Source organism: Magnolia sinica, chromosome 12, assembly GCF_029962835.1.
Source record: "Magnolia sinica isolate HGM2019 chromosome 12, MsV1, whole genome shotgun sequence".
NCBI lineage: Eukaryota > Viridiplantae > Streptophyta > Magnoliopsida > Magnoliales > Magnoliaceae > Magnolia > Magnolia sinica.
The window spans coordinates 84,376,700-84,448,788 of NC_080584.1; the positions used below are offsets into that span (position 1 = coordinate 84,376,700).

The window sequence follows — 72,089 nt, forward strand, 5'->3', positions numbered from 1 at the left end:
AAATGGATGGACAACAACCATGTAAAGAACATACGCCATAAGAGGGCTCACAGTCAGATACCCACAGCCCGTGGGGATCAACCCATGCCAATGCATCCCAACATATTATAATGTACTGCTTTGGGGATTTATATATCCTTTGAATTCTTATCACCTTTCAAATGATTTAAACCCTTTATTACAATGAATCTGAACTTGTTTGGTGATACACAACAAATAAATTATTTAAAATTGAATCATTTTAACCATTGGAAATTTGGTTCTTTTTTACTTTGAAAATGAAAATAAATCCACTTCCAATCAATAGAAGCCCGATGTATCACACGCTAGGTAGGGTCTATTATTCCAGAAAGCATCATCATCAATTTGGGTCGTGCTTCAATGACGACCTCTTGCTATAAAGAATGGATTTCAGGCCTCTTGCTATGGAGGGTGGATTACGTGCCAGGGATCCATATATGGTGTACACGTGTTAGAGACTTGGCCACTCATGAGACACTTAGCACTGTACGCACTAGCTGTATGATTAAAAAGGTAAGGATGTACACTCATCAAGTGAACCACACGTGTACATTGATTTTATTATTTCCATGGTTGTTCTTTTTGTTTTTTTTCTAAAGGCCCATGTTTTTTGCGTCCGGTCATGCTAAAGATATGAGCTAAGGAGAGAATCGTGATTCTTCTGCTTGTCCCCAACAGAATTTCTGTTTGTTGCAAATTGATTGGGCTACATCATCACGCAGTATTTTATGAAGTAATAGCAACGTCAATATGACCTAAACCAATGTAGGAAAATAAGAATTTTCTGTTTGTGACAAGTAGAGGATCTCAATTGGAAGAAGACGGGCTTGGATCTCCAACACATGCTATACTAGTGGGCAAGAGGGAGGGGTGTGATTCAGTGGATCCTTGACTATGTGTCTGGCTTTGATGTGTGTGCCTTACATCCCTCTCATCCATCCATTTTGAAAGCTGATTTTAGGGAACAATAACAAAAAATGAACCAGGTTAATTCATATCTCAGGTAGACTAGACCATAGGAAAATGTGATGATTAAATACACACCATTAAAAACTTCTTATGAGCCACTGGAATGTTTATTCTTCATATAACCTATTGATAAAGTCACAAGGACTTTGGATGAAGGGACCTCACAAATATCTAACTTGATCCAAAATAAATATCAGCCTGATCCAAAACTTTTGCAGTGCACAAGACGTATTTAATAGTCAATCACCATTGTTTCCTATGGTGTAGTCTATATGAGATTTAGATCTACTTCTTTCTTATATCATGCCCAAAAATAAGCCGTCAAAATGGATGAATGGCCACACATCACGGTGGGCTCCACAGGGATATCTACCCACAGAGGTTTATATTTGTGGTTTTCTAGTCGTCCTCGTGGGAATTACCTTACAAAATGCAGTGTGATGATTGGTAGATTTCTCACAAACATTACAATGCACACGCCCCCCTCACACACACACTTTTGCCATATCTGTTAGAGATCTAGAGATTTAGCCCGTCCGGTGATAAGACCTTTGTGCTGGAAAAGCTGTGGCCCCACAATGATGTATGTGTTTTATCCATGACATCCATCTATTTTTCTACTTTAGGGCATGGATAAAAAATTAGGCAGATCCAAAGATTAGGTGGAGCACACTAATAGAAAATAGTGGTGATTAAACGCGCACCATTTAAAAAAATAAAATAAAATAAAACCCTAAGGCTCATTCCCTTGCTTATTTGCCATTTAAAACTTGTTGATTGGGTCACACAAATCTAAATATTCAAGGAAAACCACATGTATCAATTTGATCCAAAACTTGTGGCTGCAAGAAGATTTTAACGGTAGGCTTCAATCACCAGCGGTTCCTGAGATTTGGGTCTACCTAATTTTAATGACCTGGCAAAACAGATGGTATGGGGACCTAAATTTTACTACTCTGCCGTGATATGTCCACATGCATTAAAAAGTTGTACACGTGGCTTTCTTGGAACTAATTAATACTAAACTGACCTAATTTCTGTCCCCAATTTATATAACCTTCAAACAAATATTACGTTGAACTAAATTTCATAAGGGATGATTGATGGACCATTTAAATGAAAAAAAAAAAACATTCAATGGCCTTAATTCAACAAACAGACGTCCCAATCACCGGTTAGGTCGTTCGGTCAATCTAATTTTTGGCTTACTGCACATGTGCAGTAGGTCCATGGTTTTATTTACATGCATGCCACGTGTACAATGAGCTAGTGCATGCCTATTAACTATCAGCTTCTGCTAGAGTATCAATTGATTCTTCTTGCATATATAGAAAAAGCTTGCCATAAAAAACACACATGCAACAATGGATCACCAAGAGGGTTATAAGGTATCAGTACTTGTCGTACCGTACCATCTTTTCCATTAACTTGATGGTTTTTTATTTTTATTTTTATTTTTATTTTTATCTGCTTCATTTTTTAGCTCATGTCCAAACATGAGCTGGAAAAAAGGATGGACATGGTAGATTTCTCACAAACATTGGTGCTGGAAAAGCCGTGGCCCCACAATGATGTATGTGTTTTATCCATGACGTCCATCTATTTTTCTACTTTAGGGCATGGCAAAAAAATTAGGCCAATCCAAAGATTAGGTGGAGCACACTAATAGAAAATAGTGGTGATTAAACGCCCACTGTTTTATAAAAGAATAAAATAAAAAATAAAAAAATAATAATAATAAAAAAATCCTAAGGCTCACTCCATTGCTTATTTGCCATTTAAAACTTGTTGATTGGGTCACACAGATCTAAATATTCAAGGAAAACCACATATATCAATTTGATCCTAAACTTGTGGCTGCAAGAAGATTTTAACGGCAAGCTTCAATCACCAACGGTTCCTGAGATGTGGTCCACCTGAGATTTGGGTCTACCTAATTTTAATGAGCTGGCAAAACAAATGGTATGGGGACCTAAATTTTACTACTCTGTCGTGATATGTACACATGCATTAAAAAGTTGTACACGTGGCTTTCATGGAACTAATTAATACTAAACTGACCTAATTTCTATCCCCAATTTATATAACCTTTAAACAAATATTACGTTGAACTAAATTCCATAAGGGATGATTGACGGACCATTTAAATGAAAAAAACATTCAATGGCCTTAATTCAACAAACAGATGTCCCAATCACTGGCTAGGTTGTTCGGTTAATTTAATATTTGGTTTACTGCAGATGTGCAGTAGGTCCATGGTTTTATTTATATGTAAGAATACAACGAGATTGGCCTTTACCGGCAATCAAAACCGCTGGCAAATGTCCAAAACTGCCGGTAAAGATTTTATCTGACAGCCGGCAAAGACTCGATCGTTAAAGGTTTTAGCGGCGGTTTTTGGAGCCGCCACTAAAAGAAAAGGCTACGGATAAAATCCGTAGCAATAGATAGGCCTTTTGGATTTGATCTGTAGCCATAGAGCATAAATAATAGTGAATATTATAGGAAATCTGCTATCCAAACTATTGAACCTCTTTTCATTCTACTTCCTGTTGCATTTATAAATGGTTTGTTTGTTTGTTTGTTTTTTTTTCATGTTGCTAGTGATTTTTCAAGTGTACAAAGGTGCCCATTAATGTGAGAAAGAAGTGCAATAATAATATTTGGAAGCATTCGAAAGCTAAAGGCCACCAAATTCACCAGCCAATCCTCTTCCATCGTCCCAACATGGTATGCACAAGCGTGAGATCCAGACCGTCCTTAGATTCCTCAGCTCTTTTCCAAGCAGCCTGAGAAGAAAAAAGGAACAAAAAAAAATCAACAAAGGAAAAACAGAATTAGAAAAAGAAGAAGAAGCTGATTAAGAAAAATGTGAAACAAGAAACAATCTGGAGGGGGATGCAATGGTATAGATCAGATCTACATATGTCAATGCGTGCAAACAAAGATCTAAAAGAAAAAGTAAAAAAAAAAAAAAAAGAACGAAAAAAGAATCTGAATCTGTCTACGAAAACTGCAGTTAATGGGCTAGCTTTACATAGATTAAATCCATAGCTATATAGCTCATAGCTACCAAAAATCTGTAGCCATAGAGAAAATCTTTCTCATAAAAAATAAAAAACGTTTTTTTTTTTTTTTACTACACCAGTCTATGCAGCCAACGTACCTTGGTTAATGTCAATGATCTCCATGTTGCCAATGATTGCCATTGTTAGGGACTGGTTTCTTTTGTCAATCTTTGGTGAGCTGTGTAGCAGTAGAAGGCATCAGGACCAGTATTTCGGAGTCCCTTGATGCAGCGGATAATCTTATCTTCTGGGCTGGAGTGGTCAGATTAAAAAAATCCCAGGATTTCCCGCCGAGGCTTGTCTGTGGTCATGTTCTGCAGGAGTAATGGTGTGCGGGTAGGTATCTATGGTGCTGGCTCAGCGCTTTTGGAATTCAAGCTGCAGGGGGATCTTTTCTTTTAATTTGGACTGCATCCAAGTCATTGCCTGCTGGGAGCTGCTTGTGTTGCTTTTCTGTTTAATGCAGGCTTGGTGGCAACTATTGTTCATAGATTTTCCAAAAGCATAATTCTTCAGAATAAAACAACATAAAGGATTAGAGGGTGGCAACTATTGCTCATGTTTAAAAGAACCTAAATGTGCCTAAAGATACAAACATGTGCATGTCCACCAGAAGTGATAGGACTCAGGATTGCAGAAATCAATATGTTGAATGGCTGCATACCTTTGAGGTAACACTTAAAAAATCCCACGCTTCATGTTGTTCTGCAACCTTGGCTATTGACAAAAGATCCTGAAAGAAAGAACATATCAGAAAGCAGCCTGACAGAACCGATACACAATCGAAGGAATGCAAAGCAGGGCAACTATATCATACTTGCAAATATTGTCAAGCAGAATACACCGCTGGTGAACAAAAGAATCCTCGATACTTGATGAAAGAAACCTCTTTGGAGGCAAATGTAATGTATAATTTGGTATATCTTTAAGATGCCGATGGAGTCACTCAAAGTTTCTGTATCTGCAGACAATAAGTCATAAAATATCAGTCGAAATTCCCAAATGTAGAACTCTCCATTCTGATGCAGAAAGACACTTTAGGAAAGTCTTAGACTCTTAGTCCCAAGGATTTTAAAAAATATTTGACTACCAACAGGATTTTAGAAAAGAACTGTGGTCAGAAGCTATGTTAGAGGACAAAAAATTTGCTTAACCTAAGATATACATAGCTAAGATAAAAGTATTTCAAAAGATAAGTACCTTCTTTTCACAAACCAGGTCAAAAGTATTTCAAAAGAGAAGTATCTTCTTTTCACAAAACAGGTCTTATTCCCTGCATCTCTCACAGCAATTGAATAAACTGCAAAAGATTTTGACCCAATCTTCTCGAAATATGCTCCCACAACCTATAGAAAAATTGTAAGCACTATGATATGAAGCAAAGATACAATGTAAAGATAAATTAAAAGGTTCGTATAAGATAGAAATATGAAAGTAAAGATGTTAATCAAGCTACCATGACCTTAACCATTTTCATGTTTCTCAAGATACAACTACAGAGCATCAACAAGTCAGACTGGATCCAGTTCTTGGGGTCCGATTAATAATCAGATTGGATCTGAGTCAAACCTGACCGACCATGCTTTACTTGTTTGCACTTTGGGGTGTGTATGTAATAGTTGGCAGGGGTCGAACACTGGGTGGAACCTTACTGACATGTGAGTGGTGTCAATGTGAGCCTCTACCATGGTGAGTTCCAATAGCCCATGTAAAAGAGAAAGATGACAACAAAGATGATCTGGGTCAACCCTATGACCCAAATATTGTAACATATTATCTGCCAAGAAAACCTTGAGACAAAAAAGATGAACAAACCCATTACTATCACCTGCTTTGCGTCTATAAGCTTCACATGAAATTCATTGCTATCTCCCTCTTGCAAGGTCCTCAAACAACTAATATTAAAAAAGAAAAAAATAAATAATGTGGGGTGGCAGTACAAAACCAAAACAAATTTCATGCAACTATTATAAAACAATTCACCTTGTGTGATTGGATGATCCCATATATGTTGTCAGGTTCATTGATTTGTGTGACCGCTGCAACTAGTAATTCAATGTGGGGTGGCAGCTGGAAAAATTGAATGTAAGTTGGTAAGTCAGATCATGTACTTGAAAAAATCGATCAATACAATTTAACATTGTAAGTCATGAAAAATTTCCCCCGTACTACAATCAGTCAAAAATTTGATCCCTATAATTTCCCTCACGCATAAAGCATATAAAAGGTCAAGACCTGAAGTAATGTGGAAAAAGGGAAAAGCATAGCAGTTATTTCAATACTAACAGTTTCAATATGCGGAAAATCAGGGTCTCCCAATGTCAGGCTGTTAAAATGATCTTCACACCAATGCTCCAATACATAACAGAGGTGAAGTATGAGCCACAATGCTGCCAAGTAAATGTAGCCATCAGGAGGAGATTACAATACAGGGGCATGTCAAAAAAGAAGAAAAAGAAGAAGAAAATCAATATACACATGCACATAAACCTTCTTTCTTTAACTATTGCACGCAGGAATATGCAAATAAACATAGATAAAAGGAATGTTGATAAAATATAAAATAAAAAATAAAAAAAATACCATTGATCTAATGCCTGCCAACAAGATCCTAACTACCAAATCTTTTTCTCCATTGAATGTAGACTGTTAGTGCATTTCATCAAATTCATCATCTGCAAGATCTCTTTTAAATGCCAGATCCCAGCCCACCTGACTACCAATGATATTAGGTAGACAGATGCCAATTGAAAACAAGATAAATTGAATTTATTGGGGAAACATACTAGACTATTTCATCCCATAACATCAGAAACAAAGGAAAACATCGCATTTTCATATTAACAAGAGTTAAGGAAGCATTTCCATTCTTTATAGACAGTTGGAAACACAATAGCAAATACATACCGGTGCAGAAGGGGCTGCTGTGCAAATGCCAAAAGTCTTTCCACCATGCTTGCCACAAACTAGTGTCCCATGGGCCTGAAGAAAATCCAGGTAAATGCCAGTGCATCAAATCAATCACTATTTTGTATGGCACAATCATGCAACTCTAATTGGAATTGGAAGCCACGCTTACATCATTAATGACCAATAAAAATCCATGCTTCTTCCGAAGTATTACATAATGTAGTGCAAACATAATTTGAGGATGAATGATTGAACATGGCTGCTGTTCTCTGGAATATTGGATCTAGGAAATATTGAACATGTAGCCATTCGGATCTCTAGCCCTTTTCCATTAAATCTGAACCATTTATGGTATTCTCAGGACATAATCCAGTGGTTAGGATCGCCTTTACCCACCAAGTCTATCCAAAAAAAAAAAAAAAACTATCAAAAGTTTAGGAAACTGCCCATTGAAGAAGACCATAAATGGACAACCGGAAACCAGCAGCAATCAAGATCCCCATCAAATAAATGTAAGAGATCTAACCATCAAAGAAAAAAAAAAAAGAGAGCCATCAGACACCAGTGTTTATCCCCATAGAGCAAACATAGCTGCTGTACAGTCCGCATCATGGTTAGACATTTTCAACAAAAACAGCTACATCATTTGGCAATCTTTTATTTCATAAAATGAAAAGAGAAAGGACACAAATAACAACCAAAAAAGTCCTAAAAAATTACACAACCAAAACATAAAGGGAATTAGAAATCCAAAAACCAACCTATATAAAAAGCAAGGGATGTAAACATACTCATGGATCCCAAAAATGAATCATATATAAATCTAAGGTATACAACAAAACAAGAAAATAATTAAATATCCACAAAATAAGATACAAATTGCTAATCCACAACTGTTGTCATGAATATACTCTTCTGAGCCAATAATATGAGGGAGCGGACCACATGCTGACCCAATCTTTGGACATGAATACATAAAAGAAATAGGTCAATTTCATTTCCAAGAGTTCTATTTTACAAAGCTTCCAACAGAAACAAATTGACAGTTGCAGCAAAAGATTGCATTTGAAAACATTCAGAAAAAAGACTGCTAAGAAAAAAAATACTGAGTTCAAGCATGATTAATGACATAAATTTCAAGGGGGCAAAAGTTAAATTTGGACGTTCTCAAAGCTATTGAAGAAATCTTTACAATACTGTCTAAATAACTACAAGGTGGAACTCACAATTTTCATACGATAATTTTTAAAAAGTCATGGAAAAAGATTCAACTATCAGCGTTTTCACTTAAAAATTCCATTTCCTACAATAAGAGTCATCATCATCATCATCTAAGCCTCACCCCAAGTAATTGGGATAGGCATTTCCTGTAATGAGAGTACTGAACATGCATTATACTTTTACTGATCAAAAAAGCATAAATTATAATTTGAACCTCCTAGATTTTTGGGTGGTTAAATTTCCAGTACAACATGCTACGAGGACAGTCATAACTATTGGTCAAACTCTTCAAGAACAGTTGGTAATTAACTACTTCGAGTCTTTGATCCCAAGGGTAATTTGATTGGCTTATGATTGCAGCCCTTTTTAAATTTCTATAGAAATACATTTACTTCTAAAAATGACTTCTGGTCTCCTCCACCACATATGAACATAGAAATCCCCACGTGCTTTCGCAGAAAGTAAATGTGAATGGGCGTCAAGCTACATGTGCAACTTTCAGTGGATTCAGGACTTACCATCAGTTCATCTGATGTATGCAGATTTGATTCCTTCCTCCCGGTTAAGGTCAAAAGTATCAACCATTTGTTTCGGCTTGCAAGAATTTGAAAGTATATATGGTCTGATTTCAAACATAATGACCAGAGCTTTGATGGGACAGCATATGTAGCGATCTGCAATCTGGTTACATCAATTGTTCCTGCCATTGCTGGCATCCTGCCTATTCCATGTTTAGAAAGCTAAGCTTTCTTCTCTGTTTTGCTGGCCAAGAAATCCAAGTATGAAATTAAAAGTATGGTTGGTTGGATATTTTCATGGGTAACTGAGACATTCCAATTTCTTGCAATTTATCCATGCAATAATTGGATTATGTACCCCCATAAACTCACCATCGAATGGTCCCAGTGTGCAGAAATATATTGTGTGAAGATAATCCTTATTTCAGTCTGTAATCTGGGGAAAGGAAGAAAGAGGGGAAATGGGGAGAACGTGTGGAATTTTAATAATCAAGGTCGTTACAATGATAAGCAAAAAATAAATCCAAAAGAGACAAAAAGTATAGGGTATTTTGAAGTACCATAGAGCAATGTATGCTAGAATATGCTGGTATGGAGCTCCGCACATATAAGAAAGCACCATGTACTCTAACAGTCCCTCTCAAGCTGATGCATGGATATCATATATGCCAGGCTTATAATGTGCTTGAAGTGGTGAGATGATGATGCCTTGGTGAAAATGTCCACATACTGATCTTTGCAACGAACAAATGAAGTATGTAGAATTTTAGCTGTCAGCTTCTCTCAAACAAAGTGACAATGAAGTTCTATATGTTTGGTTCATTCATGGAAAATGAGAATAGAGGCAATATATAGGGCTGCTTAATTTTCATAGTGAAGCTGAATTTATCTTTGTTGAAAAGCGAAAAAGGACATTATCTTCATCAAATGGAGAAGTTGGCAGTGAAGAGCAATTAAAGTCACCAAGGTTTGGCTTTGTACATATGGCATTGTTATTGATTAATATCACAGATTGCAGAAAAAGCTAACTCATGTCTCTTTGGACAGTCAACACTTTAAAAATAGTAATAATCAGCTTTAGATCTAAAAACCAAGCATATAAAAAGACATTACAAACAGAGAAGCATACTTCAAAAACAGAACTTGTTGATGTAGTTATCTTTGTTTTCTGCAAGTGATGCATGTACGAACTCAGGCCCAGGGATAAAGCTTCTTTATATCTTGGCAACACGTCAACTTCATAATTCTGAGCAGGAATGCCTGCATGAACTGAATTTTTTTATGTCATCCTTCATACCGTCGGTTGTCTTTTCTTCGGATATTTTCTGCATCCAAGGGAGATGGTGCTTCTCAAACAAGAGAATATCAAAGCAGATAACAAAGTACATGAAGTGCAATAAATGCAAATGTCAGCTGATATTGGCAGTATAACTAATAAAACCACCAGAGCACATGGAAAAAAGGATCAGGCATCCAGCCAAGACATGGCCTGGTTGTCACGACTCAGCCAAGTTGACTAAGTGTCAAAGGTCACCAATATGAATCGCCTATGTAACCAGCAACTTGTATATAAGATGGCTGAGATTATGTGATGGGTGAGAAGTTTGCCAATCCCAATCCCAAATGAAAATCCCCAATTCCAATCCCAATCCCAAAAGAAATATCCTAATTCCAATCCAAATCCCAATCACAAACAAAAAACCAAATTCCAATCCCAAAAGGAAAAACACTAATTCCAATCCCAAATTGAAAACACTAATTCCAATCTCCACTACAAGCATATAAACAAGATGAAGAAAAAAAAAAAAAAATTACCTTCCAGGGTAGAAACCCTATTCATTAGATGTGGAGGTTTGGTCGGATCGCCGTCATGATGCGGCTGATGCGCCTCTGGGTTGCTGTAGAACGTCGCTGGCCGATGTAAGAGGGAGAGAGATCAATCAGAGAGATAAGGGGAGAGTCGATCAAGAGAGAGAGGGTTTGGGGGGTTTTCGAAGGGTCGAAGTACAAACGCTGGCTAACTCTGGTGGAAAAGGGGCGTTCGGACGCGAGAGGCAGAGCGAGCGGATAGGGAGAGGGAGAGGTAGAGAGAGAGAGAGGGAGAGCGAGCGGACAGGGAGAGGGAGAGGCAGAGAGAGAGAGAGAGAGAGCTTGAGGGTGAGCTTTGCAAATGAAGTATTAGGGTGTCCCATGTTTTCAATTTATAAGCCCCTTTACTGGCGGCTGGTAAAACTGGCCGCCGGCAAAGGGTAACCCCAACTGTCGGCTAAGCCTATATTTGTTGTAGTGGCGCCACATGTATAATAAGCTAGTGCATGCCTATTAACTATCAACTTCTGCCAGAGTATCAATTGGCTCTTCTTGCACATAAAAAGCTAGCCATAAAAAAACACACGTGCAACAATGGATCACCAAGTACTGCCAGAGTATCAGTACTTGTACCATACCATCTTTTCCATTAACTTGCTTACTAGTGCAAGAAATCAGTACCATGAGAACGGTAGGCCCTACCATGAAGATCTCCTGTCCAAAAAAATCGTACTCATATCCGGTCATCAAATAGTCCCAATGTTTGAAATAATGGACAACCTAGGGTTTAACTCTATTATCTGGTATGGCCCACCTATTGAGTAGGTCAGCCTGATTTATGAGAAGGCTGAAAATGGAGGGTGATCCTTGCCATCATTTCACTGTAGTTTTGTTGACTGAGTGTTTGCTAATCATTTATGTTATCTACAGTTGGTTTGAAAGCCGATAAAAGGATGGCCAGGATGGTCCAATCAGGGTCATTTTCAAACCACACCCAGCATGTGTTAGAATTGAAAGAATCTCAACACACAAGGTGAACCAGGCCCATAGGTAAACCCTTCAAGTTATGGTTTTGATAGGATTAGGGCCTACTACATCACAACTACCATTTGGGGGTGGGTTTTCACCCCCAAATTGCATCTTATATGAAGATTGAATCTTTCATGTTTGGGAGCTCAACTAACAAAAATGGGGTTTATCTGAAAACTGAGATGCCACAGGAAGTTAGGGCTGTTTCATGCTGGATCTTATGGGTCTTTGAGCAATTCATCTTGACTGAGGTTCGGGAATTAAGGAATGCGGTTGGGTGCTACTCCTCTCATCTTCCAGAGTAGGTACTTGGTTGTGGTGGAGGATGAGCTGAAGTTTTCAGGGCAGATACATATAAGTTATTAGAGCAGTTTGGATTCAGGCAGCCCTGCTTCCAGAGTTTTGGAATTGTCGGGTTTGTGTCCGTCTGCCACGGAAGGTGGCTGCATCTAGTCGGTTGGCTGTCTTTTTTGTTCTGTTATTTTGTTGACGTCGTTTCCTGATTATAAGATAGACGTGTTCCAATAATTTTATGAGGCCTACCAAATGAATATGTATGTACAATATTTTAATTGTCATATAAGAAGTTACCGGTGATGTGCTCCTACCTATGTATATTAAAAATAAAATTTAAAAAAAAAAAAAAAAAAAAAAGTTCCTTCATCTTTGAATTCTTTACAAGAGGGGCAATTTTAGGACAAATTTTCTGAAATGGATGACAGTGCATGAATATAATTTAGATGATTAAAAAATAAATTTGTAGCAGCTCGTGTTCAAATGCAAGAGTCTAACTATCAGGACTATTCATGAAGCATGGTTATAAGGTCGTTGGACAAAATTTGGCATCTTCGATTGATCGACGATATACATATAATTCCAAAAATTTAAAAATTTTCTTTAATTAAGGGTATAGGGTCCATTTAACCATAATGGACAATCTACTCTTTTTATTGAATCCCTTTGGTTAATAATAAGAGAAGGCTTATAGATTGTTAATATGAAGCATTCAAATACTTACTTACATCAAGATTCCTAAAATTGAATGATAAATAATTGATTAGCTTAGTATGGTCCATCAATTTTGATTACTTAACATAGATAATTAGAGATTTTGATATAGTTTGATTCCAATGATTGTTTGAATCAATTTGACTCAATCAATTTCACAAATTCAAGAATATCAACATGATTCAAGATTAGTATTAGATCTATTATGTTATTATGATCGAGGAGACCAATCGGATAATTAGATTATTCAGATTCTTAAAGTTTTGATATATTTTATTTCTACAAATGAATGTTGTGGATCTAACTACACATATACTGATTGCCTACCTCAACCTTTTACACCAAGTGATACCAATACTTATGTAGTAATTTAAGTTTTTTTATAATATCCTCCTAATCTAACAACACAATAACTGTATAGCCGATCCAGCCCCATACATTATGTTGTTCAAATAGATTTTACCTTAATTATCAAGTTTCATAAAAACTTAATATACCTTAAAACCATAAATTGAATCATTCATTATTGTATAAAGAAGAAATTTTTTTTACATATGGTTAAATTGTACAGAAAATAGATAGTTCATATCCACGCATGTACAATGGGCATAAGGATAATCCAAATCATCCATTGCACTGCTTTAATTACTAACATAAAAGAAAACATGATGGGATCAGGGTACTAACCTCAACAAGCTATCCCATATCCTTCTCTCTCTCTCTCTCTCTCTCTCTCTCTCTCTCTCTCTCTCTCTCTCTCTATGTAGGGTGTTATCAGTTTCAATTGTAGTGGGATTAGAAACACTTCCTGCCAATTTTTTCTCCTTAAAAGGAAGACTCCGTTAAGAAGTTGAGAGATATGGGGAGGGTGTTAGAGAGAGGGGAGAGAAGATAGCGATAAAGAAAGGGAATGAGAAAAAATAATTTTCCCTAACTCAAATTCAAATCAAATTCACAACAAAATTATTATTATTTTTTTCCAAAAATTTGCATTCATTACATCCACCATAAAAGGAGTTGAAACTCTTGTATTCATAGACCTTTTGCCACTTGATTCTTTGTGGCTTTATAGAGATTAGAAGCAATTTGGGCAAAGACTTCTAACTCTGCAAATTGAGTTAATTCTAATTTTGATTTGTCAGCTACTCATTTCATGGCTTTAATTTGAGTTATAGATCCTACTCTCAAGTAAGACCAATTCTAACATTGAATAGATCAACAGATAAAAATGTTTGTTTGTATATAATAAAAATCACATTAATAGGAATATAAGTTGAAAGGTCTCCAAGTTGAGTCGCAACTATTGGTAAAGCAGTCATACTTTCTGCACCTAAATGAGAACTTGATTTAGCAGCTCTTTTCAAAAGGTGTGAATACAAATAAAAAACTTCTTGTCGATGAGCTTCATAATCAAGTAGTCTTCTTAATAGAAGAGACATATGGCAATAAACTTGTATTTATTTGGAGGGATTATTATAAATTATTGAAATATGTCGTTCAAAATTGGTGGGATGCAATGGAACAATGGACCCGGTTACTGAAACATGGCCCAATTGCCTAATTGGTTTTTTTTTTTTTTTTTTTTTTTTTTAAAGAAAAAAAAAAACAGTACACTATGGAGAAGAAATTATCCATCTGTTGTATTCTACACTCAAGGACTTAATATCAGGATTGTTAAAGGGCCAGGCCAGACTGTCATGCTCTTGGGCCAGGCTAGTCTATCTTGCTACCGGCCAAGCCCACCACAGGCCATGCATGGGCCTCAGTTTAAACATATACTTCAACAGGATGAGCTCTGTTTTTCCATGGGCCGGGCAGGCAGCAGGTGGGTTGCAGCAGGGCCTCAATTATAATCCCAAACTAAAACTGGGACGTGTTCCTACTGGCCTTTTATAAGGACATTTTTCTGGTCCACACCCAGAAATTGCAATTCTGTTGGGGCTTTTGCCATACCAAATAACCTCATGGGACCCACTGAAATAAGATAAAGTGGACTTTTTATCTTTTAATTTGGACAATTGGCTATTCTTCATGTTAACTGTTTTATATTTCAAAAAATAGGCTGGTTATGACACCACTTTATAATTAGTTTATGATCTATCTAAAGTGGACCCCACAGTTTAGAAGTTTCGATTTGAGTTTCACCCTCTGATGGCTAACTCCCAACCACCTCTTTTGTCTCTATGCCGCATTCTCTAATGAGGGGGAAATGCTTTAACGTTCATGGAATCAGCCCCGTCCTTCAGGTACACCACCTTTTGTTTGGCCTTGATTTTAAAATTCATGTGGTGCGGCCCACTTAGAGTCGCTAATTATTTCATCCTGAAGAGACATATCAGATAAATGGATTGGATAGAATGTAAACTCCACAATGGGCCCTACACAAAACAAATGGTGACGTACCCATCCAACTGTTTCCTGCATTGTGGCTTACATGCATTTCAGATCATCATGATTTTTTTCTTCTAAGCTGAAAGAGATAGATTGTACCTGATGTACGGGGTGGATCTTGAAATTTTGAAATTTTTATGGAAGTGGCTCACGGTTAGTGAAAGCCGGCTCGTGAGGAACCTACTACTACTGAGTAAACTCTGTTGGCCCACCATATCCAAGCCATCCATCCATTTTATCAGCTCATTTTAGGGGCATGAGCCCGGAATTGAACCATATCCAAACCTCAAGTGGACCATACCATAAGAAACAGTGGGAATTAAACACCTACCGTTGAAAATTTCTTGGGGCCACAGAAGTTTTAGATCGAGATGATATTTAGATTTTATCTTCAACCATGTCTGTCTAACCTCATGAATAGGCTGAATGACAAATAAACATCACTTTGAGCCTCAGGAGGGTTTCAAGGGTGGACATCATTATCTCTACCTTTTCCTACTGTGTGACCCACTTGTACTTTGAAACAGTTGTGGGGTCCACCCTGATGTGTTTTGTAAAACCCACCCTGTCCACCATTTTCGTTGGATGATTTTTAGAGAGTGGGATAAAAATCGAGGCGGATCCAAAACTTAAGTGAACTGGAGGGCATACAACAGTGGGCATTGAACACCTATTGTTGAAACACTCTAGTTTACTGCTGAAAGGCTTTGTGGCCTGGATGGTGTTTTTGACAAGTCCATAATTTTCATCAGCTCATTTTAAGGGTGGGTCAAAATATAAAATAGATCCAACACTCAAGTAGGCGACCGGACTTGCAGCATCGGCATTAAATTCCACTTATGAAACAACAACACACCATGGAAATTAACTCTTGTGGCCATTGTGATGTGTTTTTAGAAATCCACCCCATCAACCAGTATATCCATCCTCAGCTAGCCCAAATAATATGAAGATTGATCCAAAACTAAAATGGACCACAGTCTTAAAACAGTGGTATTGATCCTCAACCATTAGAACGGAGAAGTTTCAAATTTTTGTGTACCACTGTGATGTTTTTGAAACCCACTCAGTCCACCATCATGGTTAACTCATTTTGGGGTGGGTCAAATATAAGGTAGATCTAGCACTCAGGTGGGCCACACAACTTGAAATAGTATTGAACGTCCTCCATTAAAATAATGTCAATCAACTGTTGAAGCATTTGTGGCCCCGCGATATTTTTGAAAAATTCACCTCATCCATCCTTTTTCTCAGCTCAGTTCAGGGAGTGGGCCCAATACATGAGGATTTGCAAATCCAACATTCAAGTGGCCACACGACTTGCAATGCTAGTATTGAGTGCGAGGGCACCATTGAAATTCAATCCCTCCATAGTGAATTTTTTTGAGAAATCTACCCCGTTCACCCATTTTGCTAGCTCATTTTACTTGGTGGGCACATATATGATAAATAGAGTTGTGTTGAACATCCTTAGAATAAACAACATCCAAAACTTGTGTGGCCCACACCGCTTGAAATAGTGATATTAAATACCACCACTAAAACAACACCAGTCCACTGTTAAAAGATTCGTGGCCCATCTTAATGTTTTTGAGAAATCCACCTTGTCCACCATTTTAGTTAGCTCATTTTAGAGGTGGGCCAAAATATGAGGTAGATCCAACACTCAAGGCTGGGTAGTATTGTCCATTGTTGAAATAGCATCCAGGTACCATTGAAACTCATGTGGCCGACCATGATATTTATTAGAAATCCCCTAAGTAGCATCCATGTACCATTGAAACTCATGTGGCTGACATGATATTTATTAGAAATCTGCGCCTCGCCCCCTCTCCCAAACGTTAGTCATTTGACCTATGATGAATACCTAAAACTCAAGTGAACCGCATGGCATGAAATGGTTGTATTGAACCCCCACTATTAAAACGAATGAGCTGTGAAAGCTTTTGTGTATAATGACACTCAAGTTGACCACACCACAGGAAATAGCGGGGATAATGACACTCACCGTGGGAACTTCAGAGGGTCCACCTTAATGTTTATTTGCCATCCAAGCCGTTGATAAGGCCATAAAGAATGAATGGAAGACACACATATAGTTATCTAAATCCCTGTTCGAAAGATTTTTTAACGGTGGGCGTTCAATCACCTGCTATTTCCTGTGATGGAGTCCACTTGAGCTTTTGCTCTGCTTTATTTTTCGTTTATGCGGAGCTGGAAAAATGGATGAATGGCTGGATAAAACACATACATCAGGATGGCCCCACCCAATCCGCTTCAACTGGTTGCTGATGATTCTCACCTACAGCAAATGGCAGAGGAACCGGTCCCTCATCTAAGAGTTGAGATCGAATCACAGCAGTAAGTGAAAAGGCAGAGCCGTACTGTGTTGGGTGAGGCCGGAAACGGATTGGCTACTGACCTTGCCACTGGCCAATACCTAGTGGTCGGTGATCTGTGGGCACCACCATGATGTATGTGTTTCATCCATGCCGTCCAACCATTCTTCCAGATCATTTTATGGTATGATCCAAAAAATGAGGCTGATCTAAATCTCAAGTGGACCACACAGTATTGATTAAACGCCCACCATTAAAAACTTCTTGGGGCCACAAAAGTTTTGGATCAAGCTGATATATTTTGTTTTTCCTTCATCCAAGTATGTATGATCTAATCAACATGTTAAATGCCAAATAATCATTATAATGGGTCTTAGAAAGTTTTTAATAGTGGACATTCAGTCACTACCGTTTTCCCATTGGTGTGGTTCACCTGAGATTTAGATCTACCTAATTTTTGGGATCAAGCCCTAAAATTATCTTTCAAAATTGATATACGGCATGGATAAAATACATACATCATTGTGGTTCCACATAGCACTGACCACTAGCGACCTGGCTAGTGGCCTCACTAGCCAAACCGCACCCAGAGAGGACGGGCCGTACAATACATGGTACAGCTAAGGTTGTACACGAACCAGGCTAGCCTAGTTAACTCACTCGACTCGGCCCGACCCGGAATTGAGTTCAGTCCGGGGACGGGCCATTTTCTTTAGCTTAAAACTGAGTTCAGGCCGGGTTCTAACAGGTCCCAATTTGGCCTGACTCGGTCCGAAACCCGACACGACCTGGCCTGACTCGACTATATATATATATATATATATATATATCCTAAATCCTTATCCTAACCATTTGAGACAGAAAAGTGAGAATGCCACCCGACCCTAAATCCTAAAACTCTCTCTCTCTCTCTCTCTCTCTCTCTCTCTCTCTCTCTCTCTTCGCTCTCGTTTCTCCCCTCTCTCTCTCTCTCTCAATCTCTCTTGACTTCTGGGATAGTTCATCGCTCATCTTTGAAGTGACAGTGACTCATCACCTCAGGTGTCATAGATTTACAGCAACGCAAGCCGTCCAAATCGTGGGTCCCTTTGTAGATGGAGCAGAGTCCAAAAATCACGTAAACTGGAAGGTCGTAACCATTTAAGTTTCACGATTGAAACATTTTAACCATTCATTTAACAGCCGCTAATTGGATAGCTTGGATAGTTTGACATGTCTCAAGTTATACACTGTCCACAATGGGACGTATAACTTGAACGGCCTAGATTCACTCAAATACATCAAGGAATTATAATGTTCTGACTAGTTAGTTTTTTTGTTGAGTCTGTAGTTCAACTATCTAAACCATTGATTGAGGGTCTTGTAATGGGATGCGAATTACTTATCAAATCTCTTCCCATGATCTTACTGTAAGGTTCGAAACTGGCCCGAACTTGGCCCAAACTCTTCCAATTGCTGACGGGGCTGAGTTTGGGCTGGACATGTTGGCCCAGTAACCGAGCTAGGCCGGGTTCGGGCTAGGTTTGGCTGGTGACTGGGCCAGGCCAAGTTGCGCCCACTTCGTCTTAGTTCGGCCCGATAGGTACGACCCTGACAAAGGGGCCCACTTTCTTATATGTGTAGTATATCAGCACTCTCCATCCATTTTTTTTCCCAGATTATTTTAGGACGTGAACTCAAAATTGAAGCAAATACAAGTCTCAGTGGACCACACTAAAAAAACAGTGGTGATTGAACGACCACCGTTAAGAACTTCCTAGGGGCAACTATATTGTTAATTTGCCATCCAACCTGTTGGTAATGTCACAAAGACATGGAAGAAGGGTGAAAACAAATATCAGTTGTGGCCCACAACGAGTTTGTAATGGCCAATCATCATTATTTCCTGTAGTGTGGTCCACCTGAGATTTGTTCCTGCTTTATTGGTATCATTCCCTAAAATTATCTGAAAAAACGAATGGATAGAGTGGATATACCACACATACATTAATGTGGGCCCCAAGGTCAGGTCCACACCATGTTGGTTTAGGGCCGGCCCGCACCTAATTCACTCCCCAGTTTAATTTCTTTTGACATTCTTAAAAAAGAAGGATATTTTAAGGATTTGGTGATGATTACCAACTTGCCACACGTGCCAATATTCGAACCTGTAAAAACATGACATGGAACATTGGGCATGCCAGGGTGACGTATCAATCAATGGCACCGTCCATCGATCTAAGGGTCCCAATCAAGAACGGAATCAACGATCAGTCTTCTTCACTTTCATCCCTTTAATTGAGTGACGTCGACCAATAACCGTTTCCATTTTCTGATGTTACTTTAAAGGCCCACTCAATCAAAGGGCTAAGTTTCTTTCATTTTTCTATTTCCTGAGGTCAGTGAAGTGGACTGCCAATACGGTAAATCTCCGGACGCAGATTGGCTACTCCCCCTTCCACCAGCTCCGTGGCTGATGGTCGGTGCTCTGTGGGCCCCATCATGATGTATGTGTTTCATCCATTCCGTTCATCCATTTTTACATATCATTTTATGACTTGATAGCAAAACTGAAAGGGATATAAATCTCATGTGGACCACACCACATGAAAACATTAATGAGTGGATATCCACCATTAAAATCCTCCTAAGGCCTAATTTACTGTTTATTTGACATCCAATATGTTGATTAGGTCATACAGGCCCAGATGAAGGGAAAAAACAAAAATCACCTTGGTCCAAAACTTCCCAAAATGTTTTTAATGGTCGACGCTTGTTCAAAACTTTTTTCTGTAATGTGGCCCACTTGAGATTGGGATATACCTCATTTTTGGTTTCATACCTTAAAATGATCCGTAATGATCTGTAAAATATATGGACGGCATAGATGAAACACATACATCATGGTGGGGCCCACAGAGCACCGACTACCAGCCATCTCCATGCCACGTGGTCCATCAACTGAAGGCTACACCAAATTCCGGTGCTCCTGCAACTATCGTATCCTACTGTATCATTTTCCTCCCCTCCTTGGGCGGATTCAGTCAGGTCGGGCCGTGGCCATGGGGCCCACCTTGATGTATGTGTTGTACATATCCACGCCCTCCATCCGTTTTTTCAGATTATTTTAAGGATGTGGGGTCAAGATTAAGGCAGATCCAAATCTCATGTGAACCACACCACAGGAAACAGTGGTTATTGACCATTAAAACCTTCTTGTGGGTGATAAAAGTTTTGTATCCAGCTGATATCTGCCTTATCAACGGGTGAGATGGCAAATAAACGTTACGGTGGGCTCTAAGATGTTTTTAATGGTAGACCTTGGATCACCACTGTTACCTGTGGTGTGATCCAACAGCCTAAAATATCAGGAAAAACGGATGAACGGTGTCGATACATACATCAAGGCAGTACCTACGGTCACGCCCAATGCTAATTTCACTCGGACAGAGTTCGCTCTGCAAGTGCACTCGCCTGAAACGTGTAAACAATGCATGTATGCACCACATCCGAGGCCTGTCGTTGTCATGCGTGTCTCGCGTGTACATCAGAAATAAAGGGTTAAGATAAACTGACGTAAATCGTCCAAATCCAACGTACAGATGATCTCCACATGATTTTTTTCATACACGAGCTGGGGATTGCGTTATACGTGGCTTGGCGCGTGTCTTGAATGGCTTCCAAAGAAAACATGGTATGCAGTGCATGAAAGCTCATGCAATGTTGATAGTATCCAGAATTGCGCAACTTCGTTTAGAGGGTGAGTGTTTGAAATGCACAAATATCCTAGATTGAAGCTTGAAATTTAAGTGAAATAAATCCATTTGTTTTTTCGCAAAGTTATAATTTTTGGACCATTAATTCTTGGCCAAAGTCGGGGTACTGACTAAAGATATTTCGCCAAACATATCTGTATAGCCGCATCTTCGATTGACTATCGATGATCGTTGAACAGACTTCTAATTATATTTGTCGATCGAAGCATCCAAATGGTGGGCCGATCATATCCATACGTAGATCATCATTAGAGTTAACTATCCTAAGGTGTATATAAATATGTATACCCTATATTGGGCCCTAGACGTTAAAAAAACTCTCCCATAGAGCTAGTATAGTAAAAACCCAGCCCTTGGGGCCATCCGTATATCCGCGTCCCTGATCGACTATCAATGACCGTTGAACAGACTTCTAATTATATCTGTTGATCGGCGCATCCAAATGGCGGGCCGATCATATCCATACGTAGATCATCATTAGGGTTAACTATTCTAAGGTGTATATAAATATGTACACATTATACTGGGCTCTAGAGGTTAGAAAAACCCTCCCATAGGGCTAGTATAGTAAAAATCCCGTCGTTGGGGCCATTTACACTAAATTTGACACTATATAAGGGTTTCATCTGGGCACCCCATCTCTCCATATGAATTTGCATTTTTCAAAGGAGAGAAAGAGGGAGAAGAAAGACTAGAAGAAGAGTGAGAGTAGGAGTTGAAGGTTTTAGTGCTTCCTTTCATCGGTCTTCTCCAATCAAGGCACTGGCCTCGATCATTTTCTTCTACCAAATCTACCCTACTTGCGATTAGGAGGTAAAAAATAAATCATACTTCCTAACTTAGGTTTTTCTAAAATGAATTGCATGAATCTCATATAGTTCTTGGTGTTTATATAAGAATTTGTGATTTTTTCCAAATTTCTAACCTTAGGAGCTCAAAATAAGATATTCCTTTTTAAGGTGCGGACCATTATCTCTAGGTTATCGTTTATCGACCCATGAAGGTCTCAGTTAATAATTAAATACTTATAGATGAATTTGTGCATGCTAATATGTCGACATTTTGATTTATTCTATAATATATGCTATTAGTTGCATATAGATGCTTATATGTTTGATAAAAGGCATATGTGATTGAATGTGTTGTTTTATGGATGCTCATATGCTTGATTGAATATCCAATTAAATGTATTATTTTGTTGATGCCCATATGTTTGATAAAATGTCTAAGTAGGTGTGTTACTTCTATTGATGCTCACATGTTCGATGAAACGCTTGAGTAATTGTGTAGAAGAACTCATACTATAATTGTGTAATGTAATGTTTAGCTCGTAGCGATACTTACGATTTCTATGATGTTGGGTCAGTTGGCTAACCGTTGAATTAAAGGAGTGACCCAAATTAAGGCGGCCACCCCAGGCTTGTTCGATCGACCCGGGTTGAACACGGACGACCGACAGTAGATGGATTACATGGGCTGCTTGCACCCAATGCCGGTTGTGTCATGGTTCTCCCAGATCAATCAAATTAGCCTACTATCTAACTAATCATATATGTTCACAATGTATAACATGACTAAATGGAATCTAGGATACCTCGTTCCCAATGGATGAGTTCATTCATAACTGTTAGTGCGATACGATCCTATTAAGACTCATGAGCCGTGCATGGTGGTATGAGATACCGTGTCCGAGCTGTCAGCCTACGCTGGGGTGACGAGCTTCCTCGTAGTGACTATGAGCACTACTGGAGGTGATATATCATTGTTTAAACGACCCTCGTCAAATTTCTAACGATGATTACGTGCTAGATTACCGTTCGAACGACCCGGGCGTGAATGAAATTGGGTGATGAGCTATTTCCTTTATATGTTCCTTTTGTTTTATGTGACAAGCCCGCACCTCGGAACTGAGTGATTATACTTGGTTTGGGTGACGACCCATATAGAGTTGATCATTGTACATTTAGGTATCATACCGTACCTTTAAAATAGTTGATTTGTGATAAACGGGTGACACCTAAATTTGGATTAAGAGACATTAGTAAGGAGTCAATACGTGCGGTAATGAGTCACATGATCCGGATAAAGACTCGTGATATAACGTCAGTATCCTAACTTCGCTAATATGCTGGATGAATTTAACTTAACAATTACTCGCTAACATGATCATTTATTGCATTAAATTAGAATGTAGCGAAACAGGCGTTGAAGTCGCATATTGAGGAAGTGTTGTCATTTGCGAACCAGGTGGTCGGAATTGCGTGTGAGTGAGTATTGTTTGGAAAGGGCATGCATCATGTCATATCTTCATATACACATCTAATAAGAGTATTTAGGAATTGTTTGATTTCTTCTTCATCATTAACAGCGCTGATTGTATCGATAACAAGTGTAACTTAAAACTAATGGAACCACTTAGTTAGCTACTCACTCTTACCTGGGACGATGTTTTAAAACACCAACTAGGCATATTATTGTTGCAGGTTTTATTGAGGCGTCCGACGGGTAGGCTTAGATCGGCTTGCGCCACTACCATTATGTTCTGAAAAATTTTGAATAAACTGAAAACTTTATACTTTAACTATCTTGGGTATGTACATTGTAGCTTGTATAATCCTCATTAAGGTGGACACCACTTTTCAATTGTACTTTAACTGTTAACCCTATAATTCTAAATCATCTGTTATCTTCGCCTCACTTTAGTTCCGCTAAGTTGAATTGCGCAACTCTGATTATTCGTGTGCAGACTTAATGTGAATTAGAATGAAGAAGACGCATGTGCATTTTATTAAGTTAATACTTGAGAACTCGGGACTGGAGTATATGTACTCGGGTGGCAATTTTTGGGGTGTTACAGATTTGGGTCCAAACCACAACGGAATATGCTTAGATATCGGTCCGATCATAAAATATTTGAGATCTTTGAAGCATTCGAAATTCTGCAAACGGCTCTGAGAAAATCTTCCATTTTAGGACCGTGAGAGATAGTCTTATCGAGTATTCACAACTAGATATGTAATGGAATTCACTCTTTCTTGGTAGGTCTTTATAGACCTGTTGGGCACATTGCCGCATTAATTAGCTCGTTAATCATGACTACGTGGGATATGTCGATTTGCTCCAGTAAAAGGCATGCATGAGAGTGTGCATACGCATTAATAATGGAATGCATATCATCCAACGAAATTTCATTGAAAGTATCTTCGAGTGCAAGATTTCTACGAGTACCAAACCTATACGTAGTGTTAACAAATGACGGCTTTTTAGTTAGGGGTGTACATCGACTCGGCCACTAGGTAACCTTAGCTCGAACTCGGCTTGACTTGGTTCGGTCAGCAGCTCGGGCCAGTTCGAGCCAAGATCGAGCCGAGTTCACCTATACGACATTTTCACAAACACCTGGACCGCACCTTCAAAATCCCACTGTATGTAAAACATTAGCAATGGTTTTACAAGTATTTTATCAAACACCTTCTAAGCAACATAAAAATGAAGAAAAAAAAAAGGGTGTTTGTTTCATATACATACCTTCCTTGCCACCGGCCACACTTCATTGAGTCATTTCATCAAACACTTGGTGAGCAACATCAATATCAAAGTAACTGAGTCACCGAACTAGTTCAATCTGAGTTCAAGTTGGGTTCGATCCGAGTCGAGTCAAGCTGGGGCCAGCTCAAACTCGGCTTGAACTCATTTTCAAGCTAAACAAATCAACTCGACTTAGCTCGAACTTAGTTTCGAACCGAGTCGAATCGAACTTTTTTGAGTCGAATTGAGTGAGCTAACCAGCTAGCTCGGTTCGTGTACACCCCTATTTTCAGTGGTCCAGTCCAGGAGCCGAAAATGAGTGTAAACAGCTCCAGTGTAGTGGTGCCAGGTGCACTTGAGGTATAAGATATTAGAAAATTTTCAGTGGTCCAGTCAAGGAGCTGAAAATGGGTTGCAGCTCTGGGCCTCATCGTGATTATCACGTGAAATTTACTTGGACCATCAGGTCCGTCATCCCGTGTCAGGCCGAAGGAAAAAATCAGCCGATCCAGATTGTCCAAACATGTGGAAACAATACACAGGCCAATGCTCCCCATTCAAACTGTTTCCTAGATGCCACTTGAATCACGGAAGGGCATGCTTTTGGGTCCAATTTAATTTTTTAACGGCATCTTATGGTTGGAGTGGATTTCATGAGGTAGATGTCAGTCTTGATAGCAGATTGCGTGGTAACTCACTAAGCTCAGCGTACCAAGGATCCTTACTCTTGATCCAGTGGTAGACTCTAAGGAGTTTCAACACCCAGTAAGGGTTCGAGTATCTATAGGTGGTGAAACCCCACTATGACGTGAGTGTCTGTAGGGGTGTGTCCGCGTGTGTAAAAAAAAAAAAAAAAAAAAAAAAAACTTAGCTTACCAAGTAAGCTCTATTAGGTCTGCCATGATTTATGTATTTTATGATCACACCATGGGAAAAAGTTGAATTGAACATCAACAGCTACAGAAGTTTTGGATCAAGCCTATATTTAGTTTTTCCATTCATCTATATTGTGTGATCTTATGAACAGGCTGGATGAAAAATAAACATAACGGTGGGGCCTAGAAAGGTTTCAACAGTGGAAATCATTATCCCCACTGTTTCATGTGGTATGATCCACTTGATCTTTGGATATGCTTCAATTTTGGGCTTAACCCCTTAAATTAGATGGAAAAATGAATGGACTGCATAAATAGATCACATACATTCGTGGCGGGCTCAACTGAGTTTACTCGGTACCATAAGAGCTTACTGAGTAACTCAGTACGTAATCCGATTTCGTCTGTCGTCCCATGTATTTCCTTTGGCATGGCCCACCAGAGTCATAAATCAACTTGATTTTTTAGCTCACGTGCTTAATGCATATGATTACACATCTAATGGCTGGAGTGACTTTTACGTACACATCTTGTTAAGCCCCACAGTCAGGATGCATCCACCAAAAGCGCTTGGAACGGGATTGCATAATGACACTGAACGTACTCTGCGGGCCTATCAGGATGGATGTGTTTCATCAACACCGTCCATCCATTTTTCCAGCTCATTTTAAGGTATGAGTTAAAAAATAAGGTAGATCCAAATGTCAGGAGGACTACACAAAAACAGTGGTGATTGACAGCCCACCATTAAAAGCTTTTTAGGGTCCACTTTAATTTTTATTTGGACTTATGTGCTGAAATAATTAATGATCCAAAATTAATGAACAGATTGGATACAATGCATACATTATTTTGGGGCACACAGAACCCTGTCCAGTCCCAACCGCATCAGTTTGCAATCGCGTCCTACCCACCCTTGATTTTTCATGGGCCGACCATGATATATATGTGAGATCCACTTGAACCGTTAAATATGCAATCATACATTAGGTCCGGAGTCCAAAAAATTCAGGCTGACTTGTGATTCAGGTGGGCCATATCAAACGAAATTGATCTGAGAGAGATCCACCCTTGATTTTTACAAGGCCAGCAACGTAATAATTATACAAGATCCAATCCAACTATTGAATGTCACATCAAAACATAGGGTTGGCGATCGAAAAATAAGGCCAAAACCTGATTATGATGCTAAGGAAAATAGCTTGAAGAGTCAGCATAGCCATGCACACCTTTCACAACGGTGTCGTCCACCTGAATTACAGGTGGAGATGAATTTTAAGTTCCAAGCTAGCATGGAGTGCAGAACCTGATTGTTGGAATGGATTTCACTTTATATATGTGAGATACACTTCAACCGTTGAACATGCAATCATTAGTCAGGTCCCTGGACCTGCGAAAGCCTTTCCCAGTAAGTTGCTGCGCTGGAAACTTCGGTGGGGCCCACGGTAATGTTTGTGAGAAATCCACCCCTTTCATCCGTTTTGTGAGCAGATTTTAAGAATCAGAACCAAAAGTGAGCAAGATCCAAGACTCAAGTGGGCTACAGGAAAGTAAAAGTTGGGTAGAGAAATGCATACCGTTGAAACCTTTTTGGGGTCGACAGTGATGTTTACATTCCATCCATACCGTTCATAACGTCATTCCTACTGGGAAGAACTAAAAAGAGAAATATTAGCCTGATTCAAAACTTTTGTGGCCCCACAAATATTTCAACTGTGGATGTTAAACCCTCATGTTTGCGGCCCATTTGAGTATTGGATCAGCTCATTTTAGGTCTCAAAAAGCGGATGGACGGGGTGGATTTCTCACAAACATCACAGTGGGGACTTAGGTTCGAGGCAGGAGCTTCCTGCAGGAAATCCGCGTCCAGGTCCAGAGTCGTCCGGGTCCAGAGTCCAAAAAATTCAGGCTGACCTGCGATTCAGGCGGGCCATACTAAACGCTCCGAGAGAGATCTACCCTTGATTTCTACAGGGCCAACGTAATAATTATACAAGATCCACTCCAACTATTGAATGTTACATCAAAACATAGGCTTAGGGGTCGAAAATAAGGACCTGATTCTGGGATATGATAAGGAAAACAGTTTGAAGAGTAAGCATCGCCATGCGCACCTTTTACAATCGTGTGGTCCACCTGAATTACAGATGTAGATGAATTTTAATTTCCAAACCTAACATGAGGTGAAAAACCTGATGGTCGGAGTAGATTTCATATAAATACAACGATGGGACCTACCTAAAACAAGAGTAGTTAAGAAATCTAAAGGAAATCTTCCTACTGGAAGGTACTGGAATGATATCTGGAGAGAAAGATACTGAGGGGAGTGGGCGAGGAGACGTGGGCCACAAGAGACGAATGGATGTATAAATACGCACGCGCGTCTATATTGAGAATCGACGGATGCTGAAAAGACGGCAAGAAATTCTCAACACCTGTGGATACAAACGGTCACAGCTTCAACTGCTTATTTTCTGCTGTCTTGCATTCTCGTTTCTGATCTACCGCTACTTTCTTTTCTTCTTTTTCTTCTTCTTTCATTCCTTTTTCTTTATTTTGTTATTCCCCTCCTCCTTCATAAGAAGAGAAGAGAGGAGGAGATAACAAATAGAAGAGAGACGACGTAAGAAGACCTTCTTCTTTCTGATCTCTCTCTCATTACAAAAACATCTCTCTCTCAACGGCGGCGATGGAGGTGGATTTAGAATCTCAATCCCAAACAGCGGCTGGAGATGCTCGTTCTATCTTCGCAAAAACCACCCGTCCTGTTACTCTCAAGGTACATTCAAATTCCACTTTCTTTCTTTTCATCTGGGTCATTGTTGGATGATCTGAACCGTCCATCATGTGGGTTCTAAAGCCCAACCAATATGCAATTTTTAGGTGGAATGTGGACCACTGACCTAATTTTATTTCCAGTCATCCGCCTGATGAATTCCGGATCAATCTCTTAATGTGGGTTTTAATCGTTTAATGGATGGTTTGGATCATCTGATTATTAAAAATAAAAAGACGCATGATTTTGCTCCCACATCAATGGTTCCCTTGAAGATATCAAGAATCCAAGATCACAAAGATAATCAACCATGATTTTAACAGAAATTAAAAGAAAATTAAAAAAAGGTGACTAAAGTGTTCCCATTCGGCACGTACAACACGTGCCATCCTGTCAAGCGACTGGATCATCTTACGATTGCCTAACGTGGGCCACCGTGAATATGACCACGCATAACATTCGGATTGCGTACTGAGTTACTCAGTACGCTATTATCGTACTGTGTAAAATTTGTTGGGCCCACCGTGAATGCATGTAGTTTATCCATGCCGTCCATCCGTTTTTCCATATCATTTCAGTGGTTGAACCCAAAATTAAAGAATATACAAATCTCAAGGGGACCATACCACAGGAAACAGTGGAAGTATTGATTTCCACCGTTAAAACCTTTCTAAGGACCCTGTGATGTTTATTTGTCATCCAACCTGTTCATAAGATCACGAGGACATGGGAAAGCACAAATATCAGCTTGATGTAAAACTTCTGTGGCCCCAAAAAACTTTTCAACGGTAGACATTCAATTCGCACTGTTTTCGGTGGTGTGGTCCACTTGAGACTTGTACATGCTTCATTTTTAGGTTAAGGCCCTAAAATTATATGATAAAACATATGGACGGAATTGATACGATGTATGAATGACGGTGGGCTCCACAGTGTTTACTCATCACGCTTAGCGTACTGAGCTACTATCCGCTTCCCTGCCCATCAAGGACGACGCGTATTTACTGCGAAAGCCTTGCGCACGGAAAGTTCCTGCGAAAGGATGATGGGTGGGCCCCACTGAAATGTATATTAGAAATCCATTCCGTCCATCCGTTTTAAGAGATAAATTTAGGAGGTACGATCAAAAATAAAGAGGATAAAGAACTCGAGTGGGTCACACGAGAGGTAAAATTGGGGAAAGAAATTTCTACCGTTGATACCTTCGTGAGCTCTATGCTATCCAAACCGTTTATAAGGTCATTCCCAATGGGATGATGTGAAAACACCAGAAATATAGCATTAAACAAAACTTTTATGGCCATGAGAATGCTTCAACGGTGCTTACTGAATTCCCACTGTTTCCTCTCATGTGGCCCACTTGAGTGTTCAATACACTTAAATTTTGGTCTAACGTCCTAAAATGATCTCGAAAAAAATATGTACAGAGTGGATTTCTCAAAAAAATCTCGGTGGGCCCAAACCAACATCCTTGCGCAGGAACTTCGTGGGAAAGGCTTTTCCAGGAAATCCGCGTCTTTCGCAGGAAATCCGCGTCCCCATCAAGCAGGCTTAGCCCGATTTGGAGGAAGCGGATTGGGTAGTGACTCCAACACCACCTAGATAGGTGATGTTGGTCGCTGTGAGGCCTGTCAAGATGTATGTGTTCTATCTACGCCATTCATTTGTTTTTCCAGCTCATTTTAAGTTATCTTCCCAAAATTAAAGCAGACCAAAAGCTCAATTGGACCACACTAAGGGAAAAAAAAATAAATGGTGACTGAATGTTCACCGTTAAAAACTTCTTGATCTTCAGATCTTGTTCATCTTTGAACTGATGCACTAAAATGAGCAGATGAGACAAATGAATGGTGTGGATATAAAACGCATGTATCAATGTGAGTCCCACAGCACCGGGGTCACCACTCACCACCCAATTTGCTTATGAATGCGGGCGGTAAGCAATATATCTAAACCGTACATTCTTTTTGGATGGTCGTGGACCACAAGATCATCTTGTGGGCCGTCCGAATTATTATGCATGTCATTTTCATGGTGTGGGAACCGTGTGGTCCACCTAGAAGCTCCCCCCACACTATCCATGTTGGCGTTTTTGTGCATGAAAAGAGTGCGTTTAGGATCCCAAATCATCTCGATGTATGTCTCTTTTTGTTTTTCCCACGAATGGTGCAGATTCAGTCAGGTCGGGACCTGACCGAATTCTGTCAGGTCTTTTCCATAGGGCCTACTTCGTTGTATATGTTATATATACATGCGGTCCATCCGTTTTGCCAGCTCATTTCAGGAGATGAGCCTAAAAATGAAACAGATCCAAATCTTAGTTGGACCACACCACGGGAAACAATGATCAATGAACACCACCATAAAACTTCACGGGGACCACCGTAGTGTTTAATTAGCATCCAACCTGTTGATAATTTCACAGAAATCTGGACGAAGGGAATATCCAAAATATATATCAGCTTGATTTAAAACTTTTGTGGCATATGAAAAGTTTTTAATGTTCAATTACTTATAACTTAAACTAATTTGAGAGGACTTGGGGCCTGTTTGTTAAATCTGAAGTCCATCTGAAATTTTAATATGAAGTTTGAATCTAAATTTTGAATATGAAGTCGGAAAACTAATAGTGAATCTAGAACAACCAATTTGTTAACTAACTTATGAAATATTTAAAATATATTAATTTGACATATTTATCTATATAAAATAACCATAATTGAATCCCTACCATTAAAAAACTTCATATATTCCATGATAATGTTTATTTGCCATATAACCTGTAGATTATGTAAAAAAGATCAGGATGAAATGATCACATAAATATCATCTTAATCCAAAGCCTTTATTTCCCACAAGAAATTTTTAATGCATGTGTTTTATCCATGCTGTCCATTTATTTTTCTAAATCATTTTAAGAAATGATTCCAAAAATGAGGATTATCCAAACCTCATGTGGCCCAGAACTTTCATGGCCCATTAATGATCGATCACCACCATTTCCTATGGTATGGTCTGCTTAATAATTGGATTTGCTTCATTTTTTGCATCATGCCCTAAAATGAGCTTTGAATACAGATGGACAGTGTGGATGTAGTCACAAAGATCACAGTAGCTCCCACAGTCAGGGGTCTCACCCACCTCTATGGACCCGGGGTCTCACCTAATCTGCTCCCCTGAATTGTGTGCTACTCCCACCAACTGGAAGCGGCTTGGCTGGTGTACCACACGCCACCTATTTGGCGGGTGTGTTAACGTCAGCAAGTTATGTGGGTCCCTTCATGAGGTATGTGATATATCCCAACCGTCCTTTAATTTGGAGAGCTTGTCCTAAGGCTTAAACCTAAAAATAAGACAGATCGAAAGATCAAGTGGACCACACTGCAAAAAGTTTTGGGGGGATTGAACATGTACCATTGAAACCCTTTTGGGGGTCACAGAGGTTTTGGATCAATATGATATATTTTTTCCTGTTCATCCAGGTCCATGTGACCTTATGGACAGATTAGATGGGAAATAAATGCTATGCAGGCCCTACGAATGTTTTAATGGTGAGAATCATTGTCCCACTGCTATTTCTGGTGTGGTCCACTTAAGATTTGGATATGAATAATTTTTGTTATTTTGCTCTAAAATGATATCACAAAATAGGTGAACGGAGTGTGGATATAATAAGTACATCATTTTGGATCCCATGTAACTTTGACATAATTTGAGCCGTTTTTACAACTCCAGCCACAGCCCACGTCTTCGCACGATGAGTACGCCAGCCAATCCGCTTTAACGAGTGGAGCTAGAGAGGGACACTCTGTACTTTGTGGGGCCTATCCTAATATATATGTTTTATCCATGTCATCTATCTATTTTAGAAAATAACACCAAAAACAAGTGACGTCTAAGGTTCAAGTGGGCCATACTACAAGAAATAGTAGGAATTGGGTGCTTACCATTGAAAACTTCTTGTGGCCAAAGAAGGCTTTGATCAAGCTGATTTTTGTATTTTTCATTCATTCATGTCTATAGAGGTTGGATGGCAAATAAGCTTCACAGGGAAAGCCGGGAAGGTTTTAACAATAGTCATTCCATTCCCACTACATTCATGAGTGTTCTCAACTTGAGCTTTGGAGGGGACTATTTTTTACTATCATGCTCTGAAATGATATAGAAAAGTTGATGGAGAGCGTGGATCTAACACATAAATCATGGTTGGGCTAGAGAAGTGAAACAAGTTAAAAATTGGATTGTGTATTATGTAAAAGAGAAAATCTCTCTCGCTGGGGCAATTTTAGATTTTTAAAAAAAACTTCACAGAGCGCATTCCTCATTAGCTTACCGAGAAAATTCGGCACAAAATTATAGAGTGCTTTTCACGATTCAGCGTTAACAAAAATCACTAAACACCAAGCGCTTTTCAAATTCTGCATTAAATAAGAAAATTTAAGTGTTAACAAACAGGCCCTTAGTTAAATTAATTATATCTTTATATATAGTTCTGACAATTTTGAACAATTTTACCCTTGCAATTATTTTTATTTTTATTTTTATTTTTTTTAAAAGGCTGTAAAATAAAAGTCCATTAATTTGGGTAGTTAAAAATGTGAATCCTTTTATGAGATTATTTCAGTGAGCGACTTGGTTCAAGTCATGAAGCTGAATCTTGTTGAGTTATCAAACTTTTGAGTCGACTGAACGATTCTCTCTGAGTCCAGGCGGAGTCAGGCCCGCTATGGCACTTCCCAGAGACTCAGTCTCAAATCTCACAGAGTCGAGTCAGACTCGGCTGAGTTTTGAGTCGAGTCAGCTAGTTTTAGAGCTATGAGGGCTGTACCATAACTTATGGATACAACCGCTGCCTTCGATCATTTATCTTTGATACCTTCCTTCCAAAAGATCCTTTTTGGATTTCCAGTGAGTTCTTTCATGGGATGGAATGTGAGTTCCATTACATTTCCTTTTGATTTTGCAGAAATATAAATAATAGAATTATCAGACCAATTATATTTATCTAATTAAATCCATATGCTACTGACTACTAGCTGATTACAGTGCTAGCTCCTTGAATATTCTCTTCTTACACCCATTTCCTTCATTAGTATAACATCGTTTTGTGGAATTTTTGGATTGGATTCAGTTCGAAGACGTAGTGTACACAATCAACACCAATCAACAGGGGTGTCTATGCAAAAATGCTGGCGGCTCAGCCAGTGGCTCTGAAAGGATGATCTTGAAAGGCATCTCTGGTGCAGTGCTTCCCGGAGAGATGCTCGCCATGTTAGGGCCTTCGGGCAGCGGCAAGACCACCCTTCTCACCGCCTTAGGTGGTCGTCTCAGAGGGAAACTATCAGGCAGCATCACCTACAATGGCAAGCCCTTCTCCAATGTGATGAAACGTAACACCGGTTTTGTCACCCAAGATGATGTGCTCTACCCTCACCTCACTGTCACTGAGACATTGGTTTTCACAGCGCTGCTGAGGCTTCCCAGCAGCCTGAGCAGAAAACAGAGAGAAGACCAAGCAATGTCAGTCATGAATCAGCTGGGCCTCACGAAGTGCAAGAACAGTATCATAGGTGGGCCTTTCCTGAGAGGCGTATCAGGAGGAGAGAGGAAGAGGGTGAGCATTGGACAGGAGATGCTTATAAACCCTAGCCTCTTGTTCCTAGATGAGCCGACATCGGGTTTGGACTCAACGACCGCGCAGAGTGTAGTGTCGACCCTGTGGGAGCTGTCCAGAAGTGGTGGGAGGACGGTGCTCATGACCATACACCAGCCTTCGAGCAGGCTCTTCTACATGTTTCATAAGATCCTTCTCATGTCAGACGGGAACCCTCTCTATTTCGGCAAAGGGTCAGAGGCTTTGGACTACTTCTCCAGCATCAATCACACTCCCTCAGTCGCCATGAATCCTTCTGATTTCCTTCTCGACCTTGCGAATGGTATGAATATTAATCATCTGTTTTCTTCCTTTTTATACAAGAAAATGGCTTTCTAATTTAAATCCTTAAATGAATCTATTTGAAGGTATATCTGGTGATGATGTGGAGGAGAATAGGGCAGCTGTGAAGGAAGAATTGGCTGCTGCCTATAGGAGTAACATTGCTGAGAAGCTGAAAAGGGAGCTTAAAGGGATTGAAATTCAAGGGGGAGAGATCGTAAATGATAAAAAGATGGGGAGATGGACAACATCATGGTGGGACCAGTTCACAGTCTTGATGAGGAGGGGCGTGAAAGAAAGGAAACATGAGGTGTTCTCCCCCCTCAAGTTTGGCCAAGTAATAGTGGTCGCTTTGCTTGCAGGTCTTTTATGGTGGCGATCTACCCTTGACCACATTCAAGATCAGGTATCAGAACCCAGATATATCTTCTTCTGTTTTTATTAATTTATTATTATTATTTTTTTCAATAGAAGAAAATTGAAGCTGTGGTTGCAAGTTCTCTTATTAGGAAAGCCCGTGAAATAGAACTCTCAGGACTATGTAAAAACCAACTAAAGAGTGTAAATCAAACTTGATTTCTATAAAGCAAGGGAAATATTGTGTAGAGAAATATTAAAATTAGCAACCAAACATGAGTTTTATTATCCTTGTAAAGTGTTCGTTCTCACGCTTTTTCCTGTCAACACAGATTGGGCTCCTTTTCTTCATCTCTGGATTTTGGGGCATGTTCCCTGTCTTCCAGGCTATCTTCACCTTCCCTCAAGAGCGTGCAATGCTGACAAAAGAGAGGTCTTCAGGCATGTATAGGCTCTCCTCTTACTTCATGTCGAGGATGGTTAGTGACATGCCAATGGGGCTTGTCCTTCCAACCATCTTTGTAACCATAGTCTATTGGATGGGAGGCCTCAACCCAAACGCAGGCAACTTCTTCCACACCCTCTTTGTGATACTCCTCGGCGTCGTAGTCGCAGAGGGTCTTGGTCTTGCAATTGGAGCCATGGTTATGAACCTCAAGAACGCCACAACACTCGGCTCCGTCATCATGCTCGCATTCACTCTCGCTGGAGGATACTATGTGCAAAATGTTCCGGTCTTCATTGCTTGGTTTAAGTATCTCTCTCTCAGCCAACACGTCTTTAAGCTCCTAATCGGATCACAGTTCACTGCCGATCAGATGTACCCGTGTGGACCCAATGCATCATGTCCAGTCAGTGAGTTCCCTTCAATAAAAAGCATTGGATTCGACGGACAAGCAATCTCTGCGGTCGCATTGCTGGTAATGTTCTTCGGCTACCGGCTGATCGCTTATCTGGGATTGATGAGGGTTGGGGTTTCGAGTTAAAAAGGCCAAAAAGCACTGATTTTCTCTAGCCTGTAAGATCTATTAACCTCTTTAAAACTTAGGGAAAGGAAAACGAAAAACAAAAAAACGAAAAAAAAAAAAACAAAAAACAAAACAAAAAACAAAATACAAAAACAAAAACAAAAAAAGAGCTTCTATGGAGGTGGGAGAAATCATGTCCATGCCAGAGATTGTGTTGTGTTGTTAGGATTTTTAAGCTTTCTTGGTTTCTTCTAGCCAGGCTTTTTTTTTTTTTTTTGGTGAGAGATTGGCTGTGTAAAGGTCGATTTGTTTTTTTTTTTTTTTCTTTTCTTCTCTTTTCTTTTTAGTGATATAGGGTGGTTGGTTAGTTTATTTGTATAAACAAATGGAAGTTTTATGGAAGCTAAGGAAGAGATGAGAGGAAGACATGACAGAAGAAACGAAGAAGATGACGAACTCAGTCCTATGCAAGTTGATCTTGTTCCCTATACATTTACTATTGCTATCTTTCTTTCTTTCTTTCTTTCTTTCTTTTTTTTTCTTTTTTTTTTTTCCTTCATTTTTTAAAAAAACATTCTCTTTATCGTATGCGGTTCTTCAAAAATCTAATGGTTCGGATCTTTCAAACCCAGGATTGAAGACTCGTCCGAGTTAACTCGGACTGACTCGTCTGGTCTAGTACGACATCACAAATCAGATTTTACAATGGAATTTTGATTGTACTTACCGCCATCATTGTAGAGATGGATGGTCTTAGTGGGCCCACTGTGATGTATATATTTTATCCACACCGTCCATTCATTTTGAAATGTCATTTTAAAGAATGAGCCTTATGTGGACCACACCATAGAAAGCATTGAAACTAAAAAAACCTATAGATTTTTTTGGATTTAATTCATATTTTGGCATATGAAATTAGATTATATTTTAAATCCAATGAACAAATTGAATTCGATACATAAATCGTGACAAGACTGACGACTCTTATAACATAACAACCTTAACCCCTATTATATTACAACCATGCATCGCTAGACAACCTCCACCCATATAACAGGATAACCATAACCCCATATAACATGACAACTATGACATATATACTATATATATATATATATATATATATATATATATATATATATATATATATATATATATATATATATATATATATATATATATATATATATATAACAATCTCGAACCTTACTATATTACAACCACGACTCATACACATGGTTGTAATGGTAATGTAGTAAGGATTGTGGTTGTCAGGTTGATGTAATTAATAACTTGATTATTTTTAAATAATAGGAGTTGAGGCCCACAATAGAGTGATCTGTTCCGTCCACCTTATCGGCCAGCACATCTACTTCTAACAAACATTACGGTGAGCTTGGAAAGTTTCAAGAATAGGTGCCATTATCACCATTATTTTCTATTAATGAGATCTGGATCAGGCTGATATTAATTGGGCCATAGCCCTAAAATGACACGGAAAAAAGGATGGGCTGTGTAGATTATACATGTACATTAATGTCGGCCCCACGAGTTGGACTTTGCCCATGCCCAAAAAAGCTTTTGTCCACATTACTTTCTTAGCGTACAACTACTGAACCAAGGACAAAGGTATTTTGGTCCAAAAAATTTTCAAAATATTTGGAAGGTAAAACCTCTTTCGAGAATTTGACTAAACATCAATGCCAGTGCAGTCAAAATCCCTCTTACAGTTGGAGATGATTCATCCTAACTTGGTCAAAATCCCTTTTACAATGGAAGATGATTCATACTAGCTTGGTCAGGTCTTGACTAAACTGACGACCAATAGGTCGACATGACTCAAGAAAACCTTGTTCAAAGCTGTTCAAGAAATGGAATTAGACTAATTAAACTGCTTCTTCTTCTTTTCTTTTCTTTTTTTTGTCTCTAACCGTCTATTATAGAAGGGCCCATCAGTGGTGAAATTTCCTGGCCATCGCCAACCTATGGTGGGGACCAGTTGCCCTTAACCATTTAAAGATTGGGTCCAAGAAACACGAACACGTTACAGTTTCACCTTGTTGGATGGATGCAGCCCCTATATATGGAGCTTGGACAAGGAAGGAAATTTTCCTGTGGCCGGATCAAGTACACATGAACATGATAATCGATTCCGATGGGCTCCACCATTGATTGGCCATTTGTTTGGGGCTCGGCACCGAAGTGGGTGGGGCCCTGACTGCGGGGCCCACTGTGATGTATGTGATTACATCCATGCTGTCCATCCATAGTGAAAGCTCATTTTAGGGCATGATCTTAAAAAGATGAAGCAGATCCAAATCTCTTATGGACCATAGTACAGGAAATAGTCGTAATTGACCATTAAAAACTTCTTGTGGGCCACTAAAGTTTTGGATCAAGATGATATTTCTGTGGTCTCTTCATCTAAGTCTTTGTGACCTTATCAACAGATGTGATGATAAACAAACATTCCGGTGGAATCCATGAAGTTTTTAATGGTGGGGATTTATTCACAACTGTTTCCTGTGGTGTGATCCACCTAAGATTTGGGTCCCCTTCATTTTTGGGATCATGCAATAAAACGGGCTTTCAAAATGGTTGGACGGTGTGGATTTGAGGCACATACATCACGGTGGGCCCCAAAGTTAGGGGTCCCACGTACCCTCCCGGGTGGATCCGGAAATACACCGAAGCCGCGCCCATTTGTTTGCCGCTGATTAAAGGGTTAGGATTATCAAGTGTACCTTACATTCGTGATGATCAGTGAAGTGACAGTCCATCTCGACGGGTTATATAATAGGAGGAGCACATGAAAACCTTTTCTTTCAGTAGGCGCTGGCCAAATAACTACAGGATGTCTACTCCACTTCAATTCACCATTTAAAACCTAATAGGGAAGGATTTTCAGCAAAGGGTTCAGCATTGCGGTGGAACCCAGTCGCAGTTACGGTACACAAGAGTCACTGATTTGGGTTCCATTTATTAAAATAAACAAAATTTAAGGTCCAATAATTAGCCAAGCAATTGAATTTTTTTAATTATATTATTATTATTATTATTTTAAAACTCCTAAATAATGCCATTTAAAAAATAAAAAAAAAAACAGGTAGGTCTCTCTCTAAGGTAGGCCTACGTGATGAATAGGTACATATGGTTGTACTTCCAAATTCAAAGGCAACAAGATGGATGATCAAGATTCATGAACAAAACTCTTGAGATAATATGAGAATTATAGTAGGGGGCCTGAATGGTGGATGGTCTAGATCTATGATTAGCCATTTCTAAAAAGTGATCTGGAACGTTTATTTAGTTGGTCATGTACTAATGGGCCGTTTTTCCCCGAATCTATGAGTATGATAATTTATATACATGCACCCACCAATTGCCAACTTACCACATATCAAACTCAAATTAAACTATATTTTACCCTGGTAGCTAATTAACAAAACATTACACTGGACTGATATATTTACTAAGCATTAAGAAGAGATGCGATGGATGGACGGACATGTTGAAGGATAGTTAGTGGTCCTAATTATATCTAAAAAAAACATAAATCTATTAATCACTTATAATCAATTAGTGTTGTTTGAATGTCTTCAATCTGTGCAGAAATATGGGAGTTTGATCGATCGTTCGAATAGGCTGCTCGATCGATTGAGTGAACCCTGAATTAGACAAATTGGTCTCTAGATAGTTTTGGACAGGTTTGATCGATCGTCCTTGGAGGTTCGAGCAATCGAGATAATTCAAAAAATTCATGTTAACTCTATGGACACTTTTGAGCATGTTTGATTGATTAAACATGGTGGGTTCAATTAATCAGGGGTTCCTCTGTAACACCCCGAACATTTCAATACCCGAGTATTGAAAGTTCTCGAGCGTTACTAAGAAATTAACTCATATGTATCTGTATAGGATGTAAATCTAACCGTTGGGAATGATTCCCACTCACAAAACAGGTCATCCGACCATTGATCATATGGATTAATATACGTACATTCCCTTAAGTCAAATCAATGGATGATCTTGCATCCATAAATATTTGGAAATAAGTTCTTTCATAAGAAATGCATAAAAACACGATCATAATCGTGTAGAACAGTTTAGATTTCACAAAACTTGCACATCTGCAATAATTACAAAAATACCACTAAACTGAACCCCTAAATTCAAGAACACATGATTCCCACTATCCTTTTGGCGTAAAAACTTATACCAGGCCTAAGTATCATGAATGAACCCTATATGACAAACATCAGCCGTTGGATCAGCTTGATCGGGGGTTAACATGAATATTCCTTCAAACATGGGCCACCCAACCTTTGGATACGCCTCAAATTTGGGCTTAGCCCTTAAAATGGATGGAAAAAACAAATGGATAGAGTGGATTTCTGAAGAACATCATGGTGGACCCCACCCTACATTGTGCGCATACACAGTAGGGAAACACCAGTCGCGCACCGAACAGCCAGTTGGGTCAAACCACGTTTGACCCGACGAACTACTCTCACCTTTTGAATCCTGCCTATAACGCCCTGAATTTCGAGGGTCGAGCAAAGCTCTACTCCTAAGATCCAACACATCACTTATGTAATATGGATAATGATGTTCAGATTTCGCCCATATTAATGAGTTAAACATGAGTGAGATTATACTAAAACAGTATATCATACTTCGGATATAATTAAATTAAGCAAGCAGAAGTTTGAAACATATATATTTAAACATGTGGGTATTTCACAGACCTCCGGAGTATGAGTACGTAACCGGGTTTAATATATACATGAATTGTTTCAAAATATATAAAATGTGAAAATATAAGGTGTCCAACTAAGCCAATTATCCCTGAAGTCCCTCGCATCGGCACGAGGTGTACATCGACCTGCCCAAGAGTTGAAAGTAGGAGAATTCTTCCTCTTCATCCGTAAAGTCTTGCTCCGTCGCAAAGACTTCATCAGCACCTGCATCTAAACTAGAGTCTGGTTGGTGTTTTAAAATACCGTCCCAAGCGAAAATGAGTAGCTAACTCAGTGGTACTATAAAGCAAAAGTTAACATGTTATCAACTCAAATAAGCAGTAATGATAAAGCAACATAATAATAATTTCCTAACTACTCTTGTTAATGTAGGAATGGAGTACAAGTAATGATGTATGCTCTCATGCCAAAGCTTCTTCACAAGCGACTCTGGTAACTTATTTCGCATATGACAGTACTCCCTCAAAACAGTGCAACTTCATACTAAAAGCAACTAATGCAATGCGATGTATATTCGTGTTAATCGAGTACTTAGTTAAGCTTATTCATACAGTAGGTTTGGGAAGCTAGGGTACCTCCCTTTATATCATTGATCCGAACTGAAGGATTCATCTAGGGTCGTCAATCCTAGTTAAGCACATATGATAGGCATAAACACGGTGTCCCATACCACCATGCCCTACTTACGAGTCTTAATTACTCACTAGCCACTATGGGGAGGCTCGTTACCACAGCGTAGGCCAACAACTCGACCACGGTGTCCCATACCACCATGCCCGGCTCATGAGTCTTAGCGGATCGTGGTACCATGGTTAAAGAGGGTCTTTACATTGATGAGGGTACCTTAAATTCAAGCAGTAGTGTCCAAACATAGTAAACATACAACAGGCCAATCGGTTTGTTAAGCAAGTTCGATTGGTACGGGCACACGCTGACTTAATCGACATAGAGTACATAAGCACCCCGCGTGGCCTAACCACTGTCGACAATCTTCGTGTGACCCGGATTCATCGAATTTTTCCAATGTGACGTGACTAATTCGGCCACCCAAATAGGGAAGGTTACCGATTGCCTTGGCCACGTTGTAGCCCCAATCTTACTCAGATGCAGCAAACAAACACATGTGATAATCATTTTAGAATTTAACAAATAATCCGAGTAAATTCTTCATTTGAGTATTTCATCAAACACATTGATCATGTTACCAAACACTTGCATTTTATCCATAAATTTACGTAAAGACAAATATGTATATGAAAGAAACTATACATATATATGCATAAGGCAATAAAGAATCCTATCTTAATACTTGGAATAAGTATAAAATATCAACAATTTCTCATTCAGACAATTCAACAAACACTTAGATTATACTTCACCAAATACATAGACTAGGTTAGTTACAATAAATATTTTAGTAATTCCTTATACGGATAGATCAACGTATATATAACGAAGATTAACCCTAGATCGGCAATCATGGCAAGCACAAATCATATTCAAATGCTCATTCAAACATTTTAACAAACACATGAAATGCATCTTTTACTCAACACATACATGTATATTATACAAAAATCGGCGTATCTAAGACAACACAGCAGCAATCAAGTTAGACATAAACCATTAACTGACATTGAGAGCATTGATAACCATAACCTAAGAGTTTATTATCCTCACCTTTCATCGGGATGCTCGATTCGGACTCGGTCCAAACTCTATGTGTCCGAAAACAAAACGTTAAGCACCTAAATGACGTAAGAGGTTAGCTAAATCGATAGACTATCAACCTGAATTTCTACAACGACTTTAGGGTTAGGTTTTCTTACCCAAAATCGTAGCCAAAACAGGTTATGTAGCGTGACGGGACGGAGATTCGGTGCGTGGAGTCGTGGGGGAGGATTCCTGCAACGATCTCCCAGAATCTCTCTTCTCTCTTTCCTCTTCTCTCTCTCTCTCTCTCTCTCTCTCTCTCTCTCTCTCTCTCTCTCCCTTAGGGGTTTGAGAAAATTTGTATATGAGAGAGGTAGGGTGAGATAAGGGCTATTTATAAGCCCAGAAGATATGCAAATTGCCCCAGGGCCACTATATACATAAGTTATATCCTTTGGGCAGCTATTTTCAACAAATAGGGGTCACAAGGAAACCCACTACTCACCAACGTCACAGGGTATGTTCCTTGACAATGGATCTACACCAGGACGTGATTTCGGTACGATTGGATGGGCCGATCGATCGTGGAGAACCTGTATCAGATCAACGGTCATACTTACTCAATCGGGGCCACAGTTATACGGATATGTGCAGGAAAATTTCCTTTTCCCATGGGTGAAGTTTGGTCAGAAACTGACGGTCTGAATTCTTCAACTTGACGCGAGAGCGAACGGCCCAATTCACTTAAGTTCCAACTCATTTTCTAAAGATATTCACGTTTCTCACGCACTTCACTCGGGGCTCAAGTTGTACATTTCTGGACACTATCTGGGCTTGATTCCTGTGATGGCTGTCAAGCCCAGTAGGATGGTTATAGTCTTATAGTTTCACGGTCATCGGACCCTCGACGTATGGTCCAGGTCTGATACGGGGTTTCTGTGTACTCCCGAGAGCGACAGGCTCTTGGAATTTCTCTTAGGTCTTTAAGATACGTTGAGTCAGTGGTATTAATGATTTTAGGCCTTCTCATTTGTAGAAATGGTGGCCCGAGCTTAATTCGCTGATTATTTGGTACTTTAATTAAATCCCGTCTAAATTACACGACAGGATGTGGTCCTTGGTTGTTCTGCTTGAGGTTGTACTCCGGTCTTTGTACAGATTTTTTTGAGACGTTACACTGCTAGTGGATGTCTCTGTAAATGACGACTGTTCACTAGACGAAAGGTAGGCCAACTAGATCGACCCAGATGGATGATCTGAACCTTCCATTCGAAGCGAAATGGGCCACCGACCAAGACCCGACAGAATCTCGTTGAAAACTAACCAGGAGGCATCCCCAACCATCCGCTGCGTCTAACTGTCGTGGAGAATTGGATTCGATGGTCCACGCCGAGCCCAGATCAATGACCTCTTCCTCTGGGTCCGATCTTCGCAAGGAATCTAATGGAGGGTGCGAATTTAATGAAGACTCAAGATTGCGGGCCCCACTGACATCACTGCAACCAACAATTCGCAATAAAGCCTCCCGCGTCTGAAATTCAAAAGGACAACATATGTTCAAAGACCTGGTGGGCCACATCCAAGAGCATCCGAGATGATCAGAACCATCTAAGAACCCGTAGAAGGAGATCCGACTACCATCGAGGAGAGTTCAGTGTTGCTGGAATCCTAGAAACGTCGTGAAAACAGGGGTCACAGAGTGGCGTATCTCTCATACCGCATAAGGTTTATGCACGCCATCTTCTTGCACAAGAAGAATCTGGAAGGCCTCTCGTGACCATGAGGACAGGAAAGAAAGAAAAGAAAACAAAGAAGAAAGATGGGAGAGGAAAGAAGAAGGAGAGAAAGTGAGGAAACCATATGGCAGCAGGAAGGAGAGGAAGAAAACGGGAAAGGGTTTTCGATAGCTTGCTGATTGTCGAGTCAATCCAAACAAAGGTAAATCCATACTCAATCCTTCCTATCCTCTAGATCCTCTCCTTTCTTTCTTTTCCAGATGGTTGATTCAAGATCACCAGGACCGAGTCGAAACGAGTCGACTCGACTAGAAAGTTTAAGTGTAGACTCGAGTCGAGTCGGGATAAGGTTACAACTTCTTAAACTCATACAAATACGATGGTAAGACACGTCCTAAAACTAGAAAAATTTTGATACATAACCATAAACATATGAGAAAGATTCTGCATAAGATCTAACCATTCAGATAGTGAAAACACTAGGTTAAACTTCGATCCACAATACTGATTCACACTCAAAGAAGGATCCGACATCAAAGGTGAGGGTTTTATCCTTTAAGCTTACACTAATTTAAGTTATTAAATTTATCCTACATTTTCATGTTTATAAAGATGCAAATTATCCTGCCTTTTCATACCTTTAATGATGTGAATTATCTTACCTTTCTATACTTTTAATGATGTGAATCATCCTACCTCTCATATTTATATTTTTCTAGGAATTATCCTATCAATTGATTCAGTTATTATCATTACAATTATTGGCCCTGCGGGGATTATGACATCATGTCAAATACAATTGATTTCTCTGAATTTATGTGAGGTCATGTATACAAGACTTGTCCCTGCCTCGTTTCTTTATTTGAGTTGACCCTCCCACTCGTCTCTATATTTAATTAGCCATTGTCACTCTCCTTATTATTGAGTTGACCATTGTCACTCTTCTCTTATTATGTTGGCCATTGCCACTTTTGTTGAGTTGACATTGTCACTCTTCTCTTTATTATGTTGGCCTTGTGCCGTCTATCTTTACGGCTTGGGCATGTGTCTTGCTATTCCAGAACCTCCATACTTCAGTTGATATTCTTTATGATTCAGATTCAACTATATTTGTTATGATTCAGTTTATATTCCCTATAAGTGCAAGTGATGTGTAAGATGTATCATAATTAGTGATTCAAATATCCTATCATGGACGTAATGCGCTCTGGGTAGAGACCCTCTTGGGCACGTAAGTCCTTGAGCCTTCAGGTAGTGGTGCACAAATCGATGTGTGTAATTCACAAATGCAGTGTCACATCACTCCGAAATTTAATGTCGCAAATAGTTGCTTTATGAACAAATTATGTTACGTAAATCACACAGCCTATGTGTTGTGCGCTCTGAGGAGTTCTCGTAACTTTACGGTAACATTGGATATGCCGGCGAATATCCGCATAGTGAGAGTGTGGGTCGAGCTGGTTATATATAAATCATATTCCACAATGTGATGATCACTACGTATGATGAACCGCACATACTTTGCTAGACATGCATCTCATGTAGGTTGTTTGCGCATTCTGATATCCTCGTATTAGTAGACTACGGGACATATCAGAACCCTTTACGTTACTTTTGTGAATATCTTGGATTATTGTTAATCTTAAAGGATAACCATCACTATGAGTAGGGCATTGACCCTCTCCCAACCGTACAGATGATGCAGGTGACATACAGATTGAAGACTTAAAGGACTACTTTTCCTATAAAAGATTATCTTGAAAGACTAAGAAGACAATTTTATTATTTAGTTTTATACTTTCGTTGTGAACTCTTATGTTGTAATAAACCTCCCATTATGAGGTCATTTAATTATTCTTTTAGTCTAATGAAATATAGTCAATACTGTTGATTTTATTCTTATGAATGTTACCTTCATGAATATATTTGGATGTGACCCAATAGAAAAAAATAATAAGGTGTGATTTTCTAAAGTATCCAATTTATACATCATTAACACCCGGTTTCCTCGAGCATGAATACAAACTCTAGCCGTGAAAATAATTAATGTTGATTGATCGATGCTTAAATCTATGGCGTGCACAATTTTGCGTAATTGCACGGTTTGTTTCCTATTTCGGATGTAACACTATATATATGAGTGTAATTGCGACATTATGGTAGAACACTAAAGGCTAAATCGATTCCAGGGTTTGGAAGGAGGAAAATAAGGGTTTTTGCATTTATAAGTGATTACATCTCTTGTACTTTTGTTATCATAGTAGATTTGCTTGTCACTTTGTACCGTGGTTTTTTCTCGCAAGGATTTTTCACTTAAATCATGTGTTCATATGCTTGCTTTGTTTGCATTTATTTTTTTATTGTGTAATTCGAATTCGGCGTTTGTTTCTGCGATTCCCTAACAAGTGGTATTAGAGTGAGGCATTGGGATTTGAGAGACCTTCTAGTTTAACAAGGATTGCAACAGGTACTCATTGGTATAACGAAGCATCCTATGAATATGAGTAATGAAAAGTGGGAAGAACCGGATGAGAGGGTGAAAACATCGATTCAATTATGTTTGGTGGATAATATTCTTTATAATTTCTTTGATTAAAACACTATAGTAGGGCTTTGGACAAAGTTAGAAAGCTTATATATAACGAAATCTCTATCAAATCATTTGTATCTAAAGAAGTAATTCTATAATCTGAAGATGTAAGAAGTGTGTGATCTTAATGAACACATGATAGCATTCAATCAGTTACTTTAATTGCAAGTTGATGAGTGTGGAGGTGGAGATTGACGAAAAAGACCAAGCCCTAATTCTATTGATTTTCATCCAAAGTCATACGAGAGTCTCATAAACACCATGGTAAGGAGACCATTGATGTCGAAATTGTTATTTCAACCCTTCATTCAAAATAACTAAGAAAAAAAGACAGTTGCGGGTCCCTCTATGGATGCGTTAATAAATAGGGAAAGAAATTCTGAGTGAGAGAAGGAAAATTCATGATTTAAGTTTAAGTCTAAGGACAAAGGGAAGATAAAGTATTGGCATTGTGGAAGATTGGGGCATATGAAGAAGGATTGTCAGAATCCTAAAGCCCCAAAAGTAGAGAAATTAGAAGATTCACCTAAGGAGGCTAACAATATGAAAGCTAACAAGGAGACGGGTGGTTGTGACATTTTGACCACATCCAAATCTGTATATCTAACAGCAATTGAATTTTGGATTTGGGGACTTCATACCACATGGCCTCTCATCGAAGTTGATTCACTACTTATAGCGAGTATGATGGTGGCCAAATGTTTATGGTTAATAACATTACGTGTAAGGTTGTTGGTGTCAGATCAATGCGCATTAAGATGTTTGATTGGATGGTGCATATCCTGACATATGTGATACATGTTCCCGATCTAAGGAAGAATCTGATATTTTTGGGGTTATCGAAGCACTCGGGTCTAAATTTATTAGGTTTGATCATGTCTTAAAAGTTTCAAAATGAGCACTATTGTAATGAAGGTACAATGGAGCAATAACTTTTACAAGTTGATTGAAAATATCATATTGGCGGGAGTTGCAACATCTGTAGCAAAGTTTATATCGGCACATTTACGGCATGTACACCTAGACCATATGAGCGATTGGGGCATAAAAGTACTTTTTAATTGTTGCTTGATTCATGAATTTAAAAGTGTAGATTTTTCTATATGTGAGCATTGTATATATGGTAAACAACCACGGTTGTATTTTATGTTTGGAAAACATGTAAGTAATTAATGGGTACTTGATTATGTATATTTGAATGTACAGGTTTATAACACTTTTAAAAGAAATGCTATTGAATATCTCTTTCATAGCACTCACCACTATTAAATTTGAACTTTCAAGTTTAAAATATACATATTTATGGGTTTAAGATTCTCACCATGAATGAGGGAAAAAGAAACAGTGATGTGGTAGACTGAGTGAAAGATAACTCGTTTCAACACTGAGGTCTTGGCATCAATTCCCTAGTAGGGGTGGCTAACAGTGATGTGTGATCTGACAGTTGGTGTACTAATAAGCTAACAAAAAAAAGGAAAAAGAAAACTATATTACCATAGATATAGATGAAAAAGTTCAAGATATACATATTTATGGGTGTCAGATGATGGGGTTTTCCTCAGTTCAGGGGAGAGACAGTGCAGCGAGTTGAAAATTCGAAGTATTTCACCATGCTACTCGACCGGTCGTGGGTGGCGCTCGAACGGTCGAGTAGGGCTCGACTCAAAGTCCAGCGACCATCTGATTATTTTCTCCGAGGTGCTCGACCAGTTGAGTGGACCGCTTGACCAGTCGAGGATACTGCTCGACCAGTTGAGGTTACGCAGATCCGTTTCGCGATTTTGTGCAGATTGCGGAAATCAGAGGCCTTTCGCAATAGGGTGCAGAAGGGAGTTTCCTAAACTATAAATAGGTATGCCTAGGGCTTTTCTAGGCAATACAAGAGGGTTTCCTAAAGCTTTGCAAAGGTTTGCCAAATGGTTTAGGGCTATCAAAGGTGAGGGAGTGAAAGAAAAGAGAGAGAGGAAGCTTGTGGAAGGGAGTCGACGTCTCAGCGCTTTTACTTCCTCGTGATCGGTGAGATCTCTCCATTTTTCTTTTATTCTCTTATTGTTTATCCACTCCTGTGTAGGTTAAGAAGGTTGTAATGTTCTACTTCATAGTGGATTGTTGATTTAGACAAGGTCCCATGGTTTTTACCTCTTTGAAGGTTTTCCACATAAAAATCTCTTATGTGGTGTGGTTTATGTTTTGATTTATTCCATTGCTTTATTATCTCATAATTTTGATTTGTTTTGGGAGACTAGATCCTAAGGTTTTGTGCAAGGCCCCCAACATAAGATACGTACCAAAAATTTAAAAAAAAAAAAAAAAACTAAATTACCATGTATATATGGACAAAAACCACCAGGTATGCATGCCAAAAGCGCTACAAAATGCTTTGTTTTATCTTGACTCTTTTTCAGCACAAACCTTTTTCCCGGTAGCATTACTAACACTAGAGGAAAAAATAATTAAATAAAATAAAATAATAATAATATATTCAATTTTACAAACACGATGATGTCTCTCACATTTAAAAAGAATTAAAAATTATATATATGATTTTTACCATTTAACTTGTATTCTATATTCATATTATTATGTATCAACTTACATTTCCATTAGTATAATATCTATGCAATAAACTCCAATCTTAAGAACCCCACTCCTTGGATACAATCGCACGCAGGAATTTAAAACATGCTCAGCAGACCCTTATGCATGCACTGCGCGCTTCATTGCTGTCTGATGTATGGGCTTTAAGCAGTCCACGTTAAACAACAGTTCGAACAGTACTTCCAGTATGGATCACTGGATGAAGCCGTCAACCCAGAAAATTAATTAATGACCCATGAATCAGTTACATCCACTCGTGAGGTGGGCCACAATGGTACGAGAAAAATAGATTAGTGTTGTGTCTTCGGTAAGTCAATGACCTGGACCAATGTAGCAGTCTAAGCCGGCAATATTATTTTCTGTGTTTCTCTGACTTGAGAATTTTCCTTTAAAATTTTATCTGCCAATAATTTTTATTCATAGAGATTCAATGTTAGTTTCTTCATGCTTATTGGATGTAAAATCAGACACAGTCTACTCATATCTTAGAAGTTATTTGCCTGCAACTTATCAACTGTCTCAGATATTACTTTGAGAAGTGGTGAATAACACTTTAAGGACAGCGTAAACACACTTAATTCAGCCTGCCCTTAGTATTTTCGATTTCTTTACTTCGTTTTTTACAGAAATTATAAATATCAAATTTACAACACCATCAACTCAGAAATTTAATGACCCATGAATCAGTTGAATCCACTCCTCAGGTGGGCCAAAGTGCTAGAAGAAGATTAGACGAGTACAATGAAATCACCGGTGAAACTACCAACCGATGCATGTGTTGAGTCTCTGGTAGGTGAACGAGCCATACTAACTCCTGTGACCGTGTAACTTCACTGGGCGCGGCTTCAGTGGATCCACCAAAATTGGTGGACTGTGATGTATATGCTTTACATCGACACTGTCCAACCGTTTTGATAGCTCATTTTAGTGAATCATGCCAAAAATGAAGCAGATAAAAAACTTACGTGGACCACACCAAAGTAAACATTGGTTATTTAATCTACACCATTAAAAACATTTTGAGGGCCACCAGAATTTTTTATTTTCCATTCAACCTGTTGATAAGATCACAAAGGCCTGGATGAAGTGATCACACAAATATCAGGTTGATCCAAAACTTTTGTGACCCACAAGAAGTTTTTAATCATCAATCACCACTGTTTCCTTTAGTGTGTTCCACCTGAGATTTTGATATATTTTATTTAAGAATCATGATCTAAATTATCTGTCAAAACAGATGGACGGAATGGATGTAAGACAAATACATCAAGGTGGGCCCCACAGTCAGGGATAGACGGAAGCCGCCCAACTTCATGTATAGCCCCGTCTGGTAGATTGCATGCCTGGATACAGCACATCCGCGGCATCGGCGTGTATAACGACATATCTCGACTCGCCATTGCTTGAGCATTTCAGGAAAGTCAAAACGACTATAAGGTGAGAATGGCAGGTGTAACTGAAAGAAAGAACGGTCGGTTGATTTGGGAGGCTTCCTCTCTCTTGCTTTCTGGAAAACATATCTAATATCACAGAGCCTATCTTAGATTGAGAGAGAGAGAGAGAGAGAGAGAGAGAGAGAGGAAGTTCGTGTGTGAATGGGAGGAGGAAGAGAGATGAGCTTTGGAGTAGAAATACTGCTGACAGCATTTGGGTTGTGGGGAGTCTACATAAGGCCAATGCTAGTGAGATTTGCAGGAGAGATGGCTGAAGTTATGGGAGCTGCTCTGTTCAGGATCCTCAGAGGCACCCCTTCCTTTGTTCTCACTTCCTACCTTCCCTTCTCCTCTTCTTTCCTCTTTCCCTATTAGTTTTTCCTCCTCCTCCTCCTCCTCCTCCTCCTCCTCCTCCTCTCTCTCTCTCTCTCTCTCTCTCTCATTGATTTGGTTGATAAAAGCAGAAGACCTTTTAGTGTCTCTTCTTGTCTACTGATTTCCTTTTTTGTAATATTCTGTAACCAACCCAAAAAAGAGATCCTGTGAGAAAGAAACTTAAATTGTTGAATTGTTAGATCTCTCTCTCTCTCTCTCTCTCTCTCTCTCTCTCTCTCTGTTCTTTTTTTCTTTGTTTTTTTAGAAGGGTAGGAGCATGCCACTCTGTGGCGAATATACAAAGGTTGTACAAGTGGGGTTCTTCAGTTATTCAAATCATTGATAGCCAACGCCCAATTTGGCCCATCAACCAAAATGTTCCACATGTAAAAATCCCAAGCCTTCAATAGATAACCGAACAAATAGACGATGAAACTGAAAATGTGAAAATGGTTCACATTCAAAAGGAAACACGATAAAAATTCTATAGCCAGAATCTTCCAATGTAGAGGATTTTTGGTGCACGGGCTAACCAAACTAAGCCCCATTAGTAGAATACCTCACCTCCCCTGTCTTCGCAAGTGTTTTAATTTCTTTTCTATTTTCTTTCTTAGCGAAGGCCTGGCAAATGGACCGTAGGACATGTGGCATCGATAAGCGCACCAATTAAAGGCTCCAATTAATGAATGTAGCATGGTGAAATCAGTGAAATTGAGAAATTTTCATATTTTATTTAATTTCTCTGTTTTTTTTTTTTTCATATAAACAAATTTGCAGTATGGATGATATTAATATCAACCAACATTCTTAAACACTTGTAAATTAAAGCTGATCAACCATGGATCAAATTAAATTTGTTCAAAGGAATTATTTCCATTATTTTTAATTGTAAATATATACTTTAAAAAAAAAATTCAAACTTTCATGAATCTATAGACCAGCTTCCTTCGACACTTTTAATGTGATATTTCTATTGCCTAATTATAATTTAAATGGCTGAAATGGAAAAGACAAAAAAAATAAAATTTGCAATTTCTCCCATTTCTCCCAAATCTTTAAAATGGAAGTTGAAATTTATAATTATGCAAAACTTGCAAAATCACAAATTTCTATATTATTTGTATTCATTCTGAATGATTTACACAAGAAAAATGAATTTTGAAAAAAGAAGAAGAAGAAGCTCACCATTTAGAAATCAAACCCACTTCCGGTCCAATTTTAATTTTGACTAATGGTTTTTCATCCAAATAATTGGAAGGATTTAGCCAGATTTAACTTTGCAGGGATTAGAAGTGGACGAAATAAGAAAGAAAAAAAAAAAATTTGATGATTTTTGGATTATTTTTTCTATTAACTTTTTGAAAGGGGTGTTGATCATCACATGTATCAATAATACCGTAGATACTACTTCTATTACATAGCAAATAACTTTTAAACATTATGATATGGCTCATACATGCCAACATATCTTGATACTATTCGCAAAAATGGAAATTTTTTGTTCTTTTATTAGCGGGCTTTCAAATCAGTGATGATATTGTCGACATCCCAAACACTGGGGTCTACTCCACATGCTAATATGAGATGCATGACAAGATCCAAGATGCTCAATAGGATGCACTATAATGTAGGTGGTTCAGTGATCGGACGGATCTGAAATGTTTTAGGTCCTGTTTCATGTATGAGTGCATGGCCCAAATCATTAAGGGTCGATATTTGTCCAACTAAGGTCAGACGAATATGATGGATGATCTAGATTAATGATTATATCATTTCTAATATAAAAAATACAAATAATCCATTTTCATAGCTATTAATTGGACAATAAGGACCAACAGATCAAGGTTAGCTATTGAAATGGATAGACAACCAAAGGTTGGAACTTTGTGATGGTCCATCTAAATCAGTTATCAAATTATTTTAGTCTATATATTAAAAGCCTGTTCCTGTTTCTCTATCTATTGATTGTTTGGTCAGGATCATATGACCAAAGTGATTTTTCAAGGGTTGGACAACCAAACCCATGACCCAACTGATGGATTATCTAGATTAATGATCTGATCATATTAGTATGATTGATTTGGATTTTCATTTTCCTAGCTGTTGACTGGGTGGGTAGGATCATTATACAAGTGTTGTTTTAAGAGATTCAAAATTAAAGGTCGGAAACACGTGGTAGTCGATGGTCTAGATCATTGATCTTTCTGAGTATGGTCAGTACAGACAGCTCATTTTACAGGGGCATGCATGGCCCTCCTTTCTTTGGAAAAACAAGAGTACAGACAGCTCATTTTCCTATGCAATTACTCAAAGTTGGGGCTATGTGATAGACGGTTTGGATCAATGGTTGGAGCTTTTCTTTGTATAATCAAGAGCAATATCGTTCAGACGACCCAGTGGAAAATTGGACATTCCACGATTCCAATATACTAGCATGCGTGTGGATGGTATATGTATGCATGGAAGTGGACCAAAATCATTGGTAAATCTTAAGTTTATGGATGTATGTCCAAATATATAATGATTTATATTTAAATGTATGCAGATGATCAATTCAAATCTTAAATGCATGGTGTTGATGTTCGACATATATCATGGTGGGGCGCACACAGCTCAACCCCATGGGGAGTTCCCATGAGCTCAATAGCATGGAACCTTTTCTCATATATATATATATATATATATATATATATATATATATATATATATATATAAAACTGTAATTCCAGAAACTGGAGCATCCAAAACATTATAGTTCTCTCTTGAGGGGATAGGTGAGGCTCTCATCTCTTTGATTAATTTTCCTTTTCTTTTAATAAATTTTAATGGTACCATACACTCTCCTCAAGAAAGTGTTGGAATATTTTATAATCAGGAAATTCGAGAACCGATCAAATTAAATTTTTATTCCAACGAGGCTGACCTACAAATTGGATATGTCATCCTTAAAAGAGTTATTTTTCCCCCTCTTAACTAAGGCTACATACATAGCGAACCTCCTTCAGGATAGGACAAGCCTAATGAGTTTTGTGTGCAACCTGAACTCATTCAACGCAGTCTTTTTGCGGGCTTTGATTTTTAGTTCTAACTTACCGGGAATGTTTTTTTTTTTTTTTTTATAAGTTTTTATTGAGTTTATAAACTCACTAAGTTAGGGTTTTGATTTGACTCACTAAGTTGCATGCTGAGTTAACTCACTGAGTTGCATGCTGAGTTGACTCATCAATTACTGTGTTAAGCCACGGAGGAAATGTATTTAGAGCTAAAGAGAAAAGAAGACGTGTTTGCTTCTGCAGTAGTAGAAATAATCCTAGCAAACCTTGCTTATGTATGTACTTAGGGTTGGGGGTTATGGCTCATGTCAAAAATAAAACGATTAGACGACTATTTGAGTGGTTTGGATAGTCGTATATGTGCACCACATATATGAGCCGTCCAATTTGTGGGACACTCACAGTATAGTTCATTTTATCAAAATCAGAGCATTTGGATGATCATGCCGGCCTCTTGTTATTAGGCATTTCAGCCGTCAATCAAATATCTACCGATCAGTCAGGTAGGAATCTCATATGTATTGAATCCCACAATTTGAAGATTTATTTCCAGTGAGTTATGTGCCATGTCCACAATTTTTTTTTAAATGCCTGAGTATCAGCCATTACACTTTGGCAGAGTACCAAAGCCTATCTCGGTTGAAACGAACCATCCCATTGCATATGAAGCGATGGATAGGATGGAATAAAAATAGACGCGAGATGGACAGCAAATAGGAATAGTAGTGAAGACTCATCGAATTATCTGAGTCACCTCAACCTGACCAGTTAACCTTGTCTTGATGAAAAATACTCGAGTCCGCCATTTATGATCAAGTAATTAGATTTTATTTTATTTCATTTTTTTTTATCTGTAAACTATGATCTAAGCCATTCATGTGTCGGATGCTATATATACTGTATGGGCCGACACTGAACGTAGGATTTTGAAGAGAAAAATTTTCGGTGTCATTTATTCAACTTATAAGAAAATCAAAGGTCAGGATCATAACCCAAGTGTGTTTTTTTATATATATATTTTTTATATTTTTATATTTTTAATTTTGGCACATTACCTACCTTTTAGAGGGGAGCATGTAAAACGTGATTAATATAATGAAATGAATTGGTCGATCTTCATGTGAAGGAACTTGTGCGTCGGGTAGATCATTAATTTGCTGACCATTGATTTTGTCACAGGTCATCTTCAAGATGGGGCTCACATGCCTTGACACGTTCGTGAGAATAACGGTGCTGTCTGCGTCCGTAACTCTTACTTCTTTTTTTTTTTCTTTTTTTTTCTTCTCTCCATTATTTATATGGGCCCCTTTGCATAGGAACTATCGAGGGAGATTCGAATCAATTTCAATTCCAAAGAATATGATAGCATGGGTCTGACTTTAGCCTGTAAACCCAAGCCCTGTGGGACCCACCTTAATTTCTTTGAGCATCCACCATTGACACCTTCTCGGGGGTCCAAAGAAATTTTGGATCGAGACATAATATTTGTGTTTTTCCTTGGTCCAGATGAGTATCACCTTATGAACGGGTTGGATGGAATATCAACATCACAGATAGATAGAGAAAGGTTTCAACTGTGGATGTTTCCATCCACTTTGTTTCCTGTGGTGTGTCCCATTTGATTTCTGGATTGGTTTCTTTCTTGGTATTATGATATAAAATGATTTATAGAAACGGATGAATGGAGTGGATTTAATACAGACATCACAGTGAACCCCCACAAAGTTACGGGTTACAGGGAACTGTGGACGCTTGGGTTTACAGGGGACAGTCACGTCCTTTTTCAATTGCTCGGACTCGCGGTGTAGAATACAGCACCGACTTGAGAATGTGTATACGTTGAAGAGCACTGTGGGCTCCACCATGATGTATGTGTTTATCCACACCTTCCATTCATTTTTCAAGATCATTTTAGAGCATTAAATTAAAATGAGGCAAATTCAACTCTCAAGTGGACCACATCAAAGGAAGCAGTGGAGATAATGACGCCCACCGTTGAAATCTTCCTAGTGTCAACCATGATATTTATTTTCCATCCAACCTATTCATAAGTTCACAAGAACGAAGGTAAACACATATATCAACTTGATCCAATACTTATGCGGCTCTTAATAAGTTTTCAATGATAGGCATTTAAACCCCACTGTTTCCTGTGGTGCACTGTAGTCCCCTTGTGATTTGGATCTGCCTCATTTTTCGTATCATGCCTTAAAATGATCTAGAACAATGGATGGACGGCATGGATAAAACACATATACCTTTGTGGAGCCTACAGAGTTTTGTAACGTATACATAGTACCGATATTTCTGCTGTGTTATATCGTACGCATTCCGATTTCAATAACATCCTCTCTGTTCCGCTAAATGACAATGAACGTAGTGACGTGGAGCGTCGAGCTCCACATTGTCAGCTATTTTTGATTGGGACCAGAATCGTCTACAGCCTCATGTACGGAGCCTGTACATCGCACGAGTAATGGGGCCCTCTCTGTTGTGCGTGTGATATCCACTCCGTCCATCATGTGCTTCCCTTCTATTCACTAAACCCCTCAAAAATTAGCTGTAAAAAAACTAAGGTGGACCCCACCTTTGAGAACAGTGTAAAATCACATGTAAAACCTCAAAGTTTGCACTGTGTGACCCGCCTGAATTTAATTTGGTGGATCAGACTGAGTTTTGGTGTCCCATCATAATGGTGAGCCGCAACTGATGATATAGTTTGATGGAACACACAAACCTATGGTCAGCATCCTCCCTGTGATGTGGCCCAGTTTTGTTGTGGATTCTACTGATTTTTAGACCCAAGAAATAGAATATAGAGGCTCACTTGATGTACGAAGTAGATATCAGAAAAACCAACAATGTGGGGCCCACAGAGCTTGAGAAGTGTTAAATGGGATTGGTGTCCCAAGCACTACGTGCATTAAGCTCGGTAACGTCCATTCAACTAGAGAAGAAACTGACGTCCGGTTGTGTCGGATGCCCGGATAAGACCAATCTATGAGCTGCATTCAGCTCAGGTTCCCTAGCATTTGATGGCTATTAGCAGTTTGCATATAACCCAGGTGGATCTTATCCGTCCATTCAGTGGATCATCCACCCTCGCTAGAAAGTCAAATCAAACGGATGATCAAGGCCATCGATTTCTCCTTTGAATGCATTTTAATCTCACCCATATCTACTCAATGGCCACAATCTATATGTATAGGATATCATGTCCACATACAGGCTGTTCATGGCAGCAACCCACTGGATGGACCATTTGGATCCACCATCCCACATTCCATGTTTCGGTTATTTACCATTCAACATCCTTCAATGCAAAACCTCCTCTAAAATTAAAATATAGGGTTTAAATTCCAAACCTCATGCTCCCAAAAACTTTGAATTTTCATTGGAATGTGTCAGAATGAAATTTAGGATTTGAATTCACTTGCACTACAAAGTAGAAGTGCTCTAGAACATACCAAACACAGATATTATTTATCTCTTGGTGAAGAACATACATATAAAGTCATGGACCTGCTATAATCAAATAAACAATCAGCATCTTAGATAGATGCTCTTTAAAAAAAAAAAAAACTAACAATCAAATACAAAAGAATGGTTTGTCTTTTCTGTAAAAAGAATTTTATTAGCAATCATATACATTTTGTGTAACATGCGACTCCATTATTACATGTACATATGGTGTCGACAAGTTACAAATTCTATAGAAAGTTGTTCTTTAAAGAATAGTAAATGTTGTATTTGCATTCAATCTATGATCAGATGAATTGGATTATAAAAATAAAAAATAAAAAAATTAAAAAAAGGTTTTATTTGCAGTTCTGATCTTCTCATCAGTGTCCTTCCTGTTCATTCAGGCTCTTCACGATGATGTCCGAGACATTTGTCACAAGGTCCGACCAATTCCTAAACACCCACAAAAACAAAGAGAAACATTTGAATGTTAGACAATGTATATATTTGTATTGGATGAGGCATCATTTTGGGAGAAAACTCTCATTTTTCAAATTGGGGTCTGTCATTGTCGTGACACAATCATTTTGTAAGAAGAAATCCAATGAACGATAATAGCACTTTAGGTCCCACAAGAAATAAAAATTTTGAGTATTTTTATTTTAAGAATGTTTTATATGTGAAGAGATTACTATGATTTGTGAGATGAAGAAGTGAAAGAAACTTAAGTCGTTACCCGTTCTGAGAATCAAACACAAACCCAACTGTATACCTAGCTTCTTCCAGTGCCTTCCTAAACCTCACCAGCTCTTTGGGTGTGGACTTTTCATAGGCCATGATCTGAAGCTCTGATGGTTTGACGTCGCAGAAGATTGGAATGAGCTTCTTTTTCTGATCAACCAAAAGCGCCAACTCATGTAGGCAGAAATAAGAATCACAGTAACGAGGGGAGAAGACGACGACCCCAATCTTAGATTTCCGGATCGCTGAGCCAATGCTCTCGTATAACCTATCGCCAGGTTGCATGCTTTTACTATCCAAGAAAGCATTGATGTTGAGTTGGGAGAGACGGTGGTAAAGCAATCCAGCAACAGTCTTCTTGGTGTCAACACCACGGTGGTTTATAAAGACGTCGCAGGCTCGCCGAAGAGGTGATGAGATTTGGTGAGATAGAAACCTTGGCATGGACATTGTTTTGTAATACGTGGGGTTTTTTCCTTGTTTTTCCTTACTTGTTTGTGAGGAGGAAAGGTGTTTTGTAGTTTCTTTCCAATATAGAGGGTGGCCTTCTTTGTGAGGAGGAGATTGCTTTGTAGTTTTCTTTCGAATATGGAGGGTGACAAAATGTAGTTCTGGTATTTATATCCATATGTATTTAGAGAGAAAGAGACGTGCGTTTGTTCTTGCCTTGAATTTTAATAGAGAGAGAGAGAGAGGCTCGAATTTCAAGATTTCAAACCGTCATGAGGCGTATTTCGGTGGATGCCTGCAGAGAGAAGAGAGAGAAACATAAAATAAATAATTAAAATAAGAACATGTTTTGACCATCGAATGAAAGTTCTAAGCTAACGGAAACGCTTCAAACACGATGGAACGAATGAAATGCCAGGAATGTAGGGGGGGGGGGGGGGGGGGGTTTGACATGTGCAAAAAGCTCTGAAAGTGGCGCCTTTTCTCATGTCTACCTCTTCGTACGTTTTTCGTACTTTCCTCTCGTAGTGACGAGAATTTTCAACATCCACAGCCTCTCGACGACCCTCGATTTGGTGGGGCTTTGATTCCATTGCCTGGATTGGGCCTATCAACACGCATCCAACTGAGAAAGCGGATAGAAATGATGTGGGGGCTTTGTAGGTGGACCGACAAATAAATTATCTACGGCCCTTTCAGCCTTAAGAGTCTTCATTTTCAAATCTCAAAGAAGACGAATACAGTCACAGCTTCTGAGTATCACTGGTGCGGCGAACGTTTCAACATTTTCCAATTTCTGGAAAGTCGGACGGAGACATTGAAATAGACACGTTCTGCTCCATTTAGCAGCTCTAATTAGTCACGTGGATATGTGGCACATGTGTGAGAGTCCATGTGACCACGTTGACACGTGTGAATGACGTGAATCTTGAAAGTTCCTGCACAGGCACCCAGAAATTGTACGGTTGGTGAAGCTTGATACGCAGGCACTCAGAAACTGTACAGTGGGGTGAAGTTTTCCTGATACTGAGGCAACCTATGATGCTTGATACGCAGCCGCTCAGATATTGCACGACATGTTTGTTAACTCAAATTAAATTGACTAGACTGTGGAATTAATTAACCCGCCGCTTTCGCTAAGTGACGGTCGCAAAATTCAAATTGGTTGAATGATTCTTAACCTTTTATATTATGTACTAAAATGGAACTGTTTTATAAATTTTTATTTATCATCGTCCAATAAAAATCAATCAATTTGATGGCCAGGCAATCAAATAAGTTTCGGGTTCATCTTGCATTTATACTGCAAATATATATATATATATATATATATGGGAAAAGGTACTATACGCTCAACGTTTTATACCTTCTATAAGGTCCAATGTTGGCAGCACATTATTCATCGGATGGTAAAAGTTTTAAATAATGGGAAGATGTTATAGGAAACTGAAGAAACATGGTGTGGATTAGATACTAAAATAGCTAAAAACGTTATTGAAGTGACATCACCAAGTTCCGTGGGCCCCACCATAATGTATGTTTTGTATCCACACCTTCCATCCATCTGGAGAGATCATTTTAGGGCAATATGCAAAGAATGAGTTAAATCCAAAACTCCAGTGGACCCAACATAGAAAACAGTGGGGATAGTGAGGCCCACCATTGAAAACTTCTAAAGGCTATGAAAGTTTAAGATCAAGCTGATATTTGTGTTTTCTCTTATTTCATGTCTTTTTTAACTTTTGAACAGGTTGGATTTCAAATAAACATTATAGTGGGCCTTGGGATAGTTTCAATGGTGAGAATCATTCTCCCCACTCTTTTCTGTGATGGGTTCACTACAGATTTTTATCTGCCTCATTCTTTGACTCATGCCCTAAAATGATATTTCAAAATGGATGGATGGTGTGGATACCACACATACATCATAGTGGGGCTCACAGAACTTGATGACGTAGCTTCACTAGCCAACTCGCTACTCAACTGTGCGTACATTTACTTTCAAATTAAAAGGGGAAGGGATTGGCTGGTGTACCTCACCCTGTATTGACGTTAGCAAGTTTTTTTGGTCTAATCATGAGGTATGTGTTATATATGTCCAAACCGTCCATCCATTTGATGAGCTCGTTTTAAGGCTTTGGACGAAAAATAAGATAGATCTAACTATCAATTGGACTACACTGCAAAAAGCAGTGTGAGATTGAATGTCTACCATTGAAACCCTTTTTGGGTCACAGAAGTTCTAGATCAATATGAAAAAAAAATTCCTCTTCATTCAGGTCCTTTTGACCTTATGAACAAATTGGATAGAAAATAAACATTATTGTAGGCCGTACAAAATTTTCAACGGTGAAAATCATTATCTCCGCTACTATTTGTGGTGTGGTCCAGATGATCTTTGGATATGATTCATTTTTTGAATAATGCTCTAAAATGATCTCTTAAAATAGATGAACTATGTAGATATAATAAATACATCAATGTAGGCCATGTAACTTTGATCTCCTTTAAACTGTTTGGAGCTGGAGGAGCGTCAGTGCTCGTCTTGCACGACACGTACCTACAACAACTATATGGCTAGTGTGAGATACACTAGTCAATCCCAATCCGCTTCCATTAGAACGCGGATTGCGTCCTACCACCTCCCGGATGGTAATCCGTCCGGGCAGGGCTCTTTGGGGCCCAACATGATGTGAGTGTTTTATATCCATACCGTTCAACGATTTTCTCAGATCATTTTAATATATGAACCAAAAAATGAGGCAAGTCCAAGGCTTAAGTGGGCCACAAGGTGGGGATTGAACATCCACCATTAAAAACTTCTTACGAGCTGGAGAAGTTTGGGATCAAGTTGATATTTGTGTTTTCACTTCATCCACATCTACATGACCTTATGAATAGGTTGGATGGTAAAAATTCAATAACAACTTATTTTTCCCTACATAAACATTACAGTATGGGAGTTTGTAACGGTAGAAATTCAATGACAACTATTTTCCCATGGGGTGGTCCATCTGAGATTTAGATATAACTTATTTTTAGTGTAGATTCCTTAAATTATATTTCAAAATGGATGGACGGCATTGATAGAAAATATACATCATGGTGGGGTCCACATAGCACGAGTTTTGTTTCTTCAGTTTTCCTAAAAAATCTACTATTGTTTAAAATTTTTACCACTAATAATGTGCTGCCAGCACTCGACCTTACGAAAGGTATAATATGGTCGAGCGTATGGTACATTACGAAAGGTATGATACAGTCGACCTTACGAAAGGTGTGTGTGTGTGTGTGTGTGTGTGTGTGTGTGTGTGTGTGTGTGTTAGGGGTAGTCGACCGCATGAGGTTAAACCATGTGGGCCCCACCGTGCTATGTGTCGAATATCAACATTTTGCATTTGATGGGTACTCTTTAGATTATGAGATATATCAAGAATCAGACATATAAGGAACTCAAGTGGGGCATACTATCTAAAACCAGGCAAAGACATGCTTAAAACTCATAAAAATACTTGGTGGGGCTCACTTGAGTTTTGGATGCAGTTGAAACTTGGTCTAACCCCTCATCCAAGTAGGAAACACAAAATGGACGGTCTAGATTTGTGAACCACATCTTAGTGGGCCCAATAAATGATTATGAATGTTTTAATGGGAGAATAACCCCTTTCTCAACTGTTGTATATGGTGTGGCCCACCTAAGTCATGGATTAAATTAATTTTAAGCCCGTGGCCCACCATAGAATAGTGCATTTGACTGATGAGGTAGATCGATGTTCGACACACATTACAGTAGGGCCCACATGGCTTGACCTCTTCCATGAAGTCAACCTCATGATAGCATTTCTAAAGTTCCCATCAGGTTTACCTCACAGTACCATTTTCATATATATATATATATATATATATATATATATATATCAAGCCAGTGGCAGCGCTAGGTGACTGGGGCAGTGTCATTAGTCCTTTTGCCACTTTATGCAAGTCAGATTTTTGAGACAATCCTTGGTTAGAGCGAGCCGGCTATATGGGTGGTATATATATATTGGCCATGGGGTTTGTGCTGTCCATGCCAACTTATTTAATGAATTGAGTTCAAAAAATGAAGCACTTGCCAATCTCATGTAGACCACAGACTTAGCAATAATGACTAATTAAAAACTTGTGGACTATAAAAGTTTTGGATCAAGTTAATATTTTTGTTTTTCTTTCATTAATTAAGTCGAGTAACCTTATCAACTTTGATGAGAAATAAAAGTTAAAATGAGCAGTAGAAAATCTTTACCGTTGTGTGGTCCACTTGAGACTTGTATCTACTTCATTTTTATTTATTTATTTATTTTTTGCTCGTGTCTTGTAAAAACTGATGGACACACACATCAAGGTAGGCCCCACAGTCAGGGCACCAACCACCGACAACGGTGGCTCCGGGGTCCTAACCAAGTCGCGCCCCTCATGGTACATCTAGGTGGGGCCCGTGATTTGGATGGATGAGTTTGCGTGTTTTGTACGCCGCGTGGACAACTTCATAGCACCTCCATATAAGACAAAAGTATTGCCTGCCTGTCCCCTGCGAGTTTGATTCTCTTATATTGCGATTACGAATCGGTATTGTGTCTCCATCCATTGAGGCCACATGCGGAGATGATCAGATGATCGGAACCATTCCGTCCATTGATTTGTAGATTAAATTGTGTGATGATGAAAATTTTCATTTGTACAGGGTTAATTGTGAGAAGGACAGATGAGTATTAGTTCCTCAGGTTAGCCCATCTCAGGTAACATGATGTAGAGCAGGTCGAGTACAATTTCGTAGCCAGGATGGAACAGAAGTTAATGACCGAAGCGCTCCAAACCATTAGACTTTAAATCTCGCCCTATTTTGTAATTTAAAATGAGTCATTGGATGTAACATATATGATTTTGGGTAGGATAAGCTACTTTAGCCAATTGTGAGGTTGCCCATGCTGAATTTGTGAGATTCCACCATATCTACGGTCGAATTCCATATTTATTTCAAATTTAACTATTTTTAGTAGTTTGATTATAACTCTTCTTCCATTGGGCTTTAAGAGTTGTGTTCAACATGAAAAGTGTTTAGAAAAATTAGAAGAATAACGTGATTAAGATACATAGGACACTTACTATAAATACAAATTTACTATTTATAGTAAGTTACGAATTGTAAGGAGTTTTAGTTATATTGTAATTCCTAAACTTCTTCCAAGAGTCTTAGTATTCCTATTTAAAGGGTTGTAGGCTCGTTTATGAATGATCAGCAAATTTCTTTCACATATTTTTAAAAAATTTCTATTTCTTTTCCTCGTAGATTCGAGAAGTCTCTGTGAGGAGTCCAGAGAAACTCCGTGGATTCGAAGTAGTTATCCTTGAGGAATACGGTGATTGACCACATCAAGTTCATCCCTGCGTCAATTGGTATCAAAGCAAGGACTCTCTTCCAGCTGATGGCAAATAACGATGGTATGAATCTAAATCCTGTGGACAACGATACAAGGATTCATTATCTTTCGAAAAGATGGAAGCTTTTCACCGAGAGAGTCAATTGACCATGGAATGGCTGCAGGCAACCCTTAACTGTCTTGTGGATGCGTTACTTCTGTCCCGAGCCATATGCAATGCTCCACCGCCTGTGGCTGTTGTGTGGTACAACCTTAATTTCTGTAGAGCACTACCAGTGATAAATTATAGGGCTACAATAGATGATTCAAGTTTTAGCGACGAGAACCTTAATGAAGGCTTTGCCCAACGACCAATCCATATATGTGATCATCTAGATCGTGCTGAAAGAGTCTATCGAGGTAAGGCTGAACTTCCTAGTTTTAACGGTTTATTACGCATAGAACATTTCATCGACTGGCTAGCCGAAGTAAAACAATATTTTGATTATATAGACGTGCCAAAGTATGAAAAGGTGAAATTACTAGCATTTAAATTAAAATATGGTGCTTCTGCATGGTATGATCAATTATAACTCTCACGTGCCCGACAAAATAAGGCGCCCATCTCATCATGGTCACGGATGAGATGCTTTCTTCGATCATGATTCATTCTTAGTGATTACGAGCATGTACTACTCCAATAATACCAAAAATGCCAATAGGGGAATCAAACAGTCACCGACTACACCGAAGAATTCCAGTGGTTGGCAACGCGAAACGACCTGTCAAAAATTAAATCACAGAAGGTAGTATGATTTATAGGTGAGTTACGTTGACAATTCAAGACCAAGTTCAGATGTACCCAGTCAGGACCGTAGATGAAACATTTCAATTGGCAGGTAGGGTGTTGAGGGTCAAATATTGCATATTAGACCCCAGTTATTACTTAGTTTTATGCACATGATAATGCTTAATGTTCTATTTTAATCATGTTTGTGTTGCAAGGTTAATTCAAGAGCTTGGATTGAAAAGGATGCTAAGAGCATGGATTTAACGCTCAAGAATCATCAAAGCCAATGGACAGATCAACCAATCAGCCATTAATCACTGATTTGGGGCCCACCTGATATCTGGATATGCTTCAATTTTGGTCTCAACCCCTCAAATTAGGCGAAGAAACAAATGAGCAGTGTAGATTTCTCGCAGGCATCACAAGTGGACCCCACTTACAGTGCACGCACACCAGCAACCAAGCACCAGCTGCGCACCAGATGTGGAGACGGGTCAAAAGCCGTTTGACCCGACTCCTATTCAAATTAAGAGAGAAATCTCTCTCCGTTTCGCGTTTGCGCACAACATACGGACAACATCTACTTGAAGGATGTGGGTCACCATCATTATCCGATAGGATGATCCAGACCGTTCATCAAGATCGGGGGCCACTTCTGACCCGACCCTAGGTTCGTTTACGTGGGACACTACACGTAGATGCACAAATTTCTCAGCAGAAAGGTCTCTGCGTTGACAAACAAAATTCGTTTGCAAGAATGTGGAGTGGGCCACACATGGAGAAAGATTAGCAAAAAAAATTAGAAAGTCTGGTTTAACACAAGAATGTGGAATCCCAAAATCAGTGGGATTTCCCATCACGCACGCGAACGGACAACTCCTCCATTGCGAATTGTTGTGGTCCACCCCTGTGATCGGACAGGATAATTCGATCCGTCTATTATGTTCAGAGGATGAGTTCAGCCCAACCTAGCTTGTTTCACACCCAGGAAACACCTCACGCGCACACAAATCGGTCTGCAACTGGACCAGTCCCAAGGCCTTTTACGCACTCCCGTTCCTACGCCCACGCATGCAAATCGATCACATTTAGGGACTTAATGGGGTCCACTACTGAGAGAATGGAGAGAATCTAAACCGTTCATCGGATACAATGGCTAAAACTAAACCAATTGTAGAAGAAATCTCGTTCGAAGATAACTAGTGCACCACTCGCAGGTCTTCTATATTTGGTCACCACAGTGCAAAGCATTGCGAAACAGAGTCCGCTGCGTAAAACTTCAACCAACCTGTTGGCCGCACACCTATAAGAGAGCCGAGACGAGAACGTAAGGAGGGAAGAAAGGGGGAGCAGAGAGCAAGCGTGGAAAGACCATCTTCAAGAGTTTTCTTTTTTCCTTTCCTTAATTATTCTTTTATTATGATTTTCTTAAAGAGATTCTAGTTCATTCATGGCTATGGTTGGGTAAACCTCTTAGCTAGGGCTAAGAGGTGAAGTTTGTAGTGTGATGGGATGTTTTCTATTGTTTGATTCATGTTTATATTGAACTCTCTTTGATACTGGTTTGATTATAAGGAATACTTTTAGTTTTTAATGATTTGTTGTGACTTAAATTACAATGGATCTGCGATAGCTTTGAGTATGTTCTTTTCATTATTGAGATTGTGATTTTAGGAAATCCTGTTATTCACCATCGTCCCCTGAGCATAGTTGGATGATGGAATTCTCCCTAACTCTCACAATTCTCTCAGATTGGTTGTGGATTGGTAAATTCTATTGTTTGTTTTGTCTCATGGGCATGGTTTTGTGATGGAATCAATTCTAGTTCTCATACCTCTCATCCATTGAAAACTAGGTCAAAGGAAGTTCTGATTTGATTTTCTGAGAGATATCTTCCAATTTGATAGGATAGGACTCCGATTTCAATCGTGTGACTTGAATTAAGCATAGATCTCCCTAATCTTTATAAGTGGATCCTTGGAAACCCTAGTTTTCCACCTTTGAAGTTTTTAAGTTTTTCATTAAGTTTTTCACCATTATTTTCCCACTAATTCCAAATTTAGGTTTTCATTTTCTTCTAGTTCTAATTCTAGTTGCTCTCAAAAAACATACGAGATTAGTCCCTGTGGATTCGACCTCGGTCTTACCGAGATTATTACTATATTGCGACCCTACACTTGGAGTTGTGAACATAGGGCAGATACGCAACTTGCAAGAGCTTATGTTTGGCTTATCCCTCAACTCAACTCCCCATGATGGGTCCCACATAGGATTCAGTGCTGGTATGAGGAAAAGAACCAGTAGGAGAACGTCCTCAACTTCCTGCAACTACAAACCGTGATATGGGAAGCGGCTCATCTGGGCCTTAATAGGTAGCACCCATAAGATCGGGCCCGAGTAGGATTCCAAATCTTTATGCTCGGCCAAGGTCAAACAATTGTTACCAATATAGCCAATTGAGTCACTAATCAAACATATGTCCTTACCATCCCGCATCACACTTAACCATAAATAAAGGGGGCACTGAAGGTAAGGCCGTAAAAGAAGACCCTGTCTTTAATGACCATGAACAAGCCACTGAGGAATGAGTAGATGGTGATGAATAGACAAACGAAGATCATAACGAATCTCTAGTTGTGAGGCGATTACTGTGCACCCCATGAAAGGAATTACATTCACAATGACACAATATATTTTATACGTGGTGCACCATCAATGGCAAAGTCTGTGATGTAATCATAAACAGTGGTGGCAATTTAAACATCGTTTCAAGAGTAATGGTGGACAAATTGCAGGTACCAACGACAAAACATCTTTCCTCGTACTCAATTGGCTGGATAAAAAAGGTGAGCAAGACCAAGGTAACTGAACAATGCACTATCTTATTTTCAATTGGCAAAATTTGTAAAGATTAAATACTTCGTGACATAATTGGTATGGAAACATATCATATGTTATTCGATCAACCATGGCAGCCGGACCATGATGCGACCCACCGAGGATGAGACAATGTTAAAGTCTTCGTAAAGGGGGTTCCCTCCTAACCATTTGAGATTTCATGAAGGAATTCAAGGAAACTAGCGAGGTATATTGATCAGGGTCAAATATTGCATATCAGACCCTAGTAATTGCCTAAATTTACGTACATGATAAGGTTTAATGCCATATTTTAATCGTGTTTTTTTATTACAGGATGAAATCAGGAGTGTGTACTGAAAGATGATGTTAAGAACATGGATTTGGCGCTCCAAAATTACCAGAGCACGGGATGGACTCCAGAAAACCAATAGTGAAGATTTTACACGCCTGGGATTGAGGAAAGCAAGGCAAAGGGGCTCGAAAAGGGTCCAGAATGCAAGATCACATGTTTTCCGCCATCCGATCAACTCGAAACTTCATACACGTGATGGGGACCATAAATGAACCGTACATATTAAATTTCAGCCATTGAAAATCTCGGAAAGTGGTCTAACGGCCAGATCAGCCCCTTAATTCATTAAGTGGGGCCCGCTGGATATCTAGATATACATCAATTTTGGTCCTGACAGTGGAAATAATATGAGAAAAAGGATGGACGGTGCAGATTTCTCAAAAGTATCACAGTGGACCCCACCTTGGGTGACATGTGCATGGTGCACATGTGCACTGCATGTGCACCGAACGAGCATAAGTCGGTCAGCAGCGCTGACCCGACTTCATCCTTTCAAAAACAGAAACTCCCGTTTCTGGCGCGTGTAACGGACGGAAAGTCCATTTTTACGGACCGCTGTGGGCCCCGTACGTCACCCGTACGGTCGATCCGAGCCGTCCATCGTGTAGATGGGTTCGAGAACTACAAAACCATGCTGATATTCCACTCCCATACGTGCACACGTGTTCGGTACAGAGGACACAAGCAAGCTGCCCCATGACGTCCAGAATGAAAACAGCATGATTCCTTCTTTGGGCCGCGTCCACGCAAGTTCAAAACCATCCATCTTTGAACGAAATCTCGTCCTCTATCCAATGGACGGGGTGGATTTCCCCGAAAATGCTTATGTGGGCCCACCGAGCATCGCAGCGCCGGACGTGCGAAGGCTTACGCACGTCCGCGAAAAAACTGACTTCCGGGCGGTTGTGGCCCACCATCTTCGATCAGATGGAAGATCTGATCCGTCCATCGTGTAGAGGGCGTCGAGAGCTTCAAAACTATGTTGATATTCCTCGTCCATGCGTACACACGTGTGCGGTGCAGAGGCCAAAAGTATACTGCCCCGGGACGTTCAAAACTGATCTTTTTGTATTTTCTTCTCTGGGCCGCACTAATGGACCTTCAAAACCACCCATGCTTGACTGAAATTTCGTTCTGAATCCAATGGACGGGGTGGATTTTCCATAAAATACCTCTGTGGGGCCCACCGATCAAGGCTGCGAAAAATTGCACTTCGAGTCCTTCTACGACTCTGCCACCGACCCCACAGTAGCTATAGAAGGAGAGTTTTGGACGTGGGAAAGGCATTGAGAACCAGTGGATTCAGATCTGGAGCATGGAAGAGAAGAAAGAGAAGAAAGAAGAAAGAGAGAGAGAGATTGTTTGGTTTGATGTTTTTTCATGAATTTTATTTAATATTTTTATGGATTTTATGGGTCACTAATCTCTCTGGATGAGATGAAGCCCTTAATTTGATCAGCTCTTGTGTTGGTTGATTTACTTTGAATTTCAATTAATTTGTTTCTTTCTTTAAGTGGGCTTTATGGGTTTCAGTTCTATACTTCTCCATCTATGAACTTGATTAAAGTATATATGTGGATGTTGTTTGGATGCTTATTATAGGTGCTTGTGTCTGATCAAGAACAAGTTTCCTATAGAGGAAGAAACATGGTGCTTTAAGGAATGCACATTCCATGTACCCGACCAAGGACATGGGATATGTCATTCATGGCATTGCTTAAAGGAATTAGACAGTCTGTATGCCCGATTAAGGACACAGATTGTGCTTTCTCTGTATAAGGGGTATCAATCTAGATCAAGGTGAATCAACAGACAAAACAAGGGTTAGGATAATTAGGGGTGGATTCGAAAGTCCTAGTGCTCTCTCTCTGATTGAATTTTCTTCCCTGTTCTTAATTAATTGTTTTTCATAAAATTGTGCTTAGTAATTCATTCCATTATTTGTTGGATTAGTTAAGGAGAATCATAGATTTGAATTGTGACGACCAGTCCTCGTGGGAACGATCTCGTAATACGTACCGTATCTGCATCTGATTCGTATACTTGCGAGTTTAAAAATCATTTAAATCGTGTTGGTTTAAATAAAACATCAAGTTTTTGGCGCCGTTGCCGGGGACTATTTTTTTCCAATTGGATTTAGGGTTCTCCCTTATCATAATTCATAGTCTTAGTTTTTTTTACTAACTCTAGGTTAAATTTTTTTGAAACTAACCTATTTCCTGTTTTGTAGGGACCTGACATAAACTACTAATTTGGTAATCTCTTTCCAAATTTTCTATTTTTTTTCTAATTTCTATTTTTAGAATTAAGGTTTTATTATTATTATTTTTTTAAAAAAGTTTCTATTTCTAGGCTATTTTATTTTATTTTTTTAATTTTTAGAAATTTCCTATTTTCTAATTCTAGATTCTGATTCTTCTTTCAAGTAACTTTCTATTTTCTAGTTTTAGAAATTTTTATTTTTAGAAGAGTCTTTAGGTTTTATTTTTTAGAAAGTTTCTCTCTTATTTTCTAATTTCCTATTTTTTAGAAATTTTCCCTTTTTAGAAACTAACTTAGCTTTTATTTCTAAGATTACAAACTTTCTTTTTTTAGAAATTAACCGCTGCTTAGGATTTTTTTTATTTCTAGCATTATTTTAGTAAATTTAATTTATTTTTGTTTTCTTTTTGTTTACAGGAATTAAGGAAGGAAGCTGTTAAATAACATTGTCTTCACAAGGAGGAGCTCTCTATTCTTCAGACATCAATCATCTCCTTTTCCGGGTTCTTTCTTCCCATGCTTATTTACATAGTTTTAACTTGTTTTAGAATCTCATAGTTTCTAGGTCTAGTTTTATTTCTCTTAGGTTGCTTCTTAGTTTAGTTTTCTTTCTTACATTGCAATAACATAGTTTATACTAGGACGTAGATCTCTGAATTTAGAACTAGCACCGTTTGATCCTGAGATTGAAAGAACAATTCGTGAAAGATTGAGAAATAATCCTGTTGAAATGGCGAATGAGACTGAAGTTAAAGCTCTCAAAGATTATTCAGCTCCTGTCCAATTTAATGCGCCTTCATGCATAGTGTTGCCAACCACTACGGCAGCACACTTTGAACTTAAACCTGGAGTCATACAATTGTTGACATCCTTTTATGGATTGGACAAGGAGGACCCATATCATCATGTGAAAGAATTCTTAAATATTTGCTCCACCTTTAAGTTCTAAAACTTCTCAGATGATTCGATCCGCCTACGCCTGTTTCCTTTTTCTTTGAAGGATAAGGCGAAAGCATGGTTGAATTCTCTAGAAGTTGGATCTATCACTACATGGGACCAACTGTCTAAGAAGTTCTTGAACAAGTTCTTCCCCGTTCACAAAACCAATGCCCTCCGTAGAGAAATTACTAACTTCACAAAAAAAGAGGGCGAGCACTTTCATGAATGTTGGGAAAGATGGAAGGACTTGCTTCTTAAATGTCCTCACCATGGTTTTGAGAAGTGGCAACAAGTTCAATACTTCTATGACGGTCTGACACCACAGAACCGTCGCATGGTTGATGCCACCAGTGGAGGGTCATTCATGACCAAAAGTGATGTCGAAGCGTGGAACTTCTTTGAAACCTTGTGCGAAAATTCCCAGCAATGGGATTATTCAAATAGAGGTGACAGAAGTCCCCAACCACAAAAGAGAGGTGGTATATATGAGATAGGAGTCATGCCAGAGCTGAGCGCCAAGCTTGATAACCTGACAAAGAAAGTTGATGCTCTGGTATTAAATAATGGACCACTACAAACAGCTCAAGTCGAGGCATATGCCACATGTTCTAGTCCTGCCCATCCTATGCAGTCTTGTCCATCTGGTGCAGCATTCCCAGAACTTCTCTCTGAACAAGTTCATGCTATGAACACTTTTCAAAAATCTGGGAATGATCCTTACTCAAACACCTATAATCCAGGGTGGGCTAGACATCCAAATTTTTCTTGGGCAAAAGGACCACAACAAGGAGGACCATCTGGAAATCCTCCTATGCAACCTTACTCCCAAGTTGGCAGTCAACAACCTCAACAGTTTCCACAATATCAACAACTGCCTACACAATCAAGGAAACCATCTCTTGAGGATACACTCCATCTTTTCATGCGAGTTCTCTCCAATTCCAAAAAGACACCCAACAAACCTTATTGGCCACCAGGAAAGCTTACATGCAAATGCACAATCCATTGCCAAGCTGAAGTACAATTGGGTCAACTAGTGCCACATTGAGTGAGAGAGAGAAGGGCAAGCTCCTAGCCAACCCGAGGCTAATCCAAAGGGACAAGATGAGATTGGCTCTAATTCCAACCAAGGGCAATATCATGAACAGGCCAAATCGATCACT

The 72,089-nt window shown here is 39.0% G+C and overlaps 2 protein-coding genes and 1 non-coding gene across 3 annotated transcripts; 1 reads left to right on the forward strand and 2 right to left on the reverse strand.

Moving 5' to 3' along the window:
* The first annotated feature begins 28,130 nt into the window (after positions 1-28,130).
* Positions 28,131-35,587, forward strand: LOC131220351 (ABC transporter G family member 9-like). The gene is made up of 4 exons (XM_058215295.1): positions 28,131-28,220; positions 33,349-34,153; positions 34,239-34,558; positions 34,842-35,587. Exons 1-4 carry the CDS (start codon positions 28,131-28,133, stop codon positions 35,493-35,495), a joined length of 1,869 nt encoding a protein of 622 aa, XP_058071278.1. The 3' UTR covers positions 35,496-35,587.
* Positions 35,588-50,945: 15,358 nt separating this feature from the next.
* LOC131220352 (probable 2' cyclic ADP-D-ribose synthase BdTIR) lies at positions 50,946-58,328 on the reverse strand. Its single transcript, XM_058215296.1, has 4 exons — positions 57,874-58,328; positions 57,522-57,590; positions 51,187-51,210; positions 50,946-51,057 (listed from the first exon to the last, which is right to left on the reverse strand). The coding sequence occupies exons 1-4, from the start codon at positions 58,326-58,328 to the stop codon at positions 50,946-50,948; spliced, it is 660 nt and encodes a 219-aa protein (XP_058071279.1).
* A 12,767-nt stretch (positions 58,329-71,095) lies between these two features.
* On the reverse strand, positions 71,096-71,202 carry LOC131222062 (small nucleolar RNA R71). The gene has a single exon (XR_009159770.1). It is a non-coding gene; the product is annotated as a small nucleolar RNA R71 (small nucleolar RNA).
* Positions 71,203-72,089: the final 887 nt, after the last annotated feature.

Coding starts and splice junctions, on each gene's coding strand:
- LOC131220352 (XM_058215296.1), bottom strand. CDS start 58,328: ATGTCCATGCCAAGGTTTCTATCTCACCAAATCTCATCACCTCTTCGG. Junction 51,211..57,521: donor CTGAATGAACAGGAAGGACA/CTGATGAGAAGA, acceptor AGAAAAGAAATT/AAAACACTTGCGAAGACAGG. Junction 51,058..51,186: donor CACTTGCGAAGACAGGGGAG/GTGAGGTATTCT, acceptor TCACATTTTCAG/TTTCATCGTCTATTTGTTCG.
- LOC131220351 (XM_058215295.1), top strand. CDS start 28,131: ATGGAGGTGGATTTAGAATCTCAATCCCAAACAGCGGCTGGAGATGCT. Junction 34,154..34,238: donor CCTTCTCGACCTTGCGAATG/GTATGAATATTA, acceptor ATCTATTTGAAG/GTATATCTGGTGATGATGTG. Junction 34,559..34,841: donor TTGACCACATTCAAGATCAG/GTATCAGAACCC, acceptor CTGTCAACACAG/ATTGGGCTCCTTTTCTTCAT.